Source organism: Lepisosteus platostomus, chromosome 1 (genome assembly GCF_059453375.1).
Source record: "Lepisosteus platostomus isolate fLepPlt1 chromosome 1, fLepPlt1.hap1, whole genome shotgun sequence".
NCBI classification, from domain to species: Eukaryota; Metazoa; Chordata; class Actinopteri; order Semionotiformes; family Lepisosteidae; genus Lepisosteus; species Lepisosteus platostomus.
In genome coordinates, this window is record NC_142611.1 from 39,351,497 (window position 1) to 39,423,585 (window position 72,089).

At 36.3% G+C, this 72,089-nt stretch overlaps 1 protein-coding gene across 3 annotated transcripts; it reads right to left on the reverse strand.

The window, feature by feature from the left end:
- Positions 1-5,110: 5,110 nt before the first annotated feature.
- On the reverse strand, positions 5,111-58,735 carry cpeb2 (cytoplasmic polyadenylation element binding protein 2). Of its 3 annotated transcripts, XM_088628365.1 has the most exons (12): positions 57,769-58,734; positions 56,935-57,042; positions 48,498-48,779; positions 33,546-33,636; positions 26,714-26,764; positions 18,950-18,973; positions 15,736-15,909; positions 15,327-15,416; positions 14,302-14,420; positions 13,464-13,578; positions 12,702-12,883; positions 5,111-9,533 (listed from the first exon to the last, which is right to left on the reverse strand). In XM_088628365.1, exons 1-12 carry the CDS (start codon positions 58,225-58,227, stop codon positions 9,306-9,308), a joined length of 1,923 nt encoding a protein of 640 aa, XP_088484491.1. In that variant the 5' UTR covers positions 58,228-58,734; the 3' UTR covers positions 5,111-9,305. The 3 variants fall into 3 exon arrangements, with proteins under 3 accessions (XP_088484491.1, XP_088484475.1, XP_088484482.1); XM_088628349.1 differs by having other exon boundaries at positions 56,935-58,735; XM_088628356.1 differs by lacking the exon at positions 18,950-18,973 and having other exon boundaries at positions 56,935-58,734.
- Positions 58,736-72,089: the final 13,354 nt, after the last annotated feature.

Genomic DNA, 72,089 nt, shown 5'->3' on the forward strand with positions numbered 1-72,089 from the left:
CTATCAATACATCCATTCTAAATCACTGAATGCTAACTTGTACTTTTTTGCCTAAAGGTAAATGCTGATATAGTTTTTGAACTACAGTATTTTTTTTTAAATTCAGAATAATGTAAAATAATGAAATACTGGGCTACATACTCCTATGATTTTCCATTTTGTGTTAATTCTGCAGAAAGATAATTTTCACATGATGCACACTGAAGGTGAATTCAATTTTTCTTCAGCTTCACACAGGAAATTACTTGCAGTTACTGGTAACCTGAAAACTAAAATTAAAGCAGCAATCTCAGATTGATTTATTTCATTTTAATCTAAGATGCTGTTTTTTTATAAACTGCCTAAACTGGATCCTCATCTTGAAGCCAAATTTTAAAAACAGATGGCATCAGACATGAGAATCAGGTGCTTGGATACAGTATCTTGACAAACAAATAATACACACAGTGATAGCACTGGTGTAGAAAAGAAGTTGTCAGTGTTCATTTCTTTCTTATTGCATTGTGAATGAAGGTGCAATGTGCATGGAGAACTGTTCAGCTTATTTCTTGTGTTCTTGAGTGATTGCCTAAAATAAGGTTTCTTAATATAATCGAATTTATAGTCAGGGCAGAAGTATGTGTGTATTGGATTGGAAAGTGTAGAATGAAAACAATGCTTTATAGCACATGACTCAAATGTTCTCATTCAAATGCTTCCTTCAAGGTACATTAGATGGCACTGATTAAAAGTGTCTCCTTAACACTGCTGTAATCCACAGTCTACATATAGCATTGAAATGGTTGGTTTAGCATTAGAGGATAAAAAGGCCATGGCATACCGTACACAAATAGCTAACACACACTCATTCACCAGATCATCAACGAATATGTTGAATGTCTACAAGATAACCCTTTCTAAGACCCAACATGCAAAATTCATTAATGTAATTTAAGTGGGAAGTTGTGCTTCTGAAAGTTTTAAAGAGAAACCAGGAGTCATGTAAACTTTAAGAACTCACAGTATGTAGTTAATTAATTTCATATCGTCATACTCAGGGTTTTTGTTGCAATGGGATGAATGTAAAAAACTTCTATCCACTGCATTTTTAAAAGATATATTAGAATATATCTCACTATTCTAAAACATTTCTCTGGGACGAAAGACTTTTGAACACTTATGTCAAAGCTAGAGAGTGATGTCACCATAATGCTTTGATTTTATAATATAAAACCTCTTTAATTAAATAAAATTGTTTCTTTCTATGCCTATATTTTTATTTTATGTAAATTATAAGATCAGTACCCTACACCTCAGAAGTTGCACCAATTTCTATGATACAGGACTGCAAATCCAAGAGACCATTCTCATTCAGAGTACAATAATTTGGTTGCATTTTAAAGTGAAGTTTCCAGGTGAAGTAAAATATCAAGCTTTTAAGGTCCTAATGAGAAAACTGAACCTTTGGATCCTTGATATTAAAAATCAAAATAGCCTTACCAAAAAAAAGTTGAAAGTTAAGTGCAGCACACATTACCTTTTAAACTGGCAGCTGACCAGCACAAAACAATGTTTTCTCTGACTGAATCGCAAGAGCAAAGAATGTGAAACACCGAAAGTAGGTAAATTAAATAATGCTGAAACATCGGTATTGTTTCCGTATGAGCAAACAGTGTCATCTATTATATATATATCATTGTGTCCCAATCTCTTTTTAGTGCAGTGAATGACTTGCTCATCACACTGGTCTGCCTCAAGCAAAGACTATTAAAAACAATGGCAATTACTATCCATCATTTATTTGAACTACAAATAAGATATCACTATTTGTAGTAATGAACATTAACCTCTTCCTATGTAAAGATGCTAACTCATCAACCCTCCCAGGGTAGTGTGCTGAAAAATGTATCTGAAGATAGTCATAGTTTTAAGTCAACAAAAAATGTCAAGGTCACCTTATAGACTCGCTGATGTGATTGGTGTGTTTATAGGGGTGTGTTTTTATAATGTGGGAAAGCAAAGATGAAATAATTTCAGTGGGCACTTGAGCAGTTTAATGTGAAAGTTCACAGTAATCAGTAAATGAATCTAATTAATTATATTATGACTTCATAACCGTATGTGTTGTAATACTGTTTGTACAGTTTTTTTTTGGTATCATAACATTAGAAATAAAAAATAGTATTGTTTCACTGTTATTTACAGTTGAGTCAAATACTATTTATTTTAGTTTTAGCTAAAGATGAAAAAATCTTGCTATAAGATTGTATTTTTTCTTGTGTTAAGACATTATGTTAAATTTTACCATTGTCTTATCTACCTATTCCCTGTGTGACTGACAAAAGCTATTTTAATAATTACTTATGGTTGAGAATTGCTCAGCCATCTATTTTATTTGCAGTGTTGTTCCTAAACAGTCAAGATTCCATGAAGACATTAAGTGGTCTTTGGGTTAACTTTTTTAAATTTAATTTATAATCTAATTTAAATGGTTGGAAATTAATTTAAGGTAATTTATGCAATTAAAGGAAGATAATGTTAAATCATGGCAGAAGGATTATAAATTGAAGCCTTAGCCCAGTTAACCAATTTTACTCATGTCCTTGCTGCTGGTTTCAGTCTAAGTGCTGAGGATTTAATTTTGAACATAGCATAGCCTCACACTTGACATTTTGACTGGCACCAATTACACATTTGATCTATTAATAGCGATGGAAAAATGCAAACTTTGCACTCTGTTTCTTCCACTTGGAGCACAACAATCAATAGCCACAGTGGTGCTTGCGCACAGACAGACTAGACACATAAAATGTGCATAAAATGTTTTTAAGAAATACAGACAGAAAAAAATGAGGTATTCAAAACTGTATTGATTCTGTGACACTTCTATATTTAGATATACTGGACTCTCGTCACACACTAAATTAGCCTGTCTGCTTTGTCTGCTTTGCCATGCAGAACCTACAGTAAACTCAACACTAGGAAAGCAAAACATCACCATAGTTTAAAGCATATATAACAATTTAAAAATGAATAAAATTCAAAATATTCACCAATAAACTACTAATGAAAACATCGAAATGCCAAGTAAAATTGTTTCTTCTGAAATTCCAATTATACAATAATGTACAAGACACCATATTGACATCTTTTAAGACAATATAGGCCTACGCCACCTTGTCAGAGGTGAAATCGTGCAATTGAACGTGAGGTCATTTCAAGAAGATGCAATGCTCGCAACTGCACTGCATACGACTGCTAACAAGCTTTGACCAAAGAACAATCATTGGTCCAAAAACAATCACCCTGACCCACTCACACGGAGAACTTCAGAACAAGATGTAACCTGTTCAATCATAGCACTTGTCAGATGAGAGAATCCATCAAAAGTATTATTATTTACTATACATCCATTCATTCATTTTACCCCACCCTGGAAAGGAACGAGTGCAAGGAAAGATACACCCTGGATGGGACACCCGAACCACTTTTCCCAGAAGCCAATCAACCTACCAGTGTGTCTGGAAGGAGCCTGAACACCCAGAGGAAACACACAAGAACACATGAAGAACAAACCACACAAATAGCACCCCAAAAAGTTAACCCAGGGCCCAAAGGCTGTGAGGCAGCAATGCTAACCACTGCACCACTGTATAGCCCTTCTTGTTATGACATTTAAAAAAATCAGATTAAATTATATTATATTCTAATTATATTAAATTTTATTAATCTAATGCTAAAACGGCTTTACACCTCATTGTACTGTGCAAGCATTTCATGTACCATATATAAATTGTAAGTAATCTTGCAATTTCTTTACTTCCTGCATGAAGTCAGAAAAATCATAATACAAACTATAGTAAGTAATTTAGAAATTAAAATGTAAAAAGAAAATGGTAACTATATTGAAATTTAAATTTGATAGATTATCATGCAGAAGGCTAGCGTGTCCATTCAAAACACTTTTTAGGGTTTGTCAGCTTCAGAATGTTTAAACGTTGTTTAAAAAAATTATTGTCAACAGCACAGCAACAACTGATAAAACTACACAGCTAGTTCAAGAAAATGATGTTCTCCATTCTATCATTATTGTACTATGAAATTCTACTTCTTTGCAACTTCTATACAATGTGGGAAAGCAATACAAAGTTAAACAAAGCTGGAGGATATATGGTATTGTTAAAAGTGTAGAATTTTAACCAAGGGATGTTATTAGACAATGCCTTAGTAAGTCCTCATTTAAACTACTGTGTAGTGTATAAGTTGTGTCATAGCATTATAGAAAATCCTTTACTGCTCTGGAATCAGTCCAAAGATGAGCAAATAGATGCATTCCAGGGCTTAAAGGAATGTCCTACATTGACAGGCTGTAAGAACTGAACTTTTAAAGTGTTCTACAGAAAAGAACATGAGGGGACATGATCCAACTATTCTACATACTCCAAGGCACGGACAAAGTCAACCCAATTGGACCTCGTCAGAATCAGCAGTGAAACAAACCAGAAGACACAAGTGGAAACTACAGGAAAATGCAGTTAAAACAGAGAACAGTAGGCACTTATTTACTGTACATAAAGGGTTGTCGGAGTATTGAACATGTACCAAGTCATGTTGAAGTTGATACCCTTCAAGAAATGGGTGGACAAGATCCACTGATCAATCAGCTACTAACTACCAAATAGGCTAAATTGGGCTGAATGCCCTACTCCAGTTTGAAACCTTTCTTAAATTAAAATTAATTGCAAAAAATTGTTGCAGTGACAAAATGTGTTTAAATTTTTTACAGTGAAAAGCGACGCTGTGGATAATAAAATATGTAAAAGGAACAATGATAAACAAACTCTTGGGTTGTGTGAGTCTGAAGAAATATCCATTCCCAATGTTGAAATGATACCCAGACTTCTTTAAAGAAATAGCTGGATGAAATTCTCTGTTCAATTAGCCAAACAAAACCAAACTAAGTGTCGGCAACACTCTGTACCTAAACCAACCAGCCAGTGTGAGAGAACAATGAAAGTTTCATGCCTTACATGCGCTACTGCAAACACCCTTAATATGAGCTGGATTTTAACTGGAAAACTGTAGTATTGTGGAGAAGGTTGCCTCAGCACAAGCAATAAAGGCCAAATCATTTTCAGTGAAAAGCAAACATGCCAATAATTTAATGGTTTATTAATTCAATCAACAATATTACAAATATTTAAAAATTACGTAATATAAATAGTTGGCAGCAAACTATTCCATTACAGAGTTAAATTACCAGTACAACAGACAAGACTGGAGAATTAAACACCTGACCTGAATAAAAAAAGATGCACAGAAATACAAAAATAAAAAAACAAAGCTGAAGGTGATCTTCATGTGTCCAAACAGAATGGGTTTTTATTTAGGAAATGAATAAAACTAATTAACACCCCATTTAAATACAAAACAAAAATAAAAATCAACCAAATATTAATTTGCATATCAAAGAACCATTCAGTAATAATTACAATCCAAACACTCCGTAAACCACTTGTGTGAATCTATACACAAACTCTGATTTAGAAACTAGTTACTTTAACAATATTACAAAGATTTTAGCTCCAAAAATAATTCAACATAAAATAAATTTTAGCAATTAGCATCATAAAATTATATATATATTTCCACATAAAAATACAAAATAATATTAATGACACATAATATGAAAAATTATTCCAAGTATTTTGCTACTATTAAAATAATAACATTAAATTAAAAAAAAAAAACAACAAAACGGAACAAAATAGAAATATGCATGAAAAAGTCTCTCCTTTTGTTAGCAAAACACTATCCAAAATAATTACAGTCATTAACTTCAGTACAAAGATATCTGGATTTAAAAATAGTTGCAATGACAAAAGGGGTTTCTTTTTTTTGACAGTAAAAAATGACACTGTGGATAATAAAATCTGCAAAATATGCAATGAAAAAAATAAATCTGCATTAAAAAGGTTTACACTGTTATTCTTTTATACAAACATTAGAAACAGTATTGCACATCACAACACAGAATCGAGGTTAGTCAGCCTTTCAAAATGTGTTATATTCAAGTTTTGTAGCATCTTTGAGGAGAGGCCTACTGAGGCCAGATGCAACAGGGATAAAATCTCAAGTGTTTTCCATGAACTTAATATAAATACTAAGGTTTCCTTCCTTTAAAACAATGGAGAAAAATATATAAGATTGCATGGATTTAGAATATTTTTTTCTGCAGAACCCTGCATCTGGACAAAATTACAGAGATTAAGGGGAAAAAAATGTGTAAAGCCTATTGAAATAGAAAAATACAATCAAAATCAAATAGATATTTTGTCTACAAAAATAGTGAAATAAATATGATCTTACCAAAACATGCAACAGTGTTGAACAAATATAAAATAAGACGTATTACATACAAAAAACATGGAAAGCTGAGTGTTACGGTAGCAACATGATTAATGACAAGTCTCTCTCTTTTTTTCCCTTGCTACCTCATTATTACAGAGGATAGCAATTTAACAAAATCAAAGAAAATATGGAGAGGAGTAAACTAAAAGTTAGGAGAGAAATATCTTTTTTTCCCAAAGCACTGTATAGTTTATTTTAGATGTAACTATAAACTAAAATTACTATTTAATCATTATAACTCAGTCACCGTTCATCATGCTTTTTTTTCATGTAATCCCTCAGTCTGCGAAAGTAATTTGCCTTTTGCGACAACTCTTTTCTGTCATTAATATATTAGATTAGTATATTAATTCACATATATGTCAGGCTCAGAGCCTTTTACTATTTTAAATAACTTATGACAATAAATCTGATTAAATCACCTCTTAAGATGAAAATACAGGGAGAAGTTCTGAGAAAGTCAACTAAAGTCTTTTTTTTCTTTTGAATTAATGTTGAGGTATAGCACAAAAAACACCTAATGCCTTAAAGACAGCCAACCATTAAGAGAAATATAAATAAGAAAAATTAAAAATGACTAAAAACATATAAAAGTAGTGCATAACAAATGGTCTAAACTGTCAAAGGTTTGGCAGGGAAAGAATAATAGCTGAAGAAAGTCTAAAGGACCAGGAGTAAGTAACAAATAGAAAACATAAATAAATAAGTTAGTAAAAAAAGACCTCATCTCCTTAACACAGCAGTTACATTGAACATTAAAAGCTTGAATCACGACCACCATAAAAACAGCAGACTTGGGCATGAAACACAAAATACAGTACAAAAAAAGCACAGCAGTCCACCACCCATATTCAAGATCAACACTGCTCACAGAAAGATTGTCCCTATGAGTTATTTAGAGCAACATCCTTGTATTATCACTATCAGAAAACATCACACAAAGACTGTTACTCTGCAGATTGCTAATACAATGAACATCTGGGGAAGTTGTCACAGGAAATTTTAAATGGTCTTAGGGGGCCAATTCTTTATCCTTTATGGTTTTACAGTCTCACAATTCCACTTAAACAAGATACTTCACAATATTTTATCATTCACTGTGATCATTTTCTTTTTCATCCTTCTGTGACCTTGCTCTTTAAACACCAAGGCAGATCTGAGCTTTACAGAAATCAACATTGCAGATTTCAAATCTCCTCAACTCAACTTAAAATTCTGCCTTTAAGTTAAACAGAAGTCAACTGGCATTGAACTCTGACTGAAGTTCTAACGTGAATTGAACCAACGTGTTGGTTTCATTTTTTTTTCCAAGCAGATATTTGTTGTTGATTCCAGTTTCCAGTTTTGTTAAACTGAAAATCATGTTACCTTTTTTTTTAGTGTTACTATTGAGAGAACATACTTTTCTTTCTCACTGCGTATTCCAAAAGTACCAAAAGACATACTGCATCATTCTGGTTTATAGATCAGCATAAAGTAAAAGTGACTTATAACCAAAGATACTTCTTGTTCCAGTCTAACTGCACATTTGCACAATGCAATCATCCCCTTATTTAAACACTATCTCCATTTTGACTTTACCTGGATAAGTAACTATAGCAAAGCCATACTAAAACTACTTTGACCTCCTTTTTCCTAGATTACTGAATTTTGCTACTAGCAGTGAGCTGGCCATCTTTGGTTTGCAGAGGACGTCGAAGCCATGTTCATCTACATGCTAAAAAGGGGCAGAATATGTCTTGCTCTACATCACAAAGTGTAACTACACTAAAATCTCACTCCACACTAAATAGAACCACAAATCACAAAAACTGCACAGGAACTACGATATAACATCCAGTCTGCATTTTTTTTTCAAAATTTCACTAACCACCAGGTCACAAAATGGCTGCACGTTCTAATCTAAAACTAAGTTTGCTTATTGTGTATATATATATGTAGGACACTGGTAACTGATCACATTGATGCATGCAAGGTACTTTTTTATCATTTTTTTTAATATGCCTAGCTTCTGTAATTTTGTTCATGCTACTTAAGAGTTTTTAATACGTTTTTAGTAACTGTTTTTTTTCTCCTATAAGTATCATTAATGTTTACATTGCATGCATATGGAGAATATTAATAAGTAAACATGCAGTTCAGTTTTCACATTCTAGAATCATTATGGCAGTTTAGGCCACGTGTGCCACCTGCATTTCAGCTTGCAATGCAGTTTATCGGTTTTCTTTTCTAAATCCCGTATTAATAGATGGCATTATATATAACACCTATATATAGCAGCAAAGCTTCTAATACAGCTTGTGATTAAAAATGTTTAAAATAGCTAATAACAAACCAGATTAATATAATGAGGTATTATTTTTTTGCAAGTCAAAATGGAGAGCAAAAAGTAACCCTATTTTTCAATAAGAATACACAGCAAATAGCAACAATAAAAAATAAAATTTGTTTTGTGGCAGAAATGTTTCACTTTGCCTCCTATCATTTTTGCTACCTTTGGTAAATCACTTGGGGCAGGTCTTAAGAGAGTTTAAAATCAAGGTTTCCCAGAAATAAGTGCACGCTTCACCCACTGGAGATAGCAGCAGACAGTGCGCCCCCATGCAAAAAACATTCTCATATCTAGTTTAAATTTTACATATAAAAATAATTTGAAAAACTACAAAAAATCCATTTTTTTCTTTAAAAAACATGAAAGTACCACAAAAAAGTTAGTAAAGCCTGAGATGTAGGGTTTTGGTGAAAAACAGAGGCTTGTAGTGTTTTGGCTGCTACAAAAGATATATGTACTGTATTGATAGCTTAGGGTAAGAGGCAGAAGAATGCACTTATTTCTGCCTCAAGGTCTTGGTATCTTCATTCATAATAAGCCACATGCATTCTTGCGTCATCTCGCTGATCCTCTGCCGTGGCCTTCAGTTCCAGCGGAAGTGAATCTGTCGCGGACGGTCAGCCCCTTCCTTCACCAACGGCTTGTGAAACTCGCGCCCCGCACGAGAATGAATGTTTGCCCAGCAAAACTCACAGTAATACTGCAGGCAAGTGACATTGGCACAAAAGAAAGGGGCAAACTTCCCCCCACAGCGGGCTCCCTGGCATTCGTCACACATCTGATCGTCCAGCACGTATGGCTTGACCTCCACCTTCAGTGAAAAAACAAAAGACAATTGTTTTGAGTCAGCTGGGCATTTATATAATCTCTAACACTTTATCTGGCTATGAAAAGTTCAAATTAAAATCAGACATTATTTAGTGCGCACAATCTCAATTGAAAAGGAGATTTTCTGGATCATGTTCATTCTCAAAGATATTAGAATATAAAAATGAACAAATAATACTGAAAAATAAAATCGCATTCCAATTTGGCACATATCGGTTACAGTTGCAAATCAAATCGCAAATTAGGCTGATGCCCAACGATTGGTTGTTGTTTGTGATGCCGCGGCCTTCATGGACATTACTTTCCATGATGATTCCTGCAATTTTTGAAAGCTTTCCCCCCTAACTTAAGATGGCTGACTGGATACCCTGCTTCCAAGATGGTGAAAGCCGGCAATCACTGGAGCAGGGATCAGCTGTGTTCCCTGCTCCAGCCCACAAAAATAGAGCACCGATCCAGGAGAGAAAACAGAGGAAAGAAAAGAGGAAGACAGGGGAAAAGCTAGAAAGGAGAGTGAAGAGGAGGAGAGAGGATAGAGCTAGAATACATGGGGGAAGACCTATATCGACTGTAGGACCACCATACCTGTGGTGTTATTATAACAGAAGCTGTAGCACTACAGTTTCAGCCTCAGGGCTGAAGATTCCAGCCACTCGGCTGTAACACAAGCCTTCGGGCTGAAGACCAGCTGCTGTTACTCCTCATAGGCTGGTGTACTACAACACCAGCTGCTGAACCACCATTCAAGACACAATGATAATCTTACGGGCTACAGGGCTACCATACTAGCCGCTTGGCTTAGAATATCCATAAGCTGCTGTTGCTATGCCAGAATTGAAGCCAGCAATGTAAATAGTTCACTATAAATAAAGTTCACTTTGTCGTCAGACCTAAAACCAGTGCCCCTGCTGTGAACAGCCCCATGGAGCATCACACCTAGCAATGATTATTCATAAACTTAAGCTATGCAAATGCAATAAAACACAACCCAGTCCAGGAACAGGTGCAAAGCCATGCTGAGCAACTTTTCCTTAACTCACAGCAATTTTCTTATAGTCAAAACTACACAGGCACAGCCTCATAGAATGTAATGTAATACGAAGCATAATAAACAACGCACTTTTGAAGAGTTTCAAACCACCATTTCCTATCACATCTGTTTTCTTAAAGGTAAATACGAACCCTGACTGCACATCTCCCTACCAAATTGAGAAGTTCAGAATTATCTAGTTTTACAAAGGATAAGCAAAACTGGTTGATGATAAATGAGGAGGAAAATGGATAAAAAAGTGAATGCTGACAAATGGAATACAAAATATTCCCAAAACACAAAATGCAATGTAAACCTATGGAGGCCTTTAGAAAATCATTGTGCATCTGTGGTTGATAGACAGTACCTTCTGTGCCTGCTGCCAGAGAACACTCGGCATTGAATGAGAGCAATTTGCATGTGCAGTCTCTGCTGACCACGCAGACCGTTTGGATAAGCTACCCTGGGCTTTCTACACGACAACAATAGGGCTTGATAGAAGATATTACAGTGATTGCTCCTGATGGGCATTGAATTTGGCAGTTCCAACAGATGAGAGCAATTTTACTACAGTGATGACTTCAGCTTCATGCGCTTCTAACTCTGCCAATAATATATGGAATTTATTACCATATCTATGAGGAATATATTACTTCAGAGGGTTTCTGAAAGATGAGTCCAACAGGAAAAAAAATCACAAAACTAAACTTGGCATACACTCTTAATGTTACACATCCTTTACTGTTGTAGACTTGATTTCAAGTTCAATAAGCTGAGACAGATTGCTTCCTTTTTTTCTCTTTGCCTAAATATGCAATGTAAAAAAAACATTTAAAGCAGGAAATGTGCCTAAATGGCTTGATTGTTGAATTTAGCTCAAATCTTTAACAATTATATTTTTTCTGAGTCATCAGGCTTTGTGGGAACACAAATACATTTACAATAGCTTAAGAAACATTTCAGATCTGGTGCAGAAGGTCTCAACGTTATTACTTTTAAGCCACAATGTTAAAGTAGGAAATGTGCTTTAAATGGCTTGACTGTTGAATTTAACTCAAATCTTTAACAATTATATTTATTTCTGAATCATCAGACTTTTGTGGGAACACAAATAAATTTACAATAGCTTAAGAAACATTTCAGATCTGGTGCAGAAGGCCTCAACGTTATTACGTCTAGCCACAACGGTTTTTTTTCAGCTGGTAGAACTCTCCATAAATTATTTTTGTCAGTTCATTTAAAATAGTGATTTGATATGTATGTGCAGTTATATTCAGACCCAGCCTAACAACTTAAATATTTTAAAAGACATTACAAAACCTTCTATGCGTACATAATATACATGTAGTCATTTGTGACTGAAAAATAACTTGGAGAAATGGTGCCCTTGTGATGATAAAGACGAATGTTGAATTTTGTAGTGACAACTGCAGTGAAACTCAAACTGAGTCAATCATTAAAAATCATTATTTCTTCCAGGATTTGTGGTTCCACTTCCACTGCCATTGGATTACACTGATTCCACTAAGAACCTGATAAGCATTACTGTCACATCTGTGTAGCTTAACACTAGTGCAATGAATTAATGTCTATATTTTCCGTTTATAATTTATAGTCCTCATTACAGCCATCTGCAAATAATACATTAATTATGCATTCAGAGAAACACTGATGAATACATATTGTAACATTTTACCATAATAATTTAAAATATGCAAAGTAGCTTTAACATAAAACTCTCTTAGATGAAAGATAATTAACACTGAAAAAGCAGCTGATTTTCTTCATTTTCATAAGGCAGAAATAAGTAACTTGAATGATACAAATAGAAATTAACCCAAGAGATTTCAAACTTGGTGAAAAACAGCAACTACATATATTACTCAAAATGAAACTGCTACTGCTAGACAGTAGAAGTGATTTTCATTCCATTATTGTCAAGCAGCTCATTGGCCTCTATAAGTTACTGTGGTACTGTTATGTTGTTCAAAGACTTTGTGTACTCTCAAAAGCAGTTCTTCTGCTATGCAGCTCAACGTCCATGAAAAGGAGGCTTGTATCGTTCCCCCAGTATTCTTCCGTCTCTCTAGAGAAGCCGGAGAAAGTGCAAGCTTCCCTTACCCGTTTATCAATATCCCCGTGCTGCAGCTGAACGAACCGAGCGCTGATGGCCGCGATGTAGCTCTGCTGATTGGAGAAGGCCACACGTCCTGCGCCTTTCGGATACTTCAGCTCAGGGTCAGTGTCAATTCCTGCATAGCAAACTCCTCCGTACAGACGATCCATGATCATAGCCAGCTCCACTGTGAAAGAACAAGAGCTCCAAGTTATAACTTGTAACTTGTCATCAAATAGTTGCAGTGCTTCTCCACACATTTGTAAAATGTGAAGACTGACACGTCCAACACTTCTTTCAAGTTGTACGGAATGGGTTATTTTTATTGACCATTCTTTTACAACCTACATAATGAAAATAAATTTAATAAATTTGGTTAGACGTTTTACCAATTTTATTTTATGACTTTAAATACCCATTATAGTTTTATGATACCCACTTATAGTTTAAAACTATAAAAGGCAGGTGGGGCTCAGACAGGGGGATCCCTCCCAATTTTATAGTGGCCACGTAGTGTATCTCAACATCACCCTACCCTAAAAAATGGTCCCTCCCCTGGATATTTGAGATTTACAGCATACCTCCTTAACCCTGTGTGATGTAATCTAAAGACAAACTTTTCTGCCGCTGTGTAGAAGGAATTTTTTTAAAGTTCCGTTTTTTAACATTCACAAACACGAGTAACTAATTCCAGTCAAATATTTCTAGTGTAAAATTTGTGTTCAATCACTCCTATAACATGCACGCGCTACTGTTTCTTAGCTTACCGGCTCTCAAGGGTCGAGGAACTCCTCCTACAAAAATGGTTTTACGAGGGTCCAGTGGCTGTGAACCATCCATGACAAAGTCACTGTCACTCAGGTTCCAGGGCCGGATTTGCACCTATTAAACAAAAACAAAAAAGGTTCTGTTATGTATGAACAAAACATTCAGAGACACATGAAATGTTTCATTAGGGCTGCAGTATGACATTCCCAAGGTGTATCAAATCTGATGAGAAAAAACAAATGTTGATCTAGAAAACCTATGGTTAGTAATCAAGGCTTTTAGTTAGCAATTATTTCCCTGAAGTTCAAAATCAACAATGATAGAAAGCAATTAATGATACAGGGGTGCTTTGGTAGAAGCATCCATGCAGTATAACAAAGAAACTGTTGACATTTTTTTTTCGGCTACATTGCTACAGTCTCTGTATAATGAGGAATTATATGTAATTCTTTCAGGATATTAACGTTTGAATCATTCCACTGCTGAATATTATTTTTCTTCTTTATTAGAAATAAGAATGTTACAGGGATCACAGTACCAGATGGATGTTATAAATGTTATTTTCCCAAAGTAAATGAAAGTAGAGCTATACATTAGCCAAAATAAACATAAAGAACAGGTGCATACCTAACTTAAAAAAACAAAAGATTGCTAAATTCAGGTGTTACTAGTAAGAAAATGTTTATAAATGATCACTGAAATATTTTATAATCAACTCTGCTGAGCTATCCCCTTCTCATGTGGATGATCAGAGCAAGAAATGTTCTACAGTTTCTGTTTCGAACCACGGATTGTGCTCTTCTATCAGGAAAGCTTTCAGATTACTGCTTCACTTACAGGCTTGTCCTTGATTGTAGGGCTAGATACACACAGGTAAAGTTTTCCATCTTCTTCAAGGCAGGCATCAATCAAGGCCTGGACTGAGCTTTCCTCTTGAAACAGCAGGAACGCATAACCTGGCAAACAATTGTATGTCGTTCAATCAATCAAGAGGAGGAAACATTCAACCTTTTTCCTTGTCTTTGAAGTTAATTATAAAACTTTTATCTCAACTGATTATAATGGCGATGCTGCAATTTAAACTGTAAATTGTGTGCAGGGCTAAATGTATACAATAATGTATCTTTGTGGGAGGTTGCATCAATAAGTGAGACAACAGCTTTCAAAATTACTGTGACTTCGTCTTCAGTCTGCAACTCAAGAGTATGCACACAGCATTCTTTTCTCATGTTTAAGCCATCTTCCTACTTTATTATGTTAAACATTTCTAGCTAAATTTACAATGAGCAGAAAGGTTGCTTCCTTTTTTTGTTGCCGAGGAGCTGCGCCAAATTAGTCACTACTACTTTACGCAAAAGAGGGAATAATTTATGTATAATTTATGATTACCTCTGGGTCCGCTGTGCACACTGTAGCCTCAAATGCACTGCCTAATTACTTCCCTGACTACATTATAAATGTGAACAAATACTCAACATCTGCCTTTATAAGTGTGTGCATAATGATACTGTACTAAACAGACATGGTTTGGTTAAATAATCAACTAAGCAACATTAAACTTGTTCTGCAGAGATTAATAAAAAAGTCCCCTTAGAAGCTAGAAATCTTTTAAGTCTAAATATTTCAATGTGTTAAAATGCTTATACATAACAGCTGAAAATTAAAAACCACACACATTTCATAATGAAATGGAAAATATAATTAATGAATATATTTAGTGTAAATAGTGCTCCTCAACTTGGTAGCAATTTTCAGACTAAACACCTAAAAAATAATCCATTATGTATGTATGTATGAAAATAATGTCAGGTCTGTGAGAATGACCGCAGAGGTGTGAAGCTGTACACCTCGATCTTCATTACCTTTCGGTGGAAAGTAGGATTTGCTCTCTGCCTTGTGAGGCCAGTCAACCACAAGATGTCCGAAGCGGCGAAAACTTGTAGTGATTTCATCTGCAGAAAATAACCAAAAGGGAAGAATGTAATTGCCATCTATCCTTAAAAAGATCTGGACAAACACCTTCGTTTTATTATGAAACCGGCAAGCTTGCTATTTATCCTTTTTTTTTCCTTCTTGAAGGACGCCTACAATACCCTTCCTGCTTTTATATTTCCCTGTAGAAAATATAAAGAATTAATTAAGAGTGGTTTCTTTTAATCAATGAGCTGCCAGCTGGTCTTGTAAATAATGGAGCATGACAGCTTCACAACACCCCACTCCTCCCTTGGGGAAGGGCTGCTGCATTATTAAACATAGTCAACGTCTTCTCACCTTCATCAATGTCTGGGGGTAGGCCACCAACAAACACCTTGCGGGAGAAGCGCTCGATACGCTCGCCATTCTGGTGGGAGTAGCAGTTGGGAGAGCTGAGGACGCCAGGGACCACCTGATCGCTGTGCCCGTCATCCAGGAGACCGTCGTCGATAGGGAACAGGGAGGAGCGTCCTGAGAAGCAAGCACAGAACAGGTTAGGCGCCTGCAAATCCCCCGGAGACTGCCAGATCCATTGTTACAAACCGCACTGAAACATACAGGCATGCAATGAATAAAAAAGTGGACTGAAATGTGAAAAGATATGTGTTACGTATTCTTTATGTAACATTAACATTAACTTCTTGTTTTCAGGAACAGTTAAGCAATGCCATATGAATAAACGTAGATGTGAGGAACAGAGCAAAACGTTGTGTGGTAACAGAACAAAATACTGTATCCTTCAAAAAATGCTTCCTCTCTTCACAGGACAGTTTCCCTCCAAAGCAAAAAAAAAAAAACCCAATTAAAACAGCTTCTTATAACTAGCACTTTACACATTAAAAGTGACTTTGATGAGGCAGAACTGCGGCAGTCAAAAAGCATCTTCCATTTTCCTTACAATGGTACAGAACTTGCACTGAACAGGTAAGTACAAAACAGCACATTTGTCAGTGTTTCATTTCCATCATGCTGAGCACTATACAACAGTGAGTTAAGATTACTTTTACACTTTCAGAGCAGTTCTTAAAAAGCCTACTAGCTATCTGTACTTAGAACAAGGTCTGCTAATGTGAAAAGGCTGTTTGGCCCATTTAGCTCCTTATTGATTTGAGACCAGCCATTTCTTGAAAGAAATGGTATCAGCTAACATGAAGGCTTGTTCCAGACTCCCACAATCTTTTGTGTACGGTAGTGCCTCTTGTTTTTGGACTGAAATGAACTTCAATTAGTTTCCAATAGTGAACTCTGTACGTGTAAGCTGTTTTGAATAATATTAAAGTAATTTCATAATAAAATATATGAACAACTGGTGAAATTGAGGATAAAGGGATATTTCAATATTTCTAGGTACAGTAGATGGTTAGCATTGCCACCATATGCAATAAAAATAACAGTAGAAAATGGCACAAAAGAAGATAACTGGTAATGCCATCTGGTATCCTTACACATTACGCAATTTCTTGTACAACTCAAATACTCTTTCAAGCTGCAAGTTCGCTTGCTACCTAATCAATCACATGGACATATAGCAATCTATAAATTAAATATTTAAAAGCAAAAATAACAACTGTCCTAGAAAAGCTGCCACCAAATCCACAGCAGAATTGAAATGAGCATGTTTCTATGACAGGGATTTCCTAGAAAAGACTCCTTTACTCAATGACCACGTGAAAGGAAAAACAAATGTTACAAAAACAAAAAAAGCCTCTTTGCACTGTGCACCGTATATCATAATTATGCCTCATACAAGCACAAAAAATTAAAAGTAGAAAAAAATGGATTTCCTATGCTGCTGTAGACAAGAAAATAAAGCAAAAATTGACTCCCTAGTGGAGGACCTGGCAAATCTGGAGCACTGTTTAATTTGTTACGTGCACCATGTAGCCAAGACAATGCCTGCTCAGGTCCCAGAGGAGATCTGATCTTGGCTTGAGGGCTCACATACAGATCTGCATTAACCTCTACATCATAAAGAACAAGAGGAGAAAAAAAAATCTCGCTAGGGAATTAAGTCCAAGGGAGCTGGCTCCTGGTGATTTTTAGACACAGACCATAGAATAAGGCTGTCCACCGAGTTCAATGAAATAGCCTCCTGGCAACAACCATTAATTAAATTCATGACGTGTGTACCGATACAAGCAGCCTTTACAGTCTTAGAATACATGTTCATCTTTTACAACTGAAATTATAGAGAACTTACTTGTTCTGCTATTGTTTTAACTAGCATGAAGGCCTGAAAAGCACGGGAAGTATTTTGCTAAAGGCCTTCTAAAACAAAGTACTGACTACAAACTTCAGTGAATGAGTCCTCTGAGACAGATTTACAGTAAGCGGTGTATTGTTGAGTAAAACATTTCCTCATGTAAGTAAAGTTTCACAATTTTAACCTAATTCATCTTCAGAAACATACATCAGATAGAAATGAATGATATTATGGCTGTTTATTTCATGGTTATCCTGGCTAACAGAATACATTATACTACATAAAATAAAAAGACTAGCCACTATGAGAAAAAACAGTATGATTATGTAAGTACGATTACATTATGCCAACCTCTAATTATTAGTTTTTTTTGGGAAACACCTTACTTAATAATACAAGTTTCAATTATACACAAGCCTTATACAATGACAACCTATTTAATGGGCTGTAGTGTACAGCTCTTTAATAATGTAGAATGCTGCATTTAAATGCACTACACACATCATTTGGGGAACACCAGACTGGAATTTATATGTGTATTTGATGTAAAATAATCAAGTTTTAAATACCTAAACATCTTGGACAACACAGTGGAGAGAGACTACTGATTAAAGCATCTCATGACTTTATTAAACCTGAAGAGAGCTACAGACGTCTACCAAACCGTGATAGTTCTGTGGTCTGTTTATTTGAGGGCTTTGTTTATTTGAACTTTTTAAAATATAATCACATACTTCATTGCTACTGCAAGGTTACATCATTGTACAAGCAGTCAAGGACTTCTGGTAAATATGAGTTTTATTACAGATTAAATGGGACTGGAGCACCCAGCAGTCTTTCCACAGCCGCATCTCCACCCCTGCCATTAATTTTAAAGTATAAAGGATTTATTTAACATAGAAAGGTGCAAAATAATTGGTGTAATTAAAATTATCTGCCTAACTGATTTGATTTGGACTAAATACAATTAATTAGCAGTACATGCACTCCAAAGTTATTTTTTAAACAAGGTCAATTCGACTCATTCAGTAACAATTATACTGTGTTATACACTGTATAGTCACATTCTTTATCCAAAAGGGATAAAGTCAGATAGTGAATGGATGTAAAGTATTATTAAGTTAAAGTAATAACTAGACAATATATTTGATAAAATATATTTTTTAATTTAAACAAAAGTGTTCTGTTCAACATAAAAACTAAAGCAAATCAATAGTCAACAACATGCACTGATTACGGTCACTGAATTAATTGCAAACCACTGGGAATAATGCTGAACCCAAACAGCAAAACACAGAAGTGCATTACCTCGTCTTCTCCCATAACTCCTTGCTGCGTGTAAACAAAGCACAAAGTGATTTTAGCAGTCAGAAAACCAGACAAAAACATCACTTATACTCATTGTATCTTTCTGAAAACAGCAAAGAGGGCTACAATTACATTACATGAAGCAGTCATTATGTGTGACTATTTAACCATATAACACCTAACATATAGTTTACAGTGCCCTCCAAAAATATAGGGATAGTGAAGTTTAAACTGGAATTTTAACAATAGGCTCTCATGAAAATGAAGACTGCTATATGCTTCTAAGTATTTAATGCTTAATATCATCATTTCAGTTTTACTGTCTTGGTTGAATGAAACTGACCATTTAAACCCTATTTATTTTAAGGTGTTGTGAGTTTTAAAGTATTGATTCATGTGTTTCTTGGTCAAGTGTTCATTGTTGGGTAATTAGGCACATGTAGAGCTTTGAACATCCTATCAACTCTGTTCACTTTGACTTCAGAATAGATACTTCAGAGTAGTATATAATTGAAATGAAAAGCACATAACCTTTTCTTAAAAAACATTGAAGCTTAAAGAAAACAAGCAAATCAGAACCACAGTATAGGAATTGGGAATACCGAGATCAACCATTTGAACCACAATGTAAAAGAAACCTCAGGTGAAATTACCAATCAGCTGAGAAAAACATATGCAGTTGATGACAAACAAATTATCAGAGCTATCTGGAAAAAAATCATCTCTACATTTAAATGTAATTGAGCATGTACATTACATGTTGAAGAAATAATTGATGTCAGAACACCCCAAGAGCAGGCAAGAACTGAAACTGGCAGAACTAAAGCATCTCAAATGACTGCAGAAAGTGTTTAGTGAGCTCAATGGGTCATAGAATTCATGTGGTGATTGTCTCAAAGGGATTTGCAACCCAATACTGACTTTTACACTCTGTAATTTACAATCCTATAAGTGAATGTGTCCCAGTATTTACGGTCATTTAAAATAATTGGTTTGAACACAAAGTACGTTTTTGTTTTAACATTAATCCACTGTATGCTTGGAATTGCTTTAAAAATGAAACACACTTATCATTCACATTAATCTAATGATACGGATAGGAAAAAGGAAAAAAAAAAGACATCTACAGATAGGAAGGTACTTGGCTGAAAAGCAAAACTTTAGTTTTTACTTTGCTGACCCATTATTTTGGAAGGAACTGAATGTCATTTCAACTTGGAAAATTAAAGTTTTTCACTGGCCTCTTTTTGTTTGTAACCTTTCTTGCATTATTACAACTGCATGGGTTTGTTTCAGACCTTCAGCTTCTCATTTGCTGGTAATCCCCTAAAGCAAAGATATGAAAACACAACAGCAGGATGACTGGAAACCTAGAGGACTGCTCTGTCAGTTTTAGTTTCATTTCAACAATTGGGAGCAAAATGTAAATTGCTCTTGCACATTAAGAAGCACAACACCACAGGCAGTTTCCCATCTCATGACTAATAAAAATTTAGTGAAGCTCTTTCAAGTAATATAACTATTTTTTTCTATTTAAAAAACAGGGTTTGGGTATTGATGTATTCCTAAAATTGTTAGCTGAAAATGTTTCCTTATCTTCTCTTACCAGCGATATGCCATTTGATATTAGTGTCTTCACAGTGGTCAAGCATGTTTTCAAATCTGCCTTTAAGAGCGACAGTGAAACACAGAACCTTATCTGCCATCATCAACAGACGAAGATGCTTTGGATCATTCAGATTATTAATTCTACTATTGCAGGCAAAATATATAGCATACCACATGCAGACTTATTCAATGACTCAGTGAGCCATAACATTATCTTGAAACATATTAATCTTTTGCACTCAATTTAGGCTTTTAGATGTATGAAAGAATATCTCATAACAAAAACCTCAGCAGTTATCACAAAAGCACAACAATCCACAACAATATTGGCTCAGATCAGTAATACCTGTATAAAAAAATAGAATTGAAAGGGAAAGAAGTTCCCTTACTGTCCTGCTTTTGATTTTGTCTACATAACTGAGTTAATAGGCAAAATGAGACCTATAATCTGTGTCCTGAACCCTATCCTACAACCATAAGAATACTATCTCAGATTACCTACTGGTCCTACTACCTCACCTGGTCAACAAGCCCCTGAAATCTAATTAAAATTAAAGCCTGCTGATATTGCATTTAAAATGGTAAGATCCCTCAGGTACTTTACTGCTGCCCTATTTTCAGTTTGCTTTTTTCAGGAAGTGGTGGAAACAGCTCAATTACAATATCACTTTGCATCTAATGAGTTCTTTGAGCCTTTTCAGTCAGTGTTAAGAAGAAACACAGCAATGAAAGAGCCCTGGTTAAACTGGTTAATGATCTGCTGATAGTTTCTGGCTCATGATATTTTTTTTCTGGATTTAAGTTTTGCTTTTAATATTATCAATCACAGCATCCTACTGGTTTGCTTGGAAATTTTCTAGGTGACATTCTTTATTTCATTTTCATCTTTTCATCATTTAGTTTTTCCTTTCAGTGGCTTGGCTCCCATTTTGCATACATGCAAATCTGAAATTGTCCCACTTACACAGGGTGTTCCGAAATGTTCAGTGCTGGGACTCGAGTACTGAAGTGCACTTGTTGACTGCTTTAATCAAACATTTAATGAAAATCCAAAGCCTTTCTGTTACTTTTGACCTCTGTTATCATGTCAAGTATCTCACTGGGGGCGAGCCTGTTAGGAATTTAACATTGGCTTTTCCCCCCCAACTGCTTACCTCGGCTCAATTAAGACCCTGCTTAAATATTTAGACACGCTTTTATTTAATCGCGGTTAGACTACTGTAATGCCTTACACTATCTTCAAATATTACTAAGCCAGCTTCATTTTGACAAGATTTCAGGTGACCTTTGTGCTAACCAAAGGTACACCCATCCTCTGTAAAATGTACAACTTTAGAGTGTTCTTTAAGGTTCTCATGTATTATTGAATGGTCTAGCCACATATTTTTGAGGGCTTAAGTGCGGGCCAGCTGTGAATCTGCTGAATGTGGTCTTTTTGCTCTGTGGAAGAACAAATTCCATGCAGTAAGGTGGTTGAGCCTTCTTGCGTGTAGCACCACATCTTTGGAACTTGCATAAAACCTATTCTTACACTAAAGATTTAGTATAATTTAGTATTATTCTTGGTTTCAACAAGTCTGTTTGCTGTGTTTCTTTGTTTGCTTCCGTTGTGTGATGTGTTATACATCACTTTCAATTTCTTCAAAGTACTCATTTAAAAAAAAAATTGAAGTTGCTGCAGGGGTATTTTTTAGAAGGTAGATTCTAATGGTTAAAAACTATTTTTCAAAGGAGAAAACTAACAAATACATGTATATAGCAAGCATTACTTCTATGAACTACACATGAGCGGTGATCTCCACTAGCCAGAGAGCTAACCTTCAATTTTCAATAATTCAAGAAACTGAAAAATATCTTATATTTTGGGGAACTGTAACAAAATGCAGTATTTTCACTGCTTTTAATTTGTCTTCTAAAACTGTTTCAAATACTACTTAAATCAAGAAGTCAATAATTAAAGGGAAACATGCTCCACAGAAGTAACGTCTACAATTTCACTTAAAATTACATTATGTTTCAAGTGATGCTCACATGATGTGCAATATATATGCCTGGCATGGAAGCAGCTGTAAAGTTTGTGCAAGAAGACTTTTTAAAAATAATACTTAGTTAATTTAACAGCCTTAAAACGTGGAAATGTCTGAAAGGTGCGAGTCTGCCAGTAAAAATAAATGAAAATGTTGCTAAATGGGATTATTTTTATGGGATTACGGAACAGGCAAAGGTTTATTCCATGCTGAAAGGAAAAGTAAAGAGACACAACACAAAGAGCACCACTTTACGGCTGTGGAGTCTTCTTCAGGTGTGTTTACAATGGATCGTTTTCAATAAAAAGCATGTTTAGATGCTTTTTCTTCAGCTAACAGGCCTCAACAAATTCCCTATTCTTTTTAATGAATTGTGAAATTTAAATTTCGAATTATTAATCTTACACTTATCCATCTTATCCATGCCACATTTATCAAGCTTGTCAAATAGGTGCAACTCTCATTCAAAACATCTATCAATCCATTTTCCAAGTGTTTCACGCAGGGTCGCAGGGGGAGCTGGAGGCTATCTCGGCACGTAACGTGTGCAAGGTACACCCAGGACAGGACACCAGTCTATCGCAGGGCACACACAGACACAAACATGTACACATTCACATTTACACCAGGGCCAACTTTCCCAGAAGCCAACTAACCTACCAGTAGGCCTTTGGACTGCGGGATTAAACCAGAGATCCTGGAGGAAACCCATGAGAACAAGGGGAGAACATACAAAACCCACGCAGATAGTACCCCAGGTCCGGAATTGAACCCAGGGTTCCAGCGCTGTGAGGCAGCTATGCTAATCACTGGGCCACCATTCCACCCTCAAACACAACATCCTTCTTCTTGATGTCTATTGCAGATCATCCAACCTTTTCACTCCAAGATCCACACCATTTAGCGGAAAATGAAGCACTAAGATGAGAACAACAGTTTATAATCTTTCTATATTTTAAAAATATTTCAGATACCAACTGACTCTATTCAATGATAATTTTGTTACAACCTGGGTGAACAAGATTTTTGAGCACCCTGACAAACAATATTGCCAGCTCCTGGACTAGAGTATTGTCAACCAACATAATTGTAAACTTTGATACTGCAAATGAAAAATATCTCACATATTAACTATGACCATAACTAAGCTGTTTTCTGCAGTGTGATTAGCCGAGTTCAATAAAGAACGTGTAGTCTTGTATTTGATTGATTTAACACAAATAAGCTTTTTTATTATAATTTAAACTGTAAAAAGATACTTTTCTTTTCAAAATTTCTAAACAATGCATGATTACAAATTTTTAAAAGTTCACATCATTGCAAAAACTATGGCTCTATTACTGTGGGTGCCAGCCTGGGTCACATCAATAGCCGGCTGTGATTGTGATTTCTCATGTGCCGGTACACTACTGGCTGAGTGCCATCAAGGACAGGGGAAGATCAGCGGACCAGGGCTCTCTCGACTCTCAAGAACACAGCAACCCCTGCAGCCTCCCAGTTGCTTGAAGGCGTGCAGTGCTGTCAGTGAGGGGGCATGTCTCCCTTGCAGTATGGAGATGTGGTGCCTGTGATGAGTGGCTCACTGGTTCCGAAGGTGGGCTGGTTAGAGGAGTCTGCCTACAAGTCCTCATTCACTCCTGTGTCTGGTCACAGTCTGGTTTGTACCATGGAATGTGCTATGACACAGACGAGACAGCCTTCCAACAATATGCCAATAATGGCGCTTTAGCTAGACAAAAAAAAAAAAGAAGGCTACACTTAATAATTGTGTACTAGGCACTGTAGCAATTTATGGTTAAATATGAGTGTATATTTCGTACTGTAGACTGACAAAGTAGTACTGAAAGAAATCATAGTAGGGCAGGAAGGTGAAGTGCCTGGAGCTGAATCCTGATATATGCACACAGATAGCAAGATGGCACATGTATGCTATTTTTAGGTATCACGTGTTCCCAGATCCCAGGTTTGAAAATAGCAAGGAATGAAAACTAAGGTATATTATTATATGTTCTGTGACACTCATAATTGTACTGTATTATTAATCAGCAAAGTATCAGCGGTTACAAGTTCATCTGTGAAACCTTATTTCTCTAGAAAGAAAATGTGAAAAATTGTGAATTCTATTTTCATGTCAGTCACCTACTTCATAAGGTTTAATTTACTTTATTAACTCCCAAGTTTCAACCACAACAGGGTGTAAAAATAAACAAAAAACAGATACCGTCAAGTACCAAATGTACTACATTTGCTTGTGCTACACTGGAGACTTGATTACTTACTAAACAATTTAAGATGGACATTGTCCATCAAGTCTGCAAGATACAGTCTTAAATATTTCGGGATTTTATGTCTACACCAATTTGGATTAGGATTCAAAATAATAAACTATTTTTCCATGGCAAATTTTCTGTGAAATTTGGAGATGGAGAGGAATATAACATATTTCCATACAATGTTGTTTTTCCTTTCCAGTCATTAAAGTAAGATATTAATGAGAGATGGGGGATAATTAATATGTTTTCATGGCCTATTTAATTAAAAGAACAGACCAAGATGCTTTTAAATATCTTCAAAGACATACTTATAAATACATTTATTAAAGCACTGCATACAGTTCTTCAGTGAGAGGCAAAAAAATAGGACAAACAAAAGTACATCTTAAATGTTCAGCATTTACTCAAAAATCTGAACTGAATTACTAGTAATACTATTTAAGAATTATAGAACTACTAAATTAAAAAACTAACATGCAGCAAAATGGTTTCCTTACATTATAAGACAAAACAACAAAATATGTGTATGTCAACTTTCTAAATCATGTGAGCAGCTCCCAGCAATTTCAGACGTTAGCTCCAACCATATAAAAGTAATTTACTTCAGCCTACAAAGCATTTTGCCAGAAAGACAAGGAACCCTACTCACTCCTGCAGTAGACAGTCTCTTAACGTTTTTCTGTTTCCCCTTCAGACAAAGATAAGGAATGAAAGAAAAACCCTCACTTCATTCTGTGGTCAGTAAGGGATTTTCTGTATCACTTTTAAAAGAGCATTTATTGCAAAACATATTTACCATTTGTCTATCACATTTCCATATCAGGATATTAAAAAAAGTCTAAAATTCCTGGTCCAATTACCAACTCCACGTAAAGGAAAAGAAACATACTAATTTTGTTTATTTTCCTGGCTAAAGCTACTGAATTAGATGTTACAATTATTAGTAAGGATGACCGACCAGGTCACTTGCACGTGGAAAGAATAACACTTGCACCAGATTCCTTTGTTCATGACCTTTTTATATGGTTGATGTAATGACATGAGTCATTCTCTCTGTGGAAAAAAACAGCTGCTGCCTTTTGAAATCTGTCATCCTCCAGAACTGCCGCGGAAGAGCAAAGTTTGATCGATATGGCTCTCATCCTGCGTGCTCATGCACTATAATGAGAGGCTGAGAACAAATCATCCAAAAAAGTTTTTGTTCTTGACCTCACAAAGTTTTCTCACTGAATTGTCTACTTGTGCGGTCTCAAAGTCTGTACGTAATGTTCGATAAAAAGAATCCTTTTCTAGAATACTTGTGTCCCCCCCCCCCCATGTGAAGTGTTCCATTGAAAAAAGAAAAAAAAAGAAATGGCATCTAAATCTTCATGGTTGCTGTGCTAGTGCCATCTTCCAAACAATGGAAACAGTTTCCAGAAAACAGGATGAAATAATGTACTAAATTTTCTCAGTAAAACAAGGATATTTTCAACAGAGACATTTTTTTAAAACAATGTGCATGTGTATCCAATTAATCACAAACAAATACTCCAAGATACACTACTTTCTCAGGCATAAGCTAGTTCATTTTAAATGCTGTGCCAGAGGCATGGTAATAAATTTCTAGTCTTCATAATGAGCTGAAACTGCAAATCTTCCAGAGGGCAGGGTGTGCTTTGGATACACAGTAGTATCAGTAAATGTTAGTAATAATCAACACATGGTCTGCAGGAATTAAAACTTAAATTCATAACAGTTTCTTGGTGGCCACAATACGTGGGAACACACAGCAAAGGTTTATTCTTGTGTGTAGTGCTCGGTCATATACAAAATTAACTAAATACAGCACATTGAAAAAAAGTCAACATAATTACCATTTAGCATAAGAAGATTGTCTGTTCCTGGATGTGGGTATCCCATTCTGCCTAAAACAAAAATTAAAAATATATATAAATAGCAGCAAAAACAAATAAAACAGGTTTAATGTTTTCATAGCCATGAAGACTCATTTTGTTTTTTAGCCATATTGTTTTAAAACGCAAAGACAACTGTCCTTGATCATTCTGTTCATGTTCAAATTGCTGTCACAATAGATTTTCAACAGATGCCCATGGGAAGAGACTGCACTTGTTCTATAATGCTGCCTGACTTAGTGCTGGGGAAGTCCTATGGTTGTCAGATATAATTAATTTGTATTCTACTGTCCCAGGGAGACCTCTGAATCACAAATGGGCAAAGTTTAATAGCTCTGAATGCAGATCTATGGTTACCTCAGCAGATACTCTGGCACTTTTATAACTTTTTCCACATGGTATATTGCTGCCAACTTAATTAAAAAATATCTATGGTTGTGTACAGCCTTTCTATAGTAAACTTCAGATCTACCTCCACAAAACACAATAATCTTCAATTCTATGCATTTAAGATTACATGTAAATTAATTTGTTTGTTTAGCACAGAAGAAGCAGGCATATATCAAGAAGTTTCATCATTCATGCATTAAAATTTGACGATGTGTAAAATTGAGTGTTCTATATACAGTACATCAATAGCATAGCTGTGGAATAATTCCTTTTTTTCTTATTACTTAAACATACAATCTTCACATTTTTTCATACACTTGAAATTTGGTGAAAATAAACACTCTACATTTAATCCTCTAGTTATTTAGTCATCTGGTAGTTTATTAAAGTTTCAGAAACTTTTAGAAGTCACCTTGATTGCCAGTACGTATTAAAGATGGCTGAACACATACACAGAAAACTAAGTGAATTGAGAAAGTATTATCTACCTCCACAACTCGAGAAATAAATATAAAAAAATCCATAAGACATCCCCAATTTAACTATAGTATCCATTGTTAGAGGTTCAAGAATAATCAGATGGTTGCTACTCTTTAGGAATTGTGTGTTTCAAAATCTGGGTTTTGTACCCATGTTCCATGGCTACATAAAAAGGAAACAATATGCCGAACAGCAATAAATTGATTTCCAACTGCTAACAGGACCATTTGGCTGGATGAAACACAAATTAAGATTTTGAGCAGTGTCGCCAGGAGTATGATTAGGGCAGGAAAGTGTAGCTCCTGTTGAGAACATGTAATCTTCAATGTCTGTGAAGAAGAGAACCAGAACTGTTTTGCTATAGGTTTAGTTTGCATCCTCTGGTCCTCGAGTCTTAGAACTGAAGGATATATGGACTACCGAGTTTACCTGGAAAGTCAGGCTAGAAGACTTATGCCTTCTAACATAATGCTCAAGCTTAGTCGCAAACAGACTTTATAAAATATGAAACAATTACAGGTTAAGATGGCATAATAAATCAGTGTCCTTGAATGGTTATCACAGAATCTAGTAGAATATTTGGGGCATGGAGAAAGAACACAAGCACAGATCATGCAACCTGGAGGAAATGAATTGGATCTTGATGTAAAAGTGAACAAATATCCCTCATGAACCTATAAAGATGCTACAGGAAGTGCTTCTGCATGGTTGTCAAAGCCAAAAAAGGTTAACAAAATTTACTGCCAGTGTATTAATTAATGTGATAAAAATCCTTCATAAATACAAATAACAGATCTGTTTGTGACCAATGTTCTGTTAATACAAACAATATTGAAAGTCATACAAGTTACTGGTTTCTTTTTTTCTTCTGCTAGCCAAGGATTCTGGGTTGTGCAGTTTCCAGACCTTTCATCTCCATTTCACACAGCTGTTTGCTAGGAATATACATAACTTTCCACTCACTACAACTCTTCCTCTAACTGTGCCGCAATTCACGCGAAAAGCAAAGATACTGTTCCAAATATTTTACTCTAGGTCAGGCAGCACAAAGCAGTTATTCACGGTCTCCAGGTGTGTCCTAAACTAACTCCTGGAACTACAAAACCTCACATCCGCCCTTTCCAACACTTTACATGTGCCCCACATCACATAAATGTGCTGCACAGTACTTTCCCTTGCCAGTTCACTCTCTTGATGAATTTTCTTATCTTTTTTGTGTAGTCCTTTGGTTACGTACAATCATAATGCCCATACTTTTGTTTTAATTGTGTGTTTAAAAATAGCATTGATCATTTCAAACTAATTTCTATATCCTTTTTGTAGTCTGATTGATATCAACCACAAAAAATCATGTAAAGGTAGGTTATCCATGCATAGTACTGTACTATACTCTTTTTGTTCAGAATAAAAAGGTTTGTCTTTCTCCTGTTGAATAGAAACAAACAGAATTGATTATTCTTTACATAAGGAGTACTACCAGTGGAACATCAAAGGTGAAGGAGTTTTAAATATACCGACTCGTATTGTTTGTGCCTCCTTAAACTGACATAGCATTTTGTTGTTCATTTTTCTTTTAGCAATGTTGAGCAGAAGTTACATTGTGCATGCTGGTACATAAAAGTACAGCTATAAAGAAAACTTAAACTGAAGAAAATGGTCTTGTTTATTTGTACACCATATAGTATATACTACTGTATTAACTAAGGCATATATTTGCAAGATGTTTTAAATTGATCATTCAGTAGGCAGAAGAATAATGCTGATTATTGCTTAGTTCTGTAATTACATATGGTAAATGGTATAGCAGATTTTACAATATTTATTCTGAAACAACAAAGTTGCTGGAACACTTGCTGTCAGAATATTTTTTCTCGACAAGAGAATTTTTAAATGAAACAGAAATACAAAGCCCTGGCTTAAAGGCCATGTCATCTAGCATGATTACAAAAGGCAAATGGTAAATTTAATCACAGTTATGCCAGTTACTGGTCTCATGGTTTTACTACCAAAACTGGTCTTTAACATTATTAAAATAATGTCCATATCAGTCATTTCGATTGCAATTCAATAGTGCTGCCTCACTTGGGTTCAATTCCTTGGGTGGTGTGGAGTTTGCATGTTCTCCCCAGGTTTGCATGGGTTTCCTCTGGGTGCTCCAGTTTTAACCACAGTCTAAAGACATGCAGGTAGATTAACTGTCTCCTGTAAATGTCCTGTAAATGTAAATGGCCCTGGAGTGTGTGCGCTTGTATCTGTGTGTGCCCTGTGAAGGACTGGCTATCCAGTCCAAGCACATCCTGTCTTGCGTCTGCTGCTTTCTGGGTTACGCCCCGGCTCTCCCACGACCATGTACTGGATAAAGCTGTTTAAAATGGATGGATTGAGCGACGTTCAAAAAGACTGCCCCTTTAGGCAGAGTGATTGTCCTTATCAAGCTGGAGTTTTCTCTCTCACTTTAGCAACACAACTTCTGTCAAGCTGATTGAAGATGTAGCTGATTAAACAAGCAATTTACTTACTTGAAACTTACTTAAAGAATAATCTTTATCAGGTAAACCACACTCTCATGTTCCTTTTGAAGCTCTAACAGTACTTTCATAACAGCACTGGGTATGGTTTACACATAAGACTTATTTACTGATTTGTAAAACAAGACTGTGTTCTTTATTTAAAAACCCTGAAAAGTGTTTTAACAAAGTATCTGGTAAAAGACGGAGAAAAAAATAAGGAATTTGCCACTTAAGTCCACTTAAGAAGCATTTATATTCACATCTATTAGTCAACAGAAAGGGTAAACAATTTCACAGGGATTGCATTACTTAGTATATATGAAAATAATCATCAAGCAAGGAATAACTATAGATTACTTTAGCTTCCCTCTGACCAACAGTAAGCAACTTCTTAATCCTAACTTCCTGACCATTAGATCCACATTGTAATGCACTTTGTAAACTGCAATAGCACAATTTCATTTTTTTATGCAAAACAACATTAATCTGAAATGATCATTAATTAATATAATTAATGTCATTCTTTGTACTTTATCTTCATTGACCCCTAGGCACTGTATAGAATCCATAATTACCTCCAAAAACAAGTGATCCTTGTAACTGTAACAAATTCACAAGACAATTCACAAGAAAATGACAAAAATATTGCAGCAGGTGCACTAAAACCTTATTGGACAGCGCATGTATTGTTCACTTCAAATGTTGTCACGTCACTATGAGCCTGCAGGATATGCAGCAGGTGAAGTTCTAGGACTTAATCAATGTAGCACCTTGCAGTGAGGCTGCCTTCAATCAGTACAAGTGGGATACTGCACTGACTGCAGGTCAGACCGTCACACTTGGGACTCCATCAATCAGTCCATAAAAATGAACATAAATATAAATGTGATGGTGTAAGTCTGTAACTCTGTGCCAGACACACCAATGTCCAATAGGGTGGTCTACACAAAACCACAATTCATCACCACATTTGACAAAGCTCCATAAAAGTCCACCTTAGATAACTCAGTCCAACTTTTAAAGGAGAACTGTGAGGCTATTGTTATATTCCAGGGCTAGAAAGAATCGGCATTGATGAATGAATTTTAAACCACAATAAAAGTAAAATGCACACAATAAACTGTAAAACCTCCAATTTACAGTACATCACAAAATAGATGAAATTTCCAAGTATGCACAGCACCATATTCTATTCTGAAATACCTGCTGCACAACCTGTATTTAACTTGCTCGTACATCACATTACATCAGTTATTACAGTGACTAGCGAGCAGGAAGGGCCGCATCACGTCACAATTTGTGGAAACTCTCTCTGTGGGAACCAGGGGTTGGTGACAACATGGCAACTTACAGTACTTTCACAAAGTTCACAAATTTGAGCTTCATTCCAAATTTGTAAAAATATACTTTTTACAAATTTTTCTATACCGTCAATGAATTTATTTGTTACTGAGATTTAATAACTGGTCTGAGAAAGTGGGACTGCAGTTCTCTTTTAATATACTGATAGCACACCGATAAATATGGGATATCGCTTACTTTTTTGCAGTCTCACAAGGCTTCACATTCAATGGGTTAAATCAACTCATCACTAGTACCCAATCTACTGTCACATTAATTAAGTGATTTAGTGCTAATGCAATAGTTAATCACTCAAGTGTATCACAGCAAGTCATGATCAATTAATCAAAATGACAAGCAAAAACATGATCAACATCCAAAATCTGTTTATTTATTAAAATAAAAAAATTAAACACTAAGAGAAGGTAGAACAAGAAGGTCCAGTACAATTTTTTGTTATTCCATGTGTTCGAAAAAATATTGTTTTAATGCTGTATGCCTTATTTCATGTTTCCCTGAAGTTTTTCAAATTGTTAATTGAAATTGTTCATTTAAAGTGACTTTGAATGAATGATACTGAAAGTCAGGTATAAAATGCTTAGTCACTCTGCAGCCGAATTACCAGCCAAATCAAGGGCACGTGCTTGACATTCCAATAGCTCTCTTTCTTACCACTGCAGTACGACATAAAAGCTGCACTGTTTCAGGTCATCTAAATGTTCAAACTCAAAGAGTTGGCTGTAAATAAGTTCCTAGCTGGAAGAAAGCAGGCTTTGTGCTTCAATGTGACTTTCACTGGGAAGAACATGTCTTTTGCTTCCAACAAAGAGTTTTAACATTTCTGGGCAGCAATCGTGAAAAACAAAAACGTTCTCAAAGATGAGTAACAGAAACACATCTAGCTTTACTGCACCACGCTAAAACAAACCAGAGTATCCTTGCAAATTCTTTGTGACAAATTTAAAAAAAAGAGTGTGTGCAAATATTCCAGATATTTTCTACAGAGGGAAAGATAAACAAAATGATTTGTTAATCACTTCACCGATACATTTAGAAGTCAAATCTAAACTCAGCACAGCTTGTGGTATTCAGCTAAAACACTGCATTGCGATCAACAATCTTAATACTGTATAGCCTGCTTGTTTATGAAAACCATGAAATGAAGGTCACTACAACACAGCAGTGAGACAGTATGTTTTTCTCATTATTCCAGCGTAACTGCTGTTTTTAACGGTTCGCTGTAAGGGTGGAGCAGGTGAGGACAGGACAGCCAACTTGCTTTTAAAGTAGGTCAGATTTTTACTGGATTACAGCACATACATATTAAAAAAAGGCTACCATTTGCACAGCACACTGCTTGTATTTTTGTTTTGCTTAATGAGCCAATGCATTTACACTACAAAGTAGGCATAACAACAACAGCTGTTACAGCTCTCCTTTCCTTATACCAATGTGAGCTCCAGGGCCGTACACACTTCATGGCAGGAATTCTCTACCTCTGCTCGCGTCATTGCACAGCTGCATGCATGCCAAGGGTTTGCTTTAACCAAGTACTTTGCCATCCTTGGTTCAGTAGTGACTATTACAATGTAAGGTAAAAAACGATTGAAATACGGAAACGTATATACACATATAATACAATGTTACTGTGTTTAATGTATGCCTGCCTGACTGATCCTTAGTTATTCTATTTATTGTAATTCTTTTTTAAACAGCCTTCATTAAAGTTTTCTTTCCCAACCTAATTTTGCAGTGTTTCTTTTTTACATTGCATTACAAACAAGGTACAGGCATCGGGCGGAAATAATTTAAAAGGACAATTAAGTGACAGCCACTGTTAATCAGAAGCATTTAGTGGAAGGGAAAATTGATTTTATTTTAGTTCCGTAACAAACAGCCCCAAGAGTGATACATTTAATGAAAACATTCCCTGTATTTTTAAATCTATATCCCGGCATTTAGAAAGGACACTCAGGCTTCAGATAAAATGCTACAATGGCGAATGAAAAAAAAACAGGAACTGGTCGCAAATTGCTCTGCAAATAAAAAGCATCTCTGAAGTAAAAACCTACCTTTCAATGGATCGTGTTCAGCTCTCATTATATCAATAAGTGAGCTTTCCAGGGAGTGCATGTTCAAGCTGTCATACATTCTTGAACGGTCCTACAAAAAAAAAAAAAGATCAGGCTTCGTTGAGTCATTGGGCGTTGGCTTCATATTGCAATATTTTGGCACTTAAATTCACATGCTGTATTTTGGCATTACAGTACATTCCATTAAACAAAGGTTTGTGTCCCAACCCTGCGGGTTATGATGCACTATGTTTTTTTTATTAAGCGAAACGTCCGTTTCAGAAACGAAGGACCAAACTAAATGCTAAAAATAATAGAAATAAATCTCTAGCATTATGCTAAATAGCAAGAACAACTTATACCTGTACAATTACCACATGCAGAACTACTTTGTGTCCTGTAGGGTTTATGAATACAGTTTCATTCTTAATTTTAATAATGTTAAAACAAATTAACAAGTAAACAAATGTTATTTTTCCTTAACTTAACTTTATCCCAGCTACACTGAAGAAGGCATTGAGGCAGAACCACGTTCAAGAAACAAAGAAAAAACAATCCCATTTTCTCCCATGCCAATCTGACCCCCAACCCAAAAAAGCTCTCTATATGTTTAAAATGCTTGACCATTCAATACATTTTCATTTAAAAGAGCATGTCAGTGAAGTACTCAAAGGAAGCAGGGCAATTAATGTTATGTCTCAAAAGTGAACTTACAAGTTTTTACTAAATAGAAAGAGGCAGTGACTGGTCATATCCTCTAAACATACCATGATATCTTATAATAAGAATAAATAATAATAAAATGTGTGATTCCTAATACAGATAGGGACACACGTATAAGATTGGGTGCTTGTGCTCCTGGCAAGTGCCCTGAAAACGCACCAGCGTCAAGGAGTTTGCCTATACTTCTTTTTTCTGTCCCCAGTCCCATATGTTACATTCCACCTAAAACTTTTTCACCAGCTAAAGAAACAACTGACTGAAAAATGCGCACCGAGCTACGGTATTAACAGTGGCATGAGTAAAATGAAGGAGATGGAGAGTTTTATCTGTCACTCCTTAGGTTCTAAGAAATCTTGTTTGGGCATGATGAATGAATTTAGACATCTAAGTATTGAGTCTATGCATGAGCACTTCTGCGTATATTTTAGCATGTAAATTTTATCTGGGACAGGGGCCAATAGCTACCACATGACACAGTCTCTAGTAAAGGAACCCCTCTTTGTAGCCATCTGTATCATCTCAAGTAGTAAGGGTCTCAGCTGATCTCAAAAAATGAGAAGAAACTGGGGTATGCCATCAAAGCCAGGGAGCTTGCCTTTGTTCACAGTCTGCAACGCATCTTTTAACTCTCCGAGAGACGTGGCAGCTAAAGGCTATCAAGAAACCATTATCAATACAGTGTTGGCTGTATATAAGCTACATAACGTCTGAAAAAGAAGCACAATGCAGGATTGGAAACCACAACACGTTTTGAGGACTTAATAAAGTAAATATTTGCAAAACTAGTATTATTGCAGAATCTTAAAAGTTAGAATATGGCTCAGTCTGCTACCATGAAAATAGTAATTCTGACTAACCCCCTTTCATTTTGGACAAACAGGCTTTATAGAGAGTAGAATCCAACAGTGTAGAAGTACTCGCAATGAAGCCCCTCACTGCATTATGCAAGACATGAGAATCGCTCATTGAGCCGTGAGCAAGAGAGAGCAATTCAAGAGGGTGGATTAATGAGGCAGGGGCCCTAATCCCACTCCTCATGGAAATGCCAATTCAGCACAGCCAATCAACCTATCAGCACGTCTTTGGGAGGAGGCAGTAAAATGAAGCACTCAGAGAAATCACATGGGAACACAGGGTAAATCCAGAAACTCCACATGGAAAGCCTCCCAGCGCAAAATCAGACTCAAGAGCCTAGAAGTGTGAGACTGTAGCACTAACTGCCACACTTTTCTGAAACCTAATTTTATTGAATTGCAATAATGTAATTTTCACTTCTGAAAAAAAAAACAGTTTGAATTTTTAGCTGTTTAGAAAGCAACACCAAACTTCAATAGCAAAAAACAAAATCGCAATATTCCCACTAGTTAAAAGTATTAATAAACTAACCACATAAGCATTTTGCAGACACAATGTATTTTTTAAAGGAAGATCACTGAACTAATTGGCAAATATTAGATGACATATGTCGAAGGAGAGGATGGGAGGACAATGTGTCTTCTGATACAGTAATCACCATGAGGCAGTCATTGTTACGAGGCTAATGAAAACAGTTCTGCCCAGACTATCTCTGCCTGACCTCCTTTTGAGAAGGGGGTTTTGAATCACAAAAAGCACAATCCACCCTCACCACGTTTCATTCTGAAAACCCATGGGAACGTCAAGGTCTATGGATCCCCAGCCAAGTCTGTCCGTCGGGCACATACAACTCTTTCTAGCTGTCCAGTGTGTGCAACATTTAATTACACATAAATAGGCTGTCAGGAATATCAAATTAACTGATCTGAGAAAACCCCGGAATAATAAGGAGGCAAAGTCAATAACAAGGCTCAGACATTATAGAAATATTGTAAAGGGAGAAAATAATGGCATAAAAGCACGGTGCAAAAACTGTTAATACAGTATATATTTACAGTATGTGCAGTTCTTAAAAATGGATGTGTTTTAAGACTCATTAAGCAAATATTCCAATTACAATTGTGTTATTATTTAGGTTGAATTCTAATAAAAGTTGCAAGGGTAACAAAAGACATTCAGTACGCAAAACAGTAAGAATGTTTGCTATGGAATGTTATTCAGCAGGGAATGCTCATGTCAATAAAAGGACTTCATCAACAATGGCATGTAAACCAATGTTGCTAAGAGCTTAGAGAAATAACAGAGAACAACAGGAGAGTTATTTCAGATGGCTGATAAAGCTATCTGTTAGTATGCTAAATTTAAACTCGCCACTTCTTACACAGAGTCTCAAGACAGTAGCAGCAATGTTACAGCCAAAAAACTTTTTTCGTTTTTTCACAATTTCTTTCAGAAACCACTGAGGAACTGGAGGCTTAAAATATCGTGTACAGCTTCCCTGATGAACAGCTGTAACTCCCATGGAAGACTTTTACCTTGGTAAAAACACTTCTTCGCAGCTACAGGACAGATACTAGCAGTTGAAACCAAGTCAAACTGACAGTTCACTGAAACCCTTTTTAAATTTTTACAATGTTTACATTTACATAAACATGTAGTTTATTTTGATCATAGTTTTTACCTAGTTCATTTTAAAGGCACAGCAAAAGATGATATTACTTTTTGTTTAATGGTGTTGCTTTAAAGAAAATTCTCTATCACTTTGTAATAAAATATAGGCTATACAGTAACTGAAAAGTAATAAATACAAAAATTAATCTGGGTTTACTGTAAAAAAAAAAATTCAAATTAACATTAACAACCTAATATGATATGCAGTATTATGTGCAAGAGTAAAATAGCCCAGTCAGAGGAGAAAACATAAAAGGTTTCTAGCAGTGATTAATGATGTAAACTGTACAGCAGGCCCTTCTCAGCTCAGACAACAAGTTAATTCAGGAATTATCACAACCCAAAAAAAAGCCAGTTCTTGAGGTTGTCTTCAAGGAAGCTTATAGAATTCCCCAAGAACAAAAAAGAAGAATTTGTAATATTTACTTGCAGTAAGACAAATTAGCTAGTGAAAGAACTGCTAAAACTACAAAATATTCAGCATTTACAATAATTTTGTCACTAGAAACACAAAACTAATATTTTGGGTTTTTTTAAGTACAAATTGGAGGTCTTGAACATGTATAGAATATTTTGGTTTAAATTGTCGGGAGGCATAATGGTCAGCATTGCTACTTTGTCGTGCTCTGGACATGGGGGGCTGTCTGCATACATGGAGTTTGTATGTTCTCTTGTTTCGGCTCCCCTTACAGTTGGGTATTGAAAGAAGTGGTCAGAAGATGGATGGGTATTGCTGATTCATAGGGACAACATGAAAATTATACACAGAAATAAATCAGACCAAGATCAGGCCAAAAGTTGTGAGGAGACGCCAACTGCCTTACCACTTTTTTTATTCCTATGGCTACTTTTATATCAATGAAAAATGTGTTTGCCTTTTCATCCATCCACTTTCTAACTGATTCATCCAATACAGGGTCATGGCTCATACTTTTATATTACTCGAAAACATGCATTCTTTGTGGCAGTAAAACAAAGATGAAAAACAAGCCATCCTTCTTATACAGAAATATCCATCATCCTCACGTTTAAACCTGCTGCAACAAATGGCCTACTTATAATAATAATACTTAATTCTTTGTAAATATAATAATTGAAAAAAGAAGGAGTGAAGACTTTAATTTTAGACCTCTGTAATAACTGAGAACTCAATGTAAAGAAATGGCAGTTGCGATAATATTAAAATACAGAAAAAATATAAACGTTTTAAATGCATCTAGAACTGTATAGATTTTTTGCACAAAAATATTCAAGGTAATGAGGATTGCAATGTTCTAATCTAACTTTTTTAAAGCATAGTTGACCACAAATGAAGCCTAGAGAACTAGTGCCTATATGAACCAAATACAGAGATAAATGTGGAAGGCAGCAGGTCATGGTAAATAAAAACTACACTTGTCACAGTGAGAGTTAGCACATCATCATATTATGACTTTCATTAACAGTTTATCCATCCAATTCTGCGTTACAGTGGCCCATAGCCTACTGCAGGAAGCATTGGGCACAAGGCAGGACAGATCCTGGACAGGATGCCAGTCCATCACAGGGCACAGCCATAAAAACACATACACTCACACCAGAGCCAGGTTTTTACAGGAGCTGATTAACCCAAGCATATCTTTGGAGTGTGGGAGACAAGTGGAGGAAACCCCAGAAACATGAGAAGAACATACAAACTCCACACAGATAGCAAGCACTGAACCTGAACCTAGGACCCCAGTGCTGTGAGGCAGCAATGCTGACCACAGCATCACCGTGCCACCGAATGAGGGTTATTGATGAGACAAAAAGTTAAAAAAGTGATAAATTTGACTGTGGAAATAAAGGTACCAGGGAATTGAACATAAAAAGATGATTTCAACAAATACAGTTATTTGGTTTTGAGGGTTGGTCATTTTAAACTTTCTAATGCATAACAGCTTCATGTCTGATTGAATTTTCTAAACTAAATTAAAAGTACCAATTGCCTTTTCTATTATTTCTCAATCTCTATAGTAATGTATGAAGGCAGTGTCAGTGACTGACAGATGCACTGTGGAATTCTGCACACACACCCACAAGTTTGGTCTTGAAGACATACCCCCCACTGCTTTAAGCAAAAGCAACACACTAAAACAGCAGGATCATTACAATGTGCTGCACCCTAAGGTTTGTTAGCAAGTCACCAGGGACTTCATGGATATGATTTTTCAGCTGTAGGCCTCGAAGCTAAGCTATGTTACATTGAGAAATCTACCAACTACAGTGCCTAAAGTCCAACAGGAAATATTCAGAAAGATTCTTTTGACAGGCCCTGATTGGGATACATAAAGTGTTACAGTGTAATGTTTCAAAGAAAAGTGTCAACAAACATCTGAAGATTTAACTTGCAAGTCATGTTCCTGCAGAACATTTGGAGGGTTTGAATGTGCTTCTATTAGTCTGCTAGACTAATCTTCCAGGCATTTGAGAGGTTTCTGACTTTAGCACCAACTTTTAATCAGATACATCAAGATTTATTATTCTTACCATAGCTGCATCAAAGGAAGGGAAGCTATAGTAATTTTGAAGCACAAGTTGTGGTCATGGAAATACAATTAGTTGTGAGGATATGGAGACAGGAATACCCAAGATGCTTTAAACCTCCAGACTGAAAAAAAAAACATTCCTAAGAAAGATTAAGCATCCGAAATATTCAGTGTCACACTGTTAATGGAATTTAAAAATTTATTCTGGCTTTCATCTCTGATGTTTATGAAAGGAAGGGGGTTTTACGGTATCAAAGACTGAAATAAAGGGAATCAAAAAAAGCACAGAGTGCAGAAACATGGCAAATCAAATTTAACTGAAAACACGAATGCCTGTTTTATAAAAGAGGTAAAAATGGAATCTAAAATGTGTGGTATCTTTTGTAATTAGAACAGGGTTGACAGAAAAAAAGGCCTGGGCATTCATACAGAACCAAAGATTTTTTTTTAACAAGGCAGTACAGGGTAATTATCAATGTGATAAAAATGAGGAAGACAAAGTTACATCAAGATTCAGGTCTGACCTCTATAAGACACACTAGAAATCAGAAAATAGATTTGAGTCTGGAATTCACAAGCAGGTAGATTAAAAGAATATTATGCCTTTAAAGCACAGAGCAATTCAATTGACATTTTCAAAGTCCTGAAGGGGGTGAATGTAACAATATGTGTTGGAGGCTTTGCATACAGACCTGGACCAAACTTACTTTGAAATTATGGAGAAATATGCCATTTCCACCATAAAAAGGACTTCTTTAAACACAGAGAAACTGATTTAGAACCAACGAAGAAAATGATGCCACAGCAGTCTCCCATTTAAAACTTTCAAGGACTGTCTAGCTCTTGGCTCCCCCATTACAAATTGAAGGATGAGCAAGAGAAGCTAAATGGAAGCATAAGAATGGCAATTTTAATTACAATTATTTTGGAAAAAACCTGAAACTTCAAAAATATTTGTTCAAGGCCTGATAACTCAAAAATCATTAATACAGCCTTATGAAAGCTTAAGCTCATTAAAGTTACAACTTCATCAAATGAGGCAAACAGTAAAATGTGTCTGCACCTTTAAGAGAAGACACTTGAAATACTTCACCTTTTATGGAAACTCTGAGGATACAGTACTGAACACGAAGAATACCAGTAGTATTCTTGACTTATAAAGTTACAAGTTTATTACAGAAGTAAATTACAGAAGTAAGAAAGATAACTGAAAATATACATATAAATACTAATATCCAATGTTTGTTGCACTTTGCATCTCATCATGTAAGATCCCATCATGTACTGTACTAGTCTTTCTAGCTTGGACTACAGTACATCTTTACACATTTGTCTTATAGAGAACAGTTTCCATTTGAAATAAACGTGTATAAATATGGATGTAAATGTCTAGAATCCTGCAGCTGTACTAGTGTCACTCTGCGTGCAAGTATAAAACTAGAATCATGCAAGATATTTTTTCTATTGTAAAAAAACAACCAAACTACTAGGTACTAATTAATGTATCACTGCAATGTACTCTATGAGGTACATTGGGTTTTCCAACTGATGTGTTAAATATGTGCACCACAAAAGTGCAGCTCTGCCCTTAGGAAAAACTACATATGTTTAGAAATTTAGTACCTGATTTGCTTTCTAAAGAATGCATGTTATTGTAACTGTAGCCATATTAAATGAAACATTGGTGTCTACATGAGTAATCTGTTATTGTCTAATGAATACATTTCACATTCATCTCACTTTTTAAACGTTCTCCTGTCCATTAAGAAATCTCTTCAAGGTTTTAAAAAAAATGTCTCCTTTTATTGTAGCAGTATTGGACAAACACAGATTATTGTTATGTTTATTTTTATAATAATTTCTAAAATAAATCCAGTATTGTGTTGCTAGGGGAACTTATAATAGAAAGTCAAGTTTTAAAACTATTTAAAAAATAAAAAAAGATTATATTTTGATAGAAAAATATTAAAAGATGTGAAATCTAAAGGCACAATTCCAACAAATATTACAAACATGAAAACCACGAGACCTGAAACAGGATTTCCTGCTTCTATGGCAGATGAGGCAATGCATTGTAAATTAAAATTAATGGTAACACGTTTCACAGACTCTTCTACCATTTTTGGTAAAATGCAGACTTTCGCAGATTTATTAATGAACCAAATTGTGCAAGCAATCAATTATCACATGTGACAACTCGGCTGCTTTAAATGACCCAAAAGAGGGAAGAATGAAGAGCGGGGCCCACTGCTCAGAAGATCAGGAACATTCAGACTGAGGCTTTTGAATTGATAACAGCATAAAATCTCTATTTCCTCTACTGAGAAACTCTGGTAACTAAACACATTACCGTAAATTATACATCTAAAAGTCATTATATGCAGCTGATAAAAAATGAAGTGATGACAAGGATTGTCATCAAGCACTGAATTGTACTTTATTAATATAAACAGAAATTGGTTTAAGAGATAAATAAGGACACCGGCAACATTGCTTTTAATGTTGTAGATTAGGAAATTCTACGAGCTTGGCAGCATTTTAATATGGGCAGTTGTGGTTAGGGTTCTGAACTTGTATCTGGAGATTGTGCGTACAAATCCCAGGTTTCCCACTGCTGTTACACCCTTCAGCGAGTTACTTTATCTGTATTGTTCCAGTGAAATATGCTGGTGAACAAAAGCAAAAAATATGTCACTTTGGATAAAAGGGTCTGTCAAATTTGTAAATAACATTCTATGAAAGAATATTAAATCAGCTGTATGGAACAACTGGTATGTGTGTATTTGAAGGATAGCTGTCAAGGCCTTTTTGAAAATAATCACTTCTCTTTTTCAATGGAAGATATCCATTACTCAATTTGCCCCTTTAAATGTGCACAATTACTTTTAGGTAAATGACAAGCAAATTCAGCTCTGCCACAACACAGTCTAAAAATAGTCCTGGTGGCCTTGGGGAGTACAATACACATAATAAACGCTCCCCAAACAAAATTTCACCTCTGCAATGACAGAGAAACATAAATATCTTATACAAGCATACCCTTTCTTCCGCTGAGACTGTTATAAGAAAAACATCAGATATTCACATTTAAGAAAAAAACTGTTCTCTTTACTGCTATTGTTGTAGATGAGACAATTTCCCATGGAAAAAATAAAACAACCTTACAGTTAATTCTTGTAAGCTCTGGTCTGAAGCCCTGATACAGTAACAGTATTCAGCCAAGTGTAACTTTAGGATATAAAACACAGAATTTACAGATTTTTTGTGTTCTTCAGTTAATTACTGGCAGCACTTCATCACTACTAAAACTATTTTAAAAAAATAACCCTCTTTAATACGTAGGGAAATGGCTCAGAACACTCGGGTGGGACGCTGGTTGCGCTACCCACTAAGTAAAAGTCTAATGATGCAACAGTATGATTTGAGACCAGACACACCTATTTACTGTACTACAGGCCTTAGTGAAACCAAAACAGCAACAGTTAAGGAGTCATTTAACATTACTTTCTCTAACTTTCTTCTGATGAAATGCTAAACACCCACTGCTTCTACATGATGACTTTTCACTGAATATCTGGTTTAAATGCACTTTACAATTTGAGAATTAATCTAATGTTTTAGATACAAAAATGGGCAATCCAGACTGGATTAAACACTCTGGGACAGCTCTTGAACATACAAAAAATAAATTATGGGTTATCACAAATTTGAGATCATAAATGCCGTGTTTACTACTTAATGATCAATAAAGCATTTCTTTACATTTTAACCAGTGACAAAGTATGGAATATAATTCTAGAGAGCGCCTATCATGAATCAGGGTGCGGCAGTCTTCTATCTTGTGTGACTATCCCCACTGAGAAGTGTAGTTCAAGGGGCTACATACCACGCTTCCCAGGTGGCCTTTGGTGAGAGAGGCCAAAAATACATCAGTTGAGTTTATCAGGTGCAGGTTTTATCAATGGGGGGTCGCAGGGTGGGGTAGCAGTTAGCATTGCTGCCTTGCAGCACTGGGGCCCTAGATTTAATTCCTGGGGTGCCATCTGTGGGATTGCACATGTTCACCCTGTGTTGGCCTGAGCTTCCTCTGGGTGCTCCAGTTTCCTCCCAGTCTAAAGACATTCTGGTATGTTCATTGCCTTCTGTGAAAATTGGCCTTACTGCGAGTGTGTGCATTTGTGTCTGTGTGTGCCCAGCGACCCGTTCAGGGTGTGTCCCACCTTGAGCCCACTGGTTATTGAGATATGCTCCAACTTTCCCATAACCATCTACTAGATAAAGTGGGTGAGTCAGTGAGTTATCAATGAAACACTGTGTTCAGCACATAAAAAATCCTAGAAGGCCACAGACAAGGGTGTTTTGAGACCTGGATGTTCAATGGAACGCTGTTTTCACCACACCTTTTAAAACTGGTAAAAACAAGGCTAAAATGTTGATTAAAGTAATGCTGGTTTACTGTGGGTTTGAATTACATGGTTGATAAGTGAGTCAGGCACCTGACCGATATGTATGTGCTGGAAACTGTGTAGTCAGGCCTTCACAAATGGAATCAACTGTTTGCTTTTTTTAATAAAAACTCTAGACTTGGTAAATACTGAGCATTCCTGAGATTTAATTTTGTTAAATAAACCATCTTGACACCTTCATTAAAATGGCATTAACATACTGCCAACTACAGTACATAAGCGCTGAGATCCCAGTTCCAGTCCTGGTAACCCACATGCCTTTTTCCAGCTGAGCTGTTCCATAATTGACCCTCAACTGACCTAGTAAGACTAATTCTAACTTGTCAATTGTTTAGATTTTTTGCATTTTAATTACTGCACTGCATATGTAACACACTCACAAAGGTTCCAATCAAGCAATTAAATAAAGAGCTTGGCTAGAAAACCTTCAGGTAGGAGAGTCAGGTCCAGGGACTGGGGAAACCCCCAAGTCTCACAACCTTAAAAGTTTTCAAATGTTGCTGGATTACAAATGATATTTACACATCTTTTTCCAATCTTTATTTTGACTGCAATCTCACATACTCAAACTTTAAATTTTTTTAAAGACAAAATTAGTTATTTTTAAAAAATATATACATCTTAAAAAAATCAAAAAACTGAAAGTATGTTGCTTGTATAAGTATTCAGATGCCATACTTAAATATTTTAGAGACATTTTGTGTTGCAATAACAGCTTGAAGACTTGTGGGGTAGGCGTCTACCAGTTTTGCACACTTGCTAGCAGCGATGTTCACCAACTCCGCTTGGCAGATTTGCTCCAGCTCATTCACGTTTCCTGGACAGCATTTCTGGACCTCAATTTTTAAACTGTGCAGATTCTCGACAGTGTTGAGGTTGGGACTTTGACTGGGCCACTCGAGGACATTCACCTTTCTATTCTTGAGCCATTCCAATTGCTCTGGCGCAGTGCATATTGTCCTGATGAAAGGTGAAAATTCTCCCAAACTTTACTTTTGTAGCACACAGAAACAAGTTTCCTTGCAGTATTTCTCCAGACTTTGTACATCCAGTTTTCCTTCAATTCTAACAAGATTCCCAGTCCCTGCTGATGAGAAGTCTCCCACATGATGCTGCCCCCACCATACTTCACTGTAAGGATATTGTTTCTTGGAGCAGGGGCTAGGTTAGGTTTGCAAAAAAGCTCTCTGACCACACACCTTTTCCCCAAGTCGTAGCTGGACCACTCTCGTGCTGTCTAGAAAGGTCCAGACAGGCTTTGAGATAGTTCTTCTTGAGTAACAGTTTCTTTCTTGTCACCCTCCCATACAAGCCAGTGTTATGAGCTCTTGATATGGTTGACTCATGCACCTTTACTCTTCTCTCAGCCAGTGAATTCTGTAGGTCTTTCAAAGTGATTGTTGGCTTCTCAGTGGCTTCCCTAACAAGTCTCCTGCTTGATCGGATGGAAAGTTTTATGGAACAGCCTGGGTAGGCCAATTATATCCTCATTAGGGCAATTTCTTTCCCCCATGTGAACTTAGAGCTACCAGAGCACAGGGACCTGAATACTTATGCAGGCAGCATATTTCAGTTTTTAACTTTAAGAGATCTGCTGACAAAAAAAAAAATCTAAAATTTAATGTTTGAGCATGTGAGTTTGCAATAAAAATACTGATTGGAAAAAGATGTGTATGTATTTACAGTCCAGCAACATTTGAAAACTTTTAAAGGATCTGAATACTTCTGCGAGGCACTGTATATACTTATTGGCACAATTGATGCAGTAAATGAGGTGAACTAGCCTGGGGCTCAGAACACAGAATATGATCAATCTCTAACCAGAAATGGTTCATATTCAAGCCAATTGTTTTCCTTTAGATGGATATATGAAGCAGGTGTACACAGTTAAAACTGGTCATTTCAATCCACTTACCATTTAAGGAAATCCTTATGGGTTCCAATATTTTTCCACTTAGTAATGTTTTTCTCCTTAATACAAGCAGATGTGCATTTGTGACACTTCCAAATTCCTGTCCAAAATTGTTTAAAGTTGCAGGGTTCAGTTTTGCATGATCCAAACAACCAGCTTTATTTTTTTGAGGTATCAAATCTTAAATCTGACTTAAGAGTGACATATTTGGCTTTAATAAATAGTCCCATACACCATTTTATGGCACAAAAGGTAGTAAGAGAAAAGTAGAGGAATCTGTTGCTGCAGCACTTACAGTGTGATGACAAATTAACTATACCCCCTTAAGAGTGTTTAATGTTTAACATACTGAGACATATTTGGCCTTCACCTAGTCCTCCCCAAGTTGTAATAGTAGATAAAACTAACCTCATTTCACAGATAAAAAAATCTACTTTATCATGATTTTTTAAATCAGCCAGCATTCAGGTTATTTCGGTATATTTGAGCACAAGCTTACTCCTACCATCTGAATTTAGAGGGTATGTAGAATCAAGAGCACCAAAACAAATGATTAGCTGATCATCAGGAAGTGATTCTACCTGTATATAAAAATCAAACACTTTGTTAGACACTTTGCCCGAGAAGCATTCAGGTTTGTTATAACACATTATGGCCAGATCAGACGAAATCTGTGACAGTCTCAGAGAAAGAACTGTTGATGCTTATCAGCCTCTGAAGGGTTACAAAACCATTTTCAAACAGTATGAAGTCCGTCATTCCAAAGCAAAATAAGATCTACAAATGGACAAAACTCAAGACCATTGCCTATCTACCCAGGAGTGGCTGTCCTCCCAAATTCTCTATAAGATCTGACTGTATGATGCTCCTAGAAATCGCAAAGAACCCCAAGGTTACATCCAGGGATCCAGAGGCCTCCCTTGTTATGCTAAATGCCAGAGTTCATGGAATATACCATCAGGAAAAAATTCAATAATAAAAGCTTTCATGGAAGGATAGCCTGGAGGAAACCCCTGCAGTCCAAGAAGAACATTGCTGCATGGCTTATAAAACAGCACATGACTGAAAAACAAGATAAATGTGCTCTGGACAGATGTGTCAAAGGTGGACATGTTTAGCCAAAACATCACATTTGACCAGAAGAACCTCATACCAGCTATCAAGCAAGGAAGTCATGGGGTGATGGTTTAGGTCTGCGTTGCTGCCTTTAGGACCTGGCTATTAAACTCTTAAAGCTGGACTGAAAGTGAATCATGCAACAGGACAAAGATACAAAGCACAAAAATCTATGACAGAATGGCTCAAAGAAGAAATTCAGGATTTTGGAGTGGCCAAGTCAAAGTCCAAACCTAAATACTATAGAAATGTTGTGGTGGGACCTGAAGAGTGTTGTGCATACAAGAAAGTCCTCAAATATTACAAAATTGGTGATGTGACAGACTGATCAACTCTCATATTTAATTCAAGTTATACCAGTTAAAGGGAGTACCACAAGTTACTGAATCAAGAGTGCTTTTACTTTTTCCGACAAAAATATTGAACGTGGGGCTGATTTTTATCATTTTATAATGACAAAGTAGAATTTTGTGTAAATTGTAAAAGGCGATTAATTTTATCTACTAGGATGACTTGGTGAGGACAAGATGAAGGCCATATATTTAGAACTGTATGTTACAATTTATAATCTTAAGGTGGTGTATTTACTTTTTACCACACTGTATTTGATGCATTAATTCTGTATAACAAAACTGGGTCCACTGATCTAAGAGATTAGTGGGTCAGAGCACTTAATCCTCATGCATCAGCACACCACACTGTTAAGGCCTCATTTATTGCTTCAGCATGTTCTGGTCTAAACACCCATGCAATCAGTTTTTCCACGTAAGCCAAGTTACTATTGGAAACCTTGACAAGTGTGACATGAATAATGCCTTTGACAAACATTGCACTACCTTGCAAATAGAGTAACTGCAATTGTTGCAATACTGTAAAAGAAACCTTACACATTTACTTGCACAACATATAATAAACATACCCTCATTCTACTGTTATTTAAATGATTAATTTCATGTTGTGAGGGAAACCCAATGACTTTCCCAGGCCACTTCAGGTGGGCGAGCAGCACTTGTAAAATAATCTATGGTTTATATTAGTCATAATGTCAAATGACAGAAAATGTTTTTGTTTTACTTATTGTAGCTTACTCTCATGCTTGCTTCAGCTGAGTTCCTCACTGAAAGCAATGTTTTGAAAGGAAGAGGAAAAGTTGGAAGACCCACCCTACTTTGGACAAGAAAACAAAAACTAATTCTATCCCAGTGAACAACTGCCCAGAAACAGTGCTTTGCACCCAGCTATGGAAAATTCCTAGAAAGAACACCGCAAGGCTTGATGTTTGTTTCCACAAAACTTTTTAATCAGCATGCTTGACGGCCTTGTTCTGGTTAAAATTCCATTTTTATGGGAAAGTTCAATAAAAATATGCACTTTTTAAAAACTGTTTGAACGGCAATGTTTGCTTTTCACATTTCAGTATAGAAGATCCTCCCAAAGTTGCCAAATAACCTGTTCTCAGTCTCTGCCACACCTAGTCTAAAACAAAGAGGCCTATTTAATCGACAGTGTTGATGCAAGTGCTGCACCTACATTCTTAATCTCACAGAGCTAAATCATTCTGTACTTTAGATTATTTCAATGAGATTCTCATTAAAAAAGTCAACATGCCTTTTGAGGATATCCAATTCCCTTTTTTTTATTTGAGGATGGATTTAATTGCATGTTTTAAAAAAAACTGTGGAAACTGAGCTGCTAAACTCACCTGCAGGGGCAAGAGTGTGTTGCTGTTGCTGTCCGTGCGGAAAATGTTGTCCTCAATCCAGGATTTCGGTGTGAGTGAGGCTGCAGATCTTGGGAACTTAGGCGGCGCGATGACATTGCTGGAAAAAGGCTTTTTCATGGGCGAGATCTGGTTCATGGTGCCTGGGATGCCCATTCCCCCTGGCCTGCGGTGGTCTCGGCCATGAACCCCCCCCCAAGACATCCCTCCAGAGCTCCAGCCGCTTCCCTGATTGCTACTCCAGGGGGATTGCTTCATGATGGGCTGGGGGGAGACACAGACGGGGACAGATGTCAGAGCTCCACCGCGACACAACTGAAAAAAAGCAAATGCTAGGCCTATACAGTGGGGGGGAGGGAGGACCTAAAAAGGAAAACATATTCTTCTGTGTTGGTATTAAAAAGTTTGATTCGGTTCACAAATGGAAGACAGACTTACACTCAAAGCTTTATTTCTTTGAGGGGGGCCCTGTGACTCAGCTAGAGCAGTTTAATCCCTCTTATTGAGGGCTTTCTCTGCTAGGCCATTCCGCCTTGGAGAATTCAAGCCCCTCTTCTGCTCACCTCTTGGGTAAGAAGATTTAGGTTTTACGTTAATGCTGTATCCCTTCCTCGCAGCAAGAAATGCTGGCAACTCTATACATGATACAGCTTTTGTCAAAAGCAACTGCCTTGTGCCGAGAATCTATTCTAAGTTAATTTGCGGTGATCCTGACCCTCTGGTATTGTTTGCTCAGAGGGACTTGTTCTTACAATCCATAGGCCTTAAGAGAAGACCAGTAATTAGTGCACATATAAAGCACAACACCCCTGAAACTTCAGGTAAATTTCAAAGAACAGAGCAAATACTCAAAAAGCATTACTCGGTCATCTCATACAATGATACATGCATTGCAAATTTTGAAAACCGCAATGATTTCAACCAGTCTACAATGTTGTGTGTATTTCTGCCATAACCTCAGGTCAAAACTTCAAAATACTGATCATTTGCACAGCTTCGTTTCTAAGCCTAGTCCCTGGCAGAGAGAGGGTTTGGGTGGGTGGATGCTTTCATTAAATATTTGCAACCATTTTCAGAGTAATAGCCCAGATCTGAATGTGTGATGTCCTTTAGGATTTCAGCATTAATAATGAAATACTCCTAGAAAGTCTTGGCATCCATCTTGCATTAAGGGGGAAGTAAATGAAATAAGACATTATAGAAACAAAGGGCCCCATCACATTGCTCACAAATGTGACGTTACATTTCCCTTTAATGACCCAACTAATGATAATAAGCATCAGGCTTCACAGACTCCATTGCTTCTTTTAATTCCCAATAATTTTAGCAATTGTGAGTACAATTATTCAGTCTAATTAAAATAATTAGGTTAAGATGTCAGCCATTCTGAAACTTGAATGAGCAAAGTCTGCTATATTTATCAGAAATGTTGTGCCTCAATCCTACTGCATCAACAATTATAAAGAACATCAAAGTTAAGGAAATCTGTTTTTCGAATCCAACTTGAAAAACATACCATCTTCAGCAATTTACCAAGCACCGAAATGCCACTATAATCACTATACCACCATATATACTATCACTATAATTAGCTGAAACAAACATAAATTAAAAAAAATCTTACACAAGGAAACTATGATACTGCCACAAAATGAGCTTTTGGTATAAGTAGCTTAATAGCATTTTACAAATTTTATATTCAAAGATAAAAGCAATGGCTTCATTGATCAATCCATTTATTTATTTATTGGTATTAAGATATTTTTTTTCTGCTTGCTTTATCAAGTTCTCAATTTTTATTGGTTAAGAAATACTGAGAAAAAACATGCAGAGTGGATTCCCATTTCCCTGTGGTCTCCTTAAGACATCACTCTCGGGAGGCAACGTACAGCATCTCAACCTCCTCCAGAAATACAACCCCCTCTCTCACTACCATATACACAGTATATAATGTAGGAAAGTATGCAAGCTAAGTACTCAAAATCTTCAAAGGCATTGACAAGGTCAACACATTGGACTTCATAAGCTTCAACAGGTCCAGAATATACGTACAGTGTATTTTATATAAATTGTGGTATAAGACCTGAATTGAAAAAAATCCTGAACAAAAAATCCCCAAGCTTTGTGCCAAGGAGTGCCCTTTTGCTTGCTAACCAACTATTTGTTTGGCATCACCTCTCACTCTACTCTATAAAACATTTTCAGACGCTGGAAGCCTGTTATCCGTGTGCTGGAACAATACACAGTGAAAACTGGAAAATGGACGATGGTGGCGAGTCTCAAGAACAAATCACAAAAACATTCTTTTAACATATGTTACCTTGACGACTCCATCTGAATTTAAATCAAATGGAAACTGTTTGGTAGTGTCTGGGAAAGGTTTGATGGTAGCACGTTATAGGTACTGATTTAAAAACAACAATTTTCACAGCTGGCATTGTAAACTGTACCACGTACCGTAGCATACAGAGTACAGATGAGGACAGAGGAAAGACTGTCCTAATTCCAAAGTAGTCATGAATAGTTCAGCACACATTATATCATTTAAGTCAATCACTTTAGAGTACAGCAGCACACATATGCTAGTGTAAAATACAGAAATCTCTCTCAACGCCATGTTCTATATTTAGAAAAACATCTAAACTAAGCATAAAACATTTGGTACAGTGACAGTCTCTAAGAAATACAAGGTATAGTAAACTATATATTCCAACCTACTTTTAGTTTAACTGATTAAATACAAAGGTTGTAATCATCTGTCTGCCAAGACAAAATATCTACAATAACAATGCCAAATAGAAAACTGGTTTATATATACCTCATTTAACATAAACTTGCCAATTTTCAATAATTCATATGTATCAATAAGTCTAATCTAGACTTCCACAGAATCATATAAAAATAAGTAGAATATACCACACCATATGCAAATCTAAAATTGTGCACAGTATATTTAGATAGGGTGTTGGCGGTAAATGTAATCACTATGTGTTAGTCAAGTCTAGACTCAGAAGATTGAAAGCAATATCGCCTTGGATTTAGTTACTTCATGTTTCTGTCCACCATTACACATAACACAATTTAATTTTCAGTTAGCATATCATATTCCTGCTTTAACAAGATGATTTTAAAGAAAGCCTACAGTACGACAGCAGCTTGCTATACCTAAGGTCTCTTATTTTTTAGTAGCTGAAAACAAATTTAGTAATATGCTGTAAGACACTTCTATCCCTGCAATGGAAGGACAAAACTAAAGGCTTCTTCTTTCAAGTTCTGTGCCAGATCTGATTCTATCAAATGCAGAAAAAAATCACAATGAGAAAACAATTCCGTCCAATAATGTCATTAACAACCACAGTACTCTTCATGACCACAAATTTTTCAAAAGAGTAAAGCAAGTTCACATTTCAGGCAAAAAAAAAGAATTTTAAGCAAGCAAAAAAAACAACTTTTTACCACAAAACAGAACAGTCTCAACCCAGTTGTAGACATCTTGTATCTGAAATACAGTCATTTACTAATGTATTAAGCACAATTGTTAAATTATACTTAATACTCAGTGATAACTAAGGGGCAGTTTTGTTAGTTCCAGTACCCTCTTTAAAGTCAATTCCCATTTCTACATTCACAGATTTGGAATTGGTTTGAAGAGGTAATAGTAACTGTAAAAATGAAAATTACTGTCCCTAATGATAGGCTTACCTCTTTTAAAGTGTATATTATACTCTTGTGTCCTAGTGTGTATTAATGCGCTCTGCTTTTAATTTAAGTAGTGCCATCATTAAGAAATATGGAAAATACTCTCTAGTACAGTAATATTCTTTACACTAATTGTCTTCTCATTCCATTTGCCGTCTCACCTGCTCCCCATGTTAACCTCTAAAACACATTGGGGGATTCGTGCACTCATGCACATTGTGCTGTTACTAACTCGCGGTTACAACTCTGGATAGCTCCAGCTGCACTGTAAGGGCCATTATCCCTCTAAATGGTTATTTCTCCCAGCTAGCCCTTCCAGGTGCTAAGCCAGCTCTCTCCAATTTTGCAGCTTCCAGTGCTCCGGTATCTCAGAGAGTGCGGCTATCCTACACTATATAACCATGTCAAAACAGTGCTCTTAGTGTGGTTTTTGGAACTGAAGTCCCGTGAAGGAAGATTCATAGCAATAATATTTAATACAAACCTTTCTCCGGAAGGTTTAGTTTTTGTAGACAAAACATGTAATGCCTCCTGCTCGCCTTTTTAGGGATTTAAAGTACGACATTGGCTACCTCAATTGAAAAACATGACCACTCAGACAATTTAAAAGCCATATTTTGAGGTACAATTTTCACACCAAGTTTTCTTCATGACAAAACAATCCAAACAACCTCAAAATAGTAACTGAAATGCTGCCATTTTGTCCATCTCCCTTTAGATGACCTAAGACAGAAGACTTCATTTTTAAAGTTAATTTGTGCTTACATTTGAATGTACATGCAAAATATGAAGAGAAAACACTAACAAGATTTCTATAATGACAGGATTAATTCTAAAAAGAATAATAATGATAGGAGAAAATCGGAAATGTTGATTTATTACTAGGGCTGATTAGTAAAACTGAAAGCTCCATGCATGTTTCGAAAAGACAACATTTAAAAATGCTGGTAAAGGTATAAAAATTATTAGCTGGAACAGAAAGAGAATATATCGGGAGCAAGGCATGGCTAGCGATGATACACTATAGTGTGTAACACTTCATGAACCCAAAAGGCAATCCTCTTTTTCTTGAACAACTTTTAAATTAATTATAAAGATGAAGGTGTTATGAGAAAAGGTGACTCTTGATGAATTTCTGTCAAAGACACCTCACCCACTTCTTTGTAGTCACCAACAGTGCAGATTTTCACAAGCAATGAATTAATCCCAATAGATTAAAAGAAAAGTCAGTCACAGGGGCCCCCAGATTAAAGAAACAAAACCAGACTAAACTACTCTCTCACACTATAAATAAAGTACATGTTAGCATGGGTCCATTGAATATGAGCACTGTGGCACTGCCTTGGCCTTCAGCCACTCTGAGATGCACCCTATGGCACAGGAGAAGGATTAAATGCTCATTTTTCAACCATGGTCCTTCATTTGCATTAAGATGAACACAACTTACATGCACAGTACGAACCAATTAAGTAATGTCAACATCAATTAGAATCATTCTGAGCAATTTTAGGACAAGTATTTAACCATTATGCTGCTGTAGGCCATACAGCAACTAGACTTTAATGGAGACGGATTGTAGAGCAGTCTTTTGTCCTTCCATTTCATGTCTGCATTAATATTGTTTTCACAAATCACAGAACAACAGAAATTCAGTGCGTTCAATTTAACCCCTTTGCATCTTAACCCGCACATAAAACTAGCCCATATCACCAATCTATGAAATGCTATTTGCAAACTAGCGAACCAATCACATTAACTCGTCATTAATTAGCTTTAATAATAAAAAAGGGAGAAAACATTCCTGCGCATGTGATTTCAGTTCAGAAAAAGAACTGCTGTTTAGCTCCATTGTATAGCCTACAGCAATGTCCCCAATTACGTTTGCTGCTTATATTTGAGCGCATACACATTCACCTGTGGTGTTTTTCGACACCTTTGCAGCAATGCAACCCTATGTTCTTAACAAAACCCATCCCTGTGTTTTCTAGTTAAAGGTTAATATTATTTGAAATAAATGGAGATGTGATGTTGAGTACTCAATAAAAGATGATTAGTCCTGCAGAAGCACTGGAATCCAAATCAGACCAGGCTGCCAAAGGCTGATCTTATTCATTCCTTAGAAGGTCAAATCATGATTCACTCTCTAGCCTTTAGTGGTCCAATTTGACAGCACTATGCAGTGAGTTGATGTTGGTGTTTAAAGTGTGGAAATGTTTTGTTTAACTACAATAACTAATCAACACATCCGCCAACTTTGAATGCAGAATAACATGAACTGAACATCTCTTCCATTATTGTTTTTAATGAAATGTTCTATGTACGTTGTGGGTATTCTTAGTCTGTTATCTGACAGACTATGCACAGATTAAAGAAATATTTAAAGTCTCATTGTACCTGAATGTTGGAGAATCCTCCCAGAATGAAGCATGTAATGTTTCACCAATGAACTTGGTAGAAAAGTAACAATGATTGATGGACAAAAAAAATACAATTGCCTTTTAAAAAGATTTTTCACAAGCCCTTTTTTCCTGAATAGAACAGAATATATGTAGAAGAGAGATGCATTAAAAAGAGGGATTAGTGGTTAATCCCTCACTTCCAACAACTCAGCAGAGGTCTTTGCCTTACAAACCTGATAAATACAACCTAGTCTCAAACTTAACCTCAGAAAGATTCGGTTTAATAACTCAAAGAAGAGGTATCTAAATTAAAGGAAAGACTTTGTCTCTCGCAGTCTTTAATTGCTACAGTAAATACCTGGCTGTCGGTAAATGAGGTTACAGTATTGCCCACAGACCCTGTGTTTCAACCTGCTCATCACCAGAACGACGAATCTGGCACTCATAAGCCAGTACTCATCAGTCTATCACTAAACCGCAAACTTGCACAAACAGCTGTCTCTTTCAAAAAACAATGCTATTGCTCTGGTCCATAATATTTGGATGGGCTCTCAACAAAACAATAAGGATCTTCATTTTTTTTTAATAATATGAGTTTGGATGGGCTCTCAACAAAACAATAAGGATCTTCATTTTTTTTTAATAATATGAGTGAGTCTTATGTGCGTCTTGAAAATGTATCACAAGCACAGAAAGTACTATGTTAAAACAATGAGAAACATAACTTGAAGCTACCACGTTAATTTGTTGAAACATTACAAACCTGAAAAGAATTGTACAGTTCTAAAAAACTTACAATTTCTAAAAAAAAAATAAACTGACCAAATAAAGCGGCCCACTTTAAGAGTGAACTATAATAATGGGCCAATTGCCTTGTTCTTAATTGTTGTATTAGGCTATTGCCAATAAATTCTAAAAATAAAACTGATAGAAATTGGTTTGCTATAATGACAAGTAGCATATGGGATTTTTACTTTAACAGATGGTGCTAGTTAGCAGTGCTAACATGCATTAAGGTCAAAAAGACAGATACATGTCTGAATGTAAATTGCGTCCACATCATCTTTATTTGTATTTTATGTCTTTTCATGACAGCTTGTCAGCTAACGGAATTCCTTTCATCATATCCCTAATACACTCTACAGACAGTTCTGCAGTAAGGCGTTTATTTACATCAGATCACAAAATCTACATTTTCGATCAGAACTCTGCCCTGGTTCTGGTTCTGTTTCAACAGCACGGCACTGATCAACTAATGACCAGTCAGATGCAGAAGAGACTAGAGGTAAACTCATACTTCCACTAAATGTATTATTCTTCAACAGCAAACTAAAAAAAATGGCAAAAACTGCTTTGTTTATTCATTTTTCATATCACTATACTGCCGCAGAATGACTCATGGACCAATTATACTGTACACTGAGCTGACATAACAGCAAAGGAAACCTCCCTCACAAATGATACCTGCAATTTAATGCATAACAATTTAACAAGCACTAAAAAAGACCTGAACTCTAGGGCGGTCCATTTTACCTGTAGTAAAATAAGACATTTCTTTTCCTCAGACAGGTGACTGAGAGGTGTGGCAAGTACATCCTGATTGAGACTTCTGGTCAAAGACTAATCTGGGTGTTACAAAGCAGGGTGTAACACAAGGAATCTCGTCCTGCCTTCTCAGTGCTCTTAGCAGTTTTTGCAGAGACTCTGCAATGGTGGCTCAATTGAACAATGAGAAACAGAAAAACTGTCGTTACATTTTTGACTGATTCCATTACAGTCTGGTCAACAATGACCATCGTCTGTTGTTTTGTGAATAAAAGGTCTGGGTCACGTTGTGTTAAAGCTACAAAATCGAATGTCACTTGACAAATATTCTGAAATATAGTACTGAATTGTTTTTATACAGTAAACATAAGTTTTGTTCTGCCCAGTACCAAACTGGAAAAAAAAATCAGTACTTAACACCTAACCATCACATTTTACATTTTTTACCTGGAAGTTTCATTGTTTTAGACCAGGTGCACATGCTTTTATGACTCAGTAAAATACCATTCACCTGCACAGTTTATATAGTGTTACAGCTGAAGTGACAAAGGCCTGTGTCCTGAATGATCCAATGCCCTCACGTACAGACCATGTTCACAGTAAACAAAAAATGTATCGTTAGTAATTTTTCACCAACACCGTTCAGTTTACAGAACTGTGTTTTGGAAATATGGTTTACACGCTATGAATCGACTAAAAGATTGTTTTCCGCTCCCAAAATATGTCGCTATCAATAAATTTTTAAAAAAGGGGGACCCCCCTCCGCCTCCCCTTACCTGATGGTGGTTGTAGTTGTTCCTCTGCTGGAGAAATGCGCTCTGGTGTTGGTGCAGCTGGGGGCTGACTGGGGACCTCCTGTTCTGTTGCTGTTGAGGTAAATTAATCTGGGGAGAGAAAGGGCTGTTAAAGCCTGGCACATTAATCCCCGCGCAGGGATTAGTTGAAACCGGCGAAAAACTCTGGAAAAAGGCAGGGTTGATGGAAGAAGGGATCCCCGGGTAAAAACTGTTGTCTGGCTCGCTGCTGGGAATCTGATTCATTGGGTTAGCGTGATTTGGGTTGCTAGAGTTGGAAACTGGTGGCGGGGGTGAGCTAGTCTGGACTGACCAAGGGGTTCCGAAACCGGGCAGAGACGGGGAAACTGAGCTCCCGGGGTTCTGCTGAGGAGATGCCATTTCCTGATTTTGGAGATTTGTGAAACCGGCTCCGAGACCTCCTGGCAACATATTACTAGTGCTGCTGCCATTGCCGTTATTGAGCAGGTGGGCACTGGGAGAGTCCATTTGGATTTTAACCTTGTTGGGATTCACGGAAGAGGGCGATGGCGATGCAGCAACCACCACATTGGTTTCGGAAACCGCAATCTCGTCAATAGTCGAGGTGCTGGTCTGAATGGGGCTTGAGTCCGGGCTCCGCTCGCAGTTGTTCTGATCTGAATCGGGGGATCCCTGCTGCTGGCGGCTCAGGGCTGGGTACGGCTGCTGCTGAGCCAGGTGACTGAACTCTCCCTGCGGCGGCGGAGGGGGTGGCTGCTTGGTGCTGCTGAATTCAGTCGGCTGCTGCTGGTTTATCGGCTGATGTTTTTTTCGGTCTAGCTGAAGGTCACTGACCTGCTGCGGCTGCCCAAACTGGTCTTGATTTACAGTTGGCTTGAAATCGGACAACTGTTGCTGGTTCTGGTTAAGGTGGTTGTAGTCCAGCCTCTTCTGCTGCTGTCCCAGCGGGTTGCCAAAATCGGGGTTGTTGTTGGTGGTGGTTTGCTGACTGGTTTTGTTGACGTTGCTGTTGTTTTTTTCGGTGGCCGAGGACTGCTGCTGCGCTGTTTTTGTCACCCCAAGAAGAAGCTCATCCTGCATGTTTTGATGATGCGCAGAAGTTGACAGGAACAGAGGGGACACACAAGCGGCGTTACTGCTGGAAGCGGAGAAGCTGCTGGGAGCGAGAGGGGAGAACTGGGCACTCGAAGCCGGGGAAGAAGTCGCGTACGACCTGAAAGCGCCTCCGCCAAAGAACGTAGAGCTGCTGTTCAAATTAGCTGTCTGTAACAAGCCAAACCCGTAATCCCCCATTTATTTATATAAAAAAATGTTTGAAAATGTAAAATAAAAAATACGATTTCCTTTTTTTATATATCAAAATAATCTTTTAAAGTATTTTACAATATAAATACAGAGGGAGGGTATAAATTGCGTCGTTCGTTCTTATTTTATTTAATGGCCGGTGCCTTTATGTTGTGTTATTTTTTTAATTATTGTTATATTTCTGTCTTAACTCAGTCCTATTACTACTGTACTCCCCAGTTTACTCGTTCATCTCCCCTCCTCTCATTGCCGGTTCGGCTGCAGCACAGCACAATAAAAACCCCGGAATGTACGTCACGATAACGTCATTATTTATTCCCGACTCCGCCTTCTGCTTATAAATACTAAACACCACAACTAACTGCAGAGCGCCGCATTCTTTACGTCATTATTTTCATTATTCATAAGCTGCAGTGCCGCGTCATGACTTTATGAATATTTAGCAAGGGAAGCGTGAGTCTTTTTGCCTTATGCGGTTTTCAGGCTCCTCCGAAGGTAGGCGCAGATACAGTTCCGTTTCAAGCCTCCCCTCCTTTTATCTTTCTTCTCATAGTATTGACGTAGCGTCACACGTGGAAAGGACGCATTTATCTGGCGCCGTGGGAAAAATTGGGATTAAACCGGGAATTAACTGATTCGCTGCCAGTTAAGGTTGAAAACTGGTTATAATACATGAATTGCATTGTTTTTTCGGATCCGAAGAATTAATATTAGTTCATGTGCAGCAGAGTTTGTATGCAGGGGTATGGGGACAGTTTAAGAAACGCTGTAAGACAGTCAAAGGAAACAAGGGAAAACTACATTGTAGGACAGAAGTTAATGTGTGGCTTTTAGTGTTCTACAAGACGCATGACTAGTAATAGTAATGCACAAAATAAAATGTGTATTGCGGTAAATAATATTTTTATTTTTTATAAGACCTTTGCAAACTGAAATGTTGTGAAAACCTCAAAAGATTCTAATGACAACAATGTGACGGGGGAAAACAGTTTTGACCAAAGTGAAGAGAAATATATATATATTAGTATTAAAAGATCAGATTTACTTGTAGTCAGGGAAGAGTCCATTACAGAAGCTGTAGCCAAAAATTACAGGTTCTAGTATCAAGAACTGAAATTTTTGGTGATGCAGTTCGTGTGAAGAACGTACTGTGTTCTTCAGTAAAGCACTCAAAAAGGCTGTCTGTATGCAGCACTAGTGGGGTTATACTTAGAAAACAATGGATGCAGGACTTGCATCTTAATATTAAAATGAATAATACAGCGAATTAATGAAAAATGGAAGTGTAAATAAAATATTGTACTAATGTTCTTGCTTTCTTTTTAAAAACGGTTTTCAAGTTATCGTTTGTTCCCTTTGTAAATTCAATTCAACTTTATTGTCATTAAACTTACACAGGTGCATAGTATAAATGTATATTGTTTGGTTATTCTTATGCATAGTTTGAATTTAGTGATAAATGTAAGTTGTTTTGTTTCAGATACACAATACATAAATTCCTCCGCTTAAACGCACTATGTTATTTTCAGATTGTTTAATCCCTCTTTATTACATTTTGTATGTCAATATGTCTTCCACATGAACCCCCTTGATTTGATAGAAAATGTACAGTATACAGCATGCTTAATAAGATCCTTGGAGCAACAAGATGGGACCAAGCAAGATGTCTTAAATAATGCACTTTATATTATGAAGTGCCTTTATAAGCAATAATCTCAAGCAACTTGATCTTTGATTAAATGGCTTGTTCTTGTTTGTAACCTTTCTTTTGTGCTTATGCTAATGTCGATTCTCAACAGTATTTCAGTAATCTAGTTGACATTTCAGCGGGTGTGCCAGTAGAACCTTATTTCTAATTTTGTTTTGCACACATTTCACCAAATGCCACATGGCTGCTTTTAATTATTTATAATTCATTTAAGAAATATTGCAGACCTGACCCCAAAAGTGAGGTCATAATAGGTTAGAAAGATTTTTGTAAAGGTGGCAGTCCCTCTGGACTGCTGTTGGATTATGAATAATTGTGAGCATCAATGTTATACTTAAAGTTTAATAAAGAGTTTGTAATAGAAGATGCTACATTCAGTCCTGTACTGAAAGTGAGTGTAATACAGTACAACATATGTACTGTATACAGAGTACATAACTCTATTAGTACATAACTAATATAGAGGGGATCTCTATATCTGTAAAACAGGTATTTCAGCCTCTGTTTACTCAAACTTCTATCTTTCTGGGAGTAGCCTGACAATCTATAAAAAATCTGCACAACACTATTTTTAACTGTGTACTGATTAATGACTATACCCAGTATCACGGATACTACTGGTACATAATACACTCTAAATTATGAATACAGTTATCAAGGCATTTCCTTAATTAATATCAAATCTAAAATAAAATTCATTAAATTATTTTTACAGATGGAGTTTCAGAGCAGCAGTCCAATCATCAGAATGCAACACTTATGTGATGCACAGAAAAGAATGCAGTGATGGTAATATGAATGTTTATATAGTCAGGCTCATTTTAAATATATATTAACAGGTAACTTCTGCTTTCCCTTTTTTTTACCTCCTTATAGCGGGTTCCCAGTTTTACTGTGTCATCCACAGAAAGAAAATGCAGAAGCAATTCTCCATGCTTAAATTTCCCTTACTGTTTTTATTACTTTGGTTGCTGCTTTTTGAAAGGGTCCCAGTCCTGTATGAACTACCCCCCATGGGGAACTGACTCATGCATAAACAGCAAGTTGGTTTCAAAATAAAAGATGTGCTGTATTGAGCCAAAGGTGGAGAACAGAGTAGTACAACATCAAGGGCTGCAGCATCACACACTGGCTGTTATTGGGAGCTGGCAGAGATGGGGTGGGGGATGTGAACGAGGAGAACAAAGAAAAAGATAAAAAAAGGATGATTGCGCAGCTTAGAAACATCTTCAGTCAGTTAAAGAACATTTACTTGTGCTTCGAATATAACCAGCATACACTACATATTGCGAGTTGATGATAGAAGATCATAAAATACATAGGAATGATAGATTGATCAGAAAATTCTGTTTTTACATCACAGCATTTCCTGTGCATTTAAAGGCAACATTGATGTTTGCATTGCCTGTCCTCAAATATTTGAAACTGAAAAGATTATCCAATAAGTAATGAAGGATTTTTTTAAGCACAGCCAAAACTATAATTTGGGGAAGATTTGTAAATAGACAGATAGATTTGTGATAATCCCCAAAAGGTATGTTCAGATCGAATTCCACCAAGATTTGGGGTTAGTGTTCATCGTAATTCCTGTAATGCTACTTTAACAATTCTGATGCATTAGTATATAGAGTGCCACAGTTATACAGTATATGCAACACACTGTGAAGACAAATGCTTTTGATTTATAGCCAGAACATATCTATTTAATTATCCTGAATATAATTGCACATTTATTTGATTTTCTTCATTATTCATTTGACACCCAATTTGATGTGCCTTTTGTTGAATGTAGGATTTGATACTGATGCACTTTTATTTTATGTTGTTAAGAAATTGTACATTTTATTGTGCACTATTTGCTATACCTGCAAGCACTACAAAGAGTACCTTACAGTTTAAAAACTTGTTGTAAGTTGATTTAAATGTTAAATTACTTTAACCCTTGTATTTTTAATACATTTAACTGAACATTGGGGGGGGAGTAAATTGTTCTTTTCTTCAGTTTTTGTTCCATTACTTCAGTTAGCTTCTGTATTTACCACGTAGATATCTTTTGTGTGCCCAGGCTGTGCTGTGCACATAAGTAATTAACGGAGGTTATCTAATATACTGTAAGGGTGCCCCAATTCTTAATAAGCAACCCAGTCAGCAATAAGTTCTACATTGGACTACAAAAAGATCTGTACTTACAGGCAGAGAGCTCATACAATCCAGGTATAGATGAACTTTTGTTAAATTTTAAATTAAACATTTGTTGGAACTGTCAAATCACAGAACTTATGATGTGGAAGAAATTGATAGTTTCCATTGGGGCCACAATAGATTGATACCGGAGCTTGTCTTTGACGAGAGCTTAGATCAAATGCACTTGTTAAGAGGAGAATCAAATTGAAAATAAGAAATGAGAGAAAACATATACATTGAAAGTCATTTTACAAGAGTGCCTTTCCAATTTATAAACTAGTGTGCCATACCCATTCAATTTTATGATCTTTCAAAATTCTTAGATACTTTAGTATTTGAAACAATATTTCTTTACCAAAAATACCTGTCAGTTTCAAAATAGAGATTTAGTTTTGACAGGAGTTGTTTATAACTATATTAAAAGGAATGAAAATATATTTTTTAAGTTTATAGTTAATATATACTGTATATGCCTTGGCCATATTTATTGATATAGAGAACAATTGAAATAGTCTAATGATATGACTATAAAGAATTTGAAAAACATCTTATTGTACTGTATGTATGAAGTATCCGAAGGTCTTTCTGATGATACGAGCAGTTAAATTCTGAATGTAAATTGGATGATCTACAGTTACAGGACGAAGTTGCCGTGGAGTAATTGAAAAGCAGAAGTTTTCATTCTGGCCTCCTTCTCTTACATGAATGCCTTTGGCATTGAAATTTAGCTTGATTGCTGCTTACCAGATATACCAGCATGCGGTGGGGACATAAAAATGAACAAGAGGGCCTGCAAAATGGCTTAAACAGTAGAGGCACTCATTTGTAGAGCAGATTAGGTGCTGTAGTACACAGATTGCCAGTTTGTATATGCATGCTATTTTATTAGCTGTTTCTAACTGGGATTTCCCAAGTGGAGGGTTTGGATACATTTAATTCATGTAGAGGATAGTCCTGTCTTACTATGCTTATCTTAAAGGGGCAATATTCCCCTTTTTGCTTACATTGTGCTGTGTGCTTGAAGTGTTATCAAGATGGGCTGTCTCAATACTCCAACTGCTGTAGGTGCTGTGGCGTTCGGTGTGAAAAAAATGTATAAGGTGCAGAAAGTTAAAATGTCAGAGGAAAGCATGCATAATCCTTATTCCTCTCATAATGGCCTGTAGTCATAAAGTTGAATTGAATAGCATTCGTCCAGTCCGTATTATTCAAGTTATTCGGGTATAAAAAAGATTCCACTTTTGTTTTCCAAAGCTAAAAAAGTAAAAGGTGGGTAATTGGCAAAGCATGCAATTGTACGATAAAGTAATCACTAGTGAGCCGAAAGGCTCTTCAACTACTGCAGTAAGGGGGCCAGCCTGTTCAGTGAGCCAAAAGAAATTCAGAATTGTGCGCATCTGTTTCCTTAAATCAAATTAATAAAGTGTCTTTAATAAAGTGTCTTTTTATTAACTGCCTAGTCAAGGGCTCTTCTACCACCTTTTCCTAGAAGATGTTTCAGCTGTGTCTCTGCGCCACAATGACGCTTTCAGCTGTCAATTCCATAAACAGAAATTTACCTCCCATTACAGGATATTTGCCCCTCTCCATGACCCTTCGCCAGTTCTCCATATCCTGGCCATGTGGCACAGATGGTACAATCCTGTCCGTTCAAGGCAGGTGACAGTGCTGCCTGATGCTGAGTAATCAGTGGCTGTAATTAGCCAGACTGGACCAGGCACAGATAATAGGGCAGACAGCCAGCTGCCAGTCAGGGTGCTTCTGTGTGGGGGAAGGGCTGTGGATCACAGCTCCACTGTAGCTCCTTGAAAGCAATATCACACCTAAATTGAGAGAAAAAATTACACGTTAAAAGTGTTCTTGTAGCACAAGGTGCTGCTACTATGTTCTTATTTAAATGTTATATGCTCTTTGGTAACAATTGAACTGGATTGAAGATCCTAGCACTGCTGGTTACCTCTTTGTGCTCTAGGCAAGCTAATGTTAACGTTATAAATTAAGTAATTTTTTTACACACATTTCACTTTGGATACTGAAGTTACAGTTTGGTTTACGTTTGTAGATCATTTTAAGAAAAAGAGGCTTTCATGTGTGATGTATATCTATATGTATATTAGAAATGTGTGTATTAAACACATACATATTGTAAACACAGAACCCCCAATTTATACTTCCAAATACTCAATTTAATTACTTTTTGTTTATGTTATAAAATGAGATTATATATTCTCATATTTATTATAGATTACATATTCTCATAGACATAGTCTTTATAGAAACATATTTTCTTACATAATTATGCCCCAGCAAATGTCAGACATTTAACAAAGCTGGCTCTTCTGTCTTGACCTTAGAGCTCAATCATATTATGTTTTTGCTTGATGAATGCCTAGATATGTTTTTAAAGTGTAATTGTATTAAAATATTCTTCTTCGCAACGTGCACCTGTTATACTTAGCTGGACTATTGGATTTCACTGGATCTGTACATTATTTTAAAGCAACCTTAATTAGGACACAGAGAGGGATGCTGCATTCTATAAATAAATTATACTGATCGAGATGAGGTTACACATTAGCATTGTCTGCCTAGCAAACAGGCCCTGACACAGAAGTGCAGCTGTTGTCCTTGTGATAGGTAATCTGCATTTCCTATTGTTTGCTTGATTACAACATTTAAGCCTGAGGTGGAGGGGGCTGTGTAATGATAACATTTGGCACAGTCCCTGATTGCTCTGACAAGCTTCTTTGCTATGATGCACTATATAAGCCTATAAAGGCAGCAACTTTCCTAGCTCAACCCATCCCCCATTCTTTTTTTGGCAAATCCAGAGAATCTGAAAGTGTCATGTATAGTGAGTGCCAGCTGGACCATATACCCAGACACTTTGGTCTGCGTCAACAGATGGCAGGGGAAAAAAGGGACTATATCAATAAAGTGCTGAAAAATAGATACCAATAAAGTCTGGGTTAATCATGGATTGACAAGTGGAGAAAGTGTCGTTAACAATAGGAAGCAAACCGTGCATTTGTGGATGAGCTTTTTGAAAGATGCCGGATATGAAATGTATAAAATGAATGTAAATGATTATTTCTGGACCCAGGCAGATGCTGCCCTGACTGTTTTATATAAAAAAGTGTTCGTAATCAACACAAAGCATGAAGCATGAGAATAGTGTGTATTGTGCCTGCTCCTGAAAAAATAAAAAAATAAATTCTAGTGAATTGTAAATGACATCAAAAGAAATAATGAATACATCAGCTGCTGCCATGATGAAAACATAAAACCTTAGGGAGTAAGTGTCACAAACACTATTAATGTTTATGGATTATTAAGCTATGTTGTTTGTATGTTACGAGTCCAAGATACTGCACATTGTCAAATAAACCTTAACTAGATCAAAGGTTTGAGGAGTAGTCAAAAGTATAAATTAATGTATTTATGTAAAAAATACAGTATCATAAAATTCACAGCAGATCACAGTATGAAATGGTTTGTGTCTGTTGACAGAGCCATAAGCAGCTCCTTGAATCTTGACAACACAATTTGTTGTTTCTTTTTATTTTGAGGACTACTATTGTTACTTCAGAGTATGGTACAAATACAGTTCACCATTCAGCAAAAGCAGCATTAGTAATGCGAATGTTATTTTTTCTTTTTTCACTGATGATTAATATGGCCTACACCTGTGAAAAATAGAAATCCACTTTGTGTTACATAAAAATATATGCCTACAAAACTGTAATAAATTGCACATTAAACAAAAGGCATGAAGGTATTCAAGCAGCAATTTTGGATTTGTAAAATATGAAACGATCAAAATTAATTGATGTGTCCCTTAATTGCAGAGGATCTTTCAATAGATTGTATTGCAAGTAGTAATTAATTTTCATGTGTTTGTCATCAGAACTGTTGATATCCTGCATTTATAGGCATGGAGAGCAATAAGTTCTACATTGGACTACAAAAAGGGTTGCACAGATATATTGCTCTGCATTTGTATGCTTGACTTGGGATACCAGCAAGACTGAGACTAATTCACATTTTGTAAAATTTTAAAATGTAAAAATTTTAATGTAATTAATGGTGAATTATATAATTGTTGAGTTGATTATACAAAGTGTTTTACTTTGAATTATAAAAAATACAATACACATAAATGAACTCTGCAATGAAGTGATAAATTAATTCAGCCTTTTGCTGTATTAATTATGTGTGTATGCATTTATTTTCTGCCTAAGGTACCCACAGCACTTGCATAAAGCTACAGTACTGCAATGGTTTTTAAATGGATTTTGTCTCACTGACATGTTTCTAAGGAAGTACTCATTCAGCAAATGGCTTGAACTGAATAAATCTAGCAAGTCATAATTAAATGATGGCCTACCAAAAATATAGGATATAATCCAAAATAGTACTTTTTCTGACATTCAGATTTAATTTCATTCACCAATCATAGGTTACATACCCATGCCAGGTTTCTAAAACCACACTCAAGCGCTGGGTTTATAATTTTGTATTGGAGGAATTAAATCAAGATTTGATTTAATTCAGGCTTTACCCTATCAGTAATCTTAAAATCATTTTATTTTTACAAACAATAACATTAAATTAAAACATTATATGTCATACCTTATTTGACAATACAGTATTGTTAACCACATCAAAAAGGAAATTAAAATCTTTAGGTTTTCTTTTATTCTGCATTAGAATTGCTTCAGTTTACATTTTTAAAAACTAGACTTGGTCACTTATCGGTGTTAGTCCTTGTTTTTTAAACTAATTTGTATACATTTCATACCACATTGGAATATTATTGATGACAATTTCATAATTGCTTACAGTGTGTATGTATACATGTGTAATTAATCCCTTCCAAAATCAGAGAATCTCTTCTAGCGAGAATCCAATATAGACAATAATGGTAGTGTGTTCCGTAATGCATATTATTATAAATAAGATTTCTAATAAAACATTTCTAATAAACATATTCTTCTTATTTAATTCACTTTAGAAGTATTGGGATGCATTCATGACTCCTTAAAGCTATTGACAATATTTAGATGAGAAACCAAGAGATGCCTGATAATCTGTGTTTTACTAAAGGACAAATCTCAATGTTTTTCTAATGTAAATGTCAAGACCTCATTTAGGGTGGCCTACACCACTTGTAACTTTGTAGAAATTCATAAATCTTGTGCTCAGTATTCTGTTTTCTGACCTTACTCAATGTATAGTAATAGTAACCACCTTTTTAAAACGTTACTAAAATAAAAAAGTTTAGTCAGACCAGTGCAACCACCTATATTTTTGCATTAGTAGTAAACAGTTATTGAGAAAACTCATAAAATGTGCAGTAATCTGCAATTGTTTTCAGTCAAGAATGTATCTTTTCTTTTTAAGTAGCTGTCAGCTCTTACTTTTGTCAAGCCATGGAGATCAGATTCACATTACTGTGTCGTCTTGTTCCAGACTTTTTATGATGAGCTTAACACGACTTGCCCCCAAGCCAAACCATTTAAACCCCAATGGGAACAACAGGATTTTATATAATTTTCCCACGATTGCTGTATTCTCAACTGAGGAGCTATGAATATAGTCCCTAAGGAGGCCATCCCATAGGGCCTCCTTAATCTCTTGACACTGAAGAGTTAGAGCAGTGTAAAGTGTGAGTCAAGCAGGAAAATGGAATAATCATTAATAACTGTATTGCTGAGGATGACTGTAAACCTTTAAAAGGTACACCAGCATCTCAACCCAGCATTGTTGAGAAAAGGTGCAGAAATTATATTGAACATTCCATACGTTTGTATACAAAAACGTATTCTTAACCTTATTCTAGGTTGAAATGTGCATGCTATTACTGTTTGTTTCAAAACATATGATCACTTTCAGCATTTAATTAACTAATACAAGTATTTAATCTAGGTGACATGGTGGTGCTGCTGCTGGGGACAAAGTTCAATTCCCGAATTGCTATCTGTGTGGAGTTTGTATGTTCTCCCTGTGTACCTGTGTGTTTCCCCCTATGCAAAATAGAAAACGAATGGATGTTTTTCATAGATGGTTCAAGACACAGCAGTGTTGGCTTCATGCTGTGATATAAAAAAATGAATATCACAGCATGAAGCTGCGATATAAAATGAATATTCACACCTGAAGAAGGCTCCACGGCCGAAACATTTTGTTCTCTTTCTTCTTTTTTTCAGCATGGAATAAACCTATTACTTGTTCCTAAAAAAATGAAGACATTTTTACTTCATTTCCAAATAACAAGGGCAACTGATCCTGTGATTAATTCCTCCTTCAGGCATACAGGAGTATGGACATTTCATATTCCCCCAATGTTTGTGGGGATTTACACCAGGTACCTCCATTTCCTCTCTCTTCCCAGAGACATGCTGGCTATTTAAACTGAATAATCTGAATTGTCCTTTTACCCAAGGCTCTGTCCAGGCAAAGAGAAGTCATGTACTTTCAGTCCTGCCTTTTGATATGTTCTTCTGGAATAGGCTTCTATGATTCTCACCGGGACAAAGAGTCTTCTGATAACAGATAAATGTATTTAAAATAATAGTAAATGACACTTTCTTTGTGATTTTGCATTATGACTTATTATTTACCAGGCTACCAGAGTGTTCCTTAGTCTGTTTCAGTTTGGTGTACTGCTCTGGGCTGCTAGTACATAATATAAGATCACTTTATTAGCCATATACAATTTCTTACATTAAGAATTTGTCTTTTTCTCATACCCCAGCTTGCTCTCCATGAGACACACAGACAGGGAGAGAGAAGCTTGGGGTCAGAGCACAGGGTCACCCATTTATACAGCACCCCTGGAGCAGCTGGGGTTAAGGGCCTTGCTCAGGGACCCAACAGAGTAGGATTCCTCTGCCAGCCGGAGGATTTGAACCACCAGCCACAGACGCAGATCCTTAGCCACAGTGCCACCGCTCCGCCTGAGTGAAGCCACATGCTGACATTGGATCACAAAGCACATACAGTAAGTTTAGCTGGAGGAAGAAGACCTCCCCAGGGGCATCCTTAGTGTATTCTTCAGGACAAATGTCGCACTTACACAGCCCTTCTACCTGTTCAGTAGTCTCCCGTGGATTTATTCAGAGAGAAATGGTGGGTTTCTGAAAGTGTTGCCTGTTTTATTTGTATTATGTACATAGTGGCTGGGATGTTTCATTAATACATACTGTACATCTCTGCTCAATCTTTCAACCAGCACTGTTATTCTCTGTTATTCTCTGGGCCATTGCCAGGTACCATATACACCATGTGCTCATATCATAAAGTTATAACTCCCCTCTCCTAAAACATGGCAAATGTTGTATCTCTAGGTGTTGAAAATATTCACATTATTTGGTAAGTTGTTATATCACCCTAAAGGAGCTGTTAAGCTGTAACCAAGTTACAAACAATAACAAGCACTGCTTTGACAAGCACATGAAATGTCTCATAGTCCATGATTTTCCTCACAAAGTGCAATTACCCGTTATTTTGTGACCCAATAAGAAAATATTTGAAGAGGATCCCAAAATTCAGATTCTTTATGCTTCTTTACAGCCTCCCAATTATGTTCCTCCATTTTCAGTTCAAGATAGCAGTCTTAGAAAGGTTACAGTTTGTCTTTGACCTCTGGCTTTTCCTAGCATTATCTAGTATTGCACTACCATTACCTACCATTGCTCTCTCTGAGTACAGCTCCTGAACATGTAGCTGACACACAGTAATATATGTAATATCCATCCATCAATTTCTAACTGTTATATACAGGATTGCTTGGGAGCTGGAACCAGTTCCTGCTAACAATTGGTACAATGTGGGATCCACCTTGGACGTAATGCCAGTCTGTCACAGATCACACACAGACACAAACACACACTCTCACAATCACCCCAGGACCAATTTTCTCAGAAAGAGAATTGTATAAATCATCCACCTTTTACTAATGATTACCAGTATGTCTTTGGACTGTGGGAGGAGACTGGAGCACCTGAAGGAAACCCATGTGAACAAAGGAAGAACATACAAACTACACACGGATAGCAGCCCTGGAATTGAACCCAGAGCCCCCGTGATGTGAGGCAGCAATGTTAACCACTGAGCTTCTGTGTCTTTCCTATACAGTGAACAATGAAGGTGATATATATTTGATGTTATCAGTTGGGTTTTGAACAGTGCAGTGTCGTTAAAAAGTCTTAATTCAGTTAGTGTTTTCACAAAAAAACCTTGGAATGGATTAAACAATATATAAAGTTCTGCGCTCATATCTATAATCGTGAACCAGATGTGTAAAATGTTAACAACCAGTTTTGTTATGTTTTTATTACGTTATGTTGTCTTACTGTTTTTACATGATCAGGTCTTTTCTTCTTGATCAAATCATCCATTCTGAATACTTATTAAATTATTTATTTACATTTTTGAAAATATAGTATTCCTGTACAGTAATAAGGGTTTTATATTATCTCCCAATTATTTTCCACTCCCATTTGCCAATAGTCACAACCAAATATTAAGTGCATTCTTTCTGGAAAAAAAATGATGATCACTGATCAGTGGTACTCGTCACAACTAGCAAAATACCCCATGCTTTACTGGATTCCAGTGAGACCTCCTGCTCCATTTTATTATGGTAAACAAGATTAAGACATTCATTTTCTCTTAATGCTGTAATAATGACATATTTTTAGTAACAATTGTTTATTTTGTCTATTAGCTCTTGTTTTTTTATTTCATTTTTTAATCTTTAGTTTAGTCAATGAAGGAAAAAAATAAATAACATATTATCAAAGCATGTCATTTATTACAAGTACTTCTGATATTTTCATAAAGATGGCTATTAAGGATTTTTTCTGATCCTGGTTACCGAAAGTATACTCATACTGTCAGACCTTTGTCTTGTTATCCTATCATTTATCCATTCATTTTATAACAAATCACTCAATTCAGGGTCATCGGGGAGGTGGAGTGGCAGCAATGGGATCAAGGTGGAGTACATCCTGGACAAGACACCAGTCACAGGACGCATAGATACAAACACACTCACACCTGCAACAATTTATCCAGAAGCTAATCAACCTATGTCAGGAGAAAGAGTACCTAGAGGCAACCCACATGAACATGGGGAGAACATACTGTACAAGATATAAAATTCTAACACTTAGAGGGGAACTGCAGTCCCAAATTCTCAGTCCAGTTATTAAATCTTGGTAACAAAAGAAATTCATTGACGACATAGAAACATTTTACAAATTTCAAATTAAGCAAAAAATCATGAACTTTGTGAAAGTACTATAAGTTGCCATGTTATCATAAAACCCCTGGTCTCGCCACAGGTGAGAGTGAAGGTTCCCACAAATTGCAACATGATGCAGCCCTTCCTGCTCACTGGTCACTGTAATGACTAATATAATGTGATATATAAGGAATTAAGTACAGGTTGTGCAGCAGATATTTCACTGTGGAAATGTCCCAATGTGATCTCCATGCAGAGGTAATAAGTAAGTTCCATTTATCGATCGTCTTGAAGTCAAGAGCAATATTTATTAACTGGCTTTTGGGTAAAATGGCCCTGGTGTGACTATTTGTGTCTGTTTGTACCCTGCAACAGACTGGGATCTCATGCAGGATACATCCTGCATGAGAAAGTGGAGGTACACTTAAACTTTATTAAGAATGGCTTCAGTATTGTCTTCAGAGATCTCCAGTCTGAGGAATCTGAAGCGACATTTTCCCCAATGCTCCATCGATGATGATTGGAGTGTCCACAATGAGCTCTTTTGTTTTAGTGATATTCAGGACTAGGTAGAGGTCATTACTGTACATCACTTTGCCAGATCTGCCTTATTCCTGTATGCATTGCTGATCGGCCTAATTACTGTGGTGTCATCAGAAAATTTGATGTGGTTGTTACTGTATTTGGCTGAACAGTCAGAAGTGAAGA

Coding starts and splice junctions, on each gene's coding strand:
- cpeb2 (XM_088628349.1), bottom strand. CDS start 58,227: ATGGGGGATTACGGGTTTGGCTTGTTACAGACAGCTAATTTGAACAGC. Junction 15,910..18,949: donor GAGTTATGGGAGAAGACGAG/GTAATGCACTTC, acceptor CTTGCTTCTCAG/GACGCTCCTCCCTGTTCCCT. Junction 14,421..15,326: donor ATCCTACTTTCCACCGAAAG/GTAATGAAGATC, acceptor ATTGTTTGCCAG/GTTATGCGTTCCTGCTGTTT.